The 72,089-nt window shown below is 45.8% G+C and overlaps 1 protein-coding gene across 1 annotated transcript; it reads left to right on the plus strand.

Moving 5' to 3' along the window:
* The first annotated feature begins 4,763 nt into the window (after positions 1-4,763).
* On the plus strand, positions 4,764-38,976 carry LOC311222667 (uncharacterized protein). The gene is made up of 4 exons (XM_084307263.1): positions 4,764-4,895; positions 15,125-15,184; positions 27,485-27,546; positions 27,946-38,976. The coding sequence occupies exon 4, from the start codon at positions 27,989-27,991 to the stop codon at positions 37,589-37,591; it is 9,603 nt and encodes a 3,200-aa protein (XP_084163389.1). The 5' UTR covers positions 4,764-4,895; positions 15,125-15,184; positions 27,485-27,546; positions 27,946-27,988; the 3' UTR covers positions 37,592-38,976.
* Positions 38,977-72,089: the final 33,113 nt, after the last annotated feature.

Below are 72,089 nucleotides of genomic sequence, written 5' to 3' on the forward strand. Positions count from 1 at the left end.
CCCCCCCCCCCAAGGGCAGCCGGGAGCAGACAAGGGCTGCAGCGTGCACCGCACCCGGGAACCAATCCAAGTGCTCCTGTCCGTCTTCGTCAGGGAGGCGACGGCATTAGCGATCTGTTCTGCATGTTTTTCCATTGGGTTTATCTTATCGGGAGGGGAAACCCTTGCGAGCACAGGGAGAACATGCAAACTCCACACAGAAAGGCCCGGGAGATACCCCACCTGGGTAACTGGCAACACTGCAACCTGGTCCCCAAGCGGTAATCGATCCCAGGACCTTCTAGCTGTGAGGTGACGGTGTTAACCACTACACCACCGTGCCGCATAGTGTGTGGGAGTAGATCCGGGTGATGGTGGGATGTGAGGGAGATGGGTAAGTGGCTGATAAGGAAATTAGAAATGGGGAAAGATCAGGTTTTCATCTACGAGAGAAACACCATGCTGGGCTTCCCACTGTGTAACTATGTAAATGGACTGTATTTATATAGTGCTTTTAACCAAAGCACTTTACAATTTGTTCCTCACATTCACCCATTCACTCACACATTCACACACAGATGGCGGAGGCTACCTTGCAAGGTGCCAACCTGCTCATCGGGAGTTAGGGGTTAAGTGTCTTGCTCAAGGACACGCTTTCCGGGAGGAGCGGGAATTGAACCAGGCACCTTCCAATTACCAGACGACCGCTCTACCTCCTGAGCCATCTCAGGATTTCCTGTATCACTGTATGTGATATGGCCTATAAGTCAGTTGATTTAAACAGGGCTCATCTGACTAAGTCATACATAGCACAAGTCCCCTCCGGTACTTGAGGTAACAGCAGTTGCATCTTTTCACCTGCGCAGCTCGATCTCTCAGTGGCGAGGAGTAACGCGTGGGAGGCTCACGCTGCCCCCGACACTTCCTGATTCTACTGCGCAGGCGCACCAACCGACCTGTAGGAGTCGCTGTCCACAACGCCCGATCCCCACCCATCAGTTTCCCACCCCCTAATACGGCCAATGTGTATTAGTACGGACGACCAGCTAAACTGAAAGCAAATGTGGAGCGCTGGGCTCGAACTGACGAGCCCAGCGTCTCCAGCATTTCGTCGCGAGCGCCTTGCCCACTACGCCACGTAGCCGCCCGGGGCTCATCTGACTCTTAAAGCAGCTAACCGGCACAGTGACCCACACGGCCACCGTGTGTAATGCCTGTGCCTGAGACAAAATTATCCCACCTTGGATCATAAAGGCCATTTTAGACATCCACATAGGTTCTTTAGCTGCGGTGGATGCGCAGGGTTGAGAATGTATAGTTCCATGCAGCGTTTTTGCTAATCTCCACACGAGCATGATGAATGCAGGAATTCGTGGCTCAAGGCAAGTGGGCCAATCACATCGATCATCGCAATGCTGAGTCGCCCTACGGTGTACGCGCAGTTATATTTTGGGGGAGGTGCACGTAGGCTCCTTGGCCTAGACCACGACCAGCGACAAGCCTCCGGTCGGCATTTCCACGTTCTAGTATAAAATAAACTTACATCTACGGACCATTAGAGGGCCCGGGGCAACACACCTGGTTGTCCCCCTCTGACGGTGGCCCTGGTGACCAGAATAAAATTATCCTTCACCTACACAGCGGAATGGACAGACTTCCGAGTGGTAGGTGTGAAGGGGTCAATCATCAAAATCAATGGCCGTTGGTTTTGCAATGCCCAGCACACAACAGAAATTGCATATGAAACTGCCTTAAAAAAAGAAGCAGATTCCCTCCCAAACCACTCTTGAAACTTAAAGAAGGTAGAGTATGAGTGGGATATCCAATGACTGATGGGGGGGGGGGGCCTTCTTGTGTGGAGTTTGCATGTTCTTCCCATGTTTGCGAGGGGTTTCTTCTGGGTACTCCAGTTTCCTCCCATGCCAAAGACGGGCATGCTAGGAACTCCTGCCGTTGTCCTTGCATTACAAGACGAGTTGGTCCCCGGATGCATCTGTGGCTGTCCACTGCTCTTCGAGTGGTTAGAATGGGTCAAATGCAGAGAACACTTTACCCACAGGGATTACTGAAGTATAACTTTACTTCATGGGCCTGTTTGAAGTGTTTCAGTCATATATGCAGTATATATATTTCTAATTAGTAGTCACTGGTACTGGCAGGTACTTTTTTTTATCCACTTTTTTTTCTCATTTTCTATTTTTCTCCCATCCCAATTTCATGTATCCAATTCTCCCCTCCCCTGTCTTGAATGTTGCTCAACTATGCCCCCCACTGGTCGGTTGTAGAGAGGATAGAAGCCTTGCATCACATGTTCCCTCCGGCACACGAGGAGGCAGCCTGTCACATCTTTTCGCCTGCCAGCGCGGACTCTCATTGGCGAGGTGTAACGCATGGGAGGCTCACACTACCCTCGCCACTTCCTGTCACTGTTGTGCAGGCGTCTCCCAACCGACCTGTAGGGGTCGCTGTCCACAACGTCCAATCCCCACCCATCGACTTCCACCCGCTGACTGCCAAATGAGCCAGTATGACGGCCGGCCCAAGCCGAAGGCAATGCTGAGACTGGGATTCGATACAGGAGTCTCTTGCATTGGTGACGAGCGCAATCTCCACTACGCCACCCAGCCGCCTGGCTACTGGCAGGTACTTGTCACTTGTCCTCCGACCAGCCTCAAAAAGCGAATCCACCACTCGCCAGCACTGGGTGACCACAAAAGGTCAATATCTAGTCAGTCCTATCCAGTCTGCGACCTGAAAAGGATCCAATTTAGTTAGTGAAGTGGCCGTGTGGCTTAGGAAGGATTTTACACCAAGGGACTATTGCGTGTTTTCACCCTTGTTACATTCAGCCCTCTAAACTCATTCCACTCACCACAGCGACCCCAGCTGGAGAGCCGGGCCACAACTGTATTATCTGCGCCACAGCACCAACCGATGGTCACTGATTGGCTACTTGTCCTCCGACCAGCCTTGATTTGTGAACCCTCTGCTCACCGCCATCATATAACCACAGAAGTTTTAACGTTTAATCGTATCCAATACACCACCTGAAAAGGATCAATTTCAGATAGCGAAGTGGGGGTATTTCAACTATGGAGTGAGTTTACACCAAGGAGCTATCGCTATGGGGCAACAGTGGGTCAGGAGGCAGAGCGGTCGTCTGGTAATCGGAAGGTTCAATTCCGGCTCCTCCCGGACAGTGTGTCGAATTGTCCTTGAGCAAGACACTTAATCCCTAACTGCTCCTGATGAGCAGGTTGGCCTCTGCCTTTGGTGTGTGAATGTGAGACATAAGTTGTAAAGGGCTTTGGATAAAAGCACTATATAAATGCAGTCCATTTACAATGTATTATGTGGTTTCTCCCTCATGTGGTTCCTTACACACAACAACTGCCTAAAGGAAACGTTTTATTCCCGGTAGGAGTCTCAGTGGTTAACACTGTCGCCTCACAGCAAGAAGGTCCAGGGTTCGATTCCCGCTTGGGGACCAGGTTTCCATGATGCCATGTACCCAGGTGGGGTATCTCCCAGGCCTTTCTGTGTGGAGTTTGCATGTTCTCCCCGTGCTCGCAAGGGTTTCCCCCCGATAAGATAAACCCAATGGACAAACATGCACAACAGAACGCTGACGCTGTCGTGTCCTTGACGAAGACGGGCAGGGGCACTTGGATTGGTCCCCGAGCGCGGTACCTCGCCGACGCCCTGTCTGCTCCCGGCTGCCCATGGGGGGAAGGACGACAGGATGGGTTAAGCGCAGAGCTCAATCGCTGAGAAAAAGACAATGCATGTGTGTGTGTGTGTATTCCTATGTGTGTGTGCCGCTCCCATTGCCTGTCCCATGTCGTTGCATGCCAAATAAAGACCTCCAGGTCCTGCATTATTATTATAATGGACCTCTTCCTCCCTCCTGGAGTGTAGGGAGGTGTTGACCGTGGCTCTGAGTTTTAAAGTTGTCAAAAGTTTACACATTTGACATCCTCCTTGATGTTCTTATGAGTTCAAAGACCTTAGGACATCGTCAAGTACCCGAGTCACTAGGAGGAATATGCTTGTTAAGGGAAAACAGAAAGGAGTCCTTTCACGTGTTCTGCAGGAATTTAAATGTTGCAAACCTGCATCAAGATCCTGCAGTTTCAATTCCCCCCTCCCCCCTGCTCAAATCCACCTTCAGCAACTGAACCATAGTTCCCGGGCAAGGACCCCTTAAGACACCATCTTGTAGTAAGTAGCATGCCTCTCAAATCTCTTTCAAAATGGTCGCCTCCCTACGCAATTCATTAACCCTTTAGGACCACCACTTACAGTGTACCCACCTCTTTAGTAGACATTATCTGTGGTCGTGGAATTCTGTGCAAACACATTTTACTGCAGCAGCTGCAGCTGCACATGGCAGCAGTGAACTGCGACTACACTGAGAACAACACCGTCGCAGCAGGCAGGCAGGCACGGCGTGCAGGGCAGGCACACACGGAACAAGCCTGTCCGCCATTTATACGAGGAGGAAGAAGGAGGAGGAGCAGAAACTGCAACCTCGCTGCAACCACAGTGATCCATGGCGCGGCATGGCGGGCAGCCGGAAGAAGATGTGGTAGAAGAGGAGGAAGGAGGAATCCGTCTAGAGAAACTGGTCGTGGCCAGTTCCATGGTCGTGGCAGCCATTAGAGAACGTGGAGGGGCGGGTTTCTCCCTCAGTGTTCTTCTTCTCGCACCTTGTTATTGGTTCTGATGATGCACTTTAGAATTCAGTGCATTGTCTGAAGAGAAAATGCGCAAAACGGGTTACTGCTAAATTTCTTTCTTGGGAAGCAATTGAAGATTTTTTTTTTTTTTTTTTTGAAAGCACATCTTGATAAAACAGTCCTATGGGTGCTGCTTGTTAGAGGAAGACCGTGCATTCTGCAGGGAGCACGGAACGGGTAAGAGGATGATGGTCCTGTTGTTGTGAGTGAGAGGCCATTTGTGCTACCTAGCTTAGCTTAGTTTACCGTGTTTTAGCCATAATAATAGCCAGGCAGTCTAGCTAGCTAGCATGCAAGCCTATAACGTTAGATTAATAAGATTGCGTGTGATGCAGTTATATAACGTTAAGGCATCATTGCAAGGGGACCGAGTCACACCAAAACAAAACAACAAAACACCATCGCATAGGTTTATGTTCAGATGTTCTTTGTATCATAGCGTGGCACTAGTCCAACGCAACGTTGCTGCTTCTATACCCGGCCTAGAGATGGCTAATTTAAGTTACTAATATGTAATGTTTTGGTTCAACCAGCTAACGTTATTATAGCTATAACTGGGGACAACATTGGAAGCGTAAGGCCCAGATGATTCGGGAGAAAGTGGTGGTGGTGGTTATCATGATCACCTGAAGTTTGGACTAGTGGACAATAAGCTAACGTTAGCTAATATATATATATATATATTTTTTTTTAATGTAATGTTGTCTCTTCATCGTAGTAATAGCTGTCTGGTGTCTTGCTAACGCTTTCCAAAGTCGCCTACAACGTGGTCGTGCTAACGCAGATTTGATAAAACCATGTTTGTTTGTGCGTTAAAAACAAAAGAGGTAACGTTGACATTTTGATTAACGTCGTTGGCGTTAAGTTATTAACAATTCGTTTAGGACATGGGCAACACAGAAGAGAGAAAGGTGAGTCTTTAGTGAAAAAGTTTGACTAACGTTAGCTAGTTGGCGTTTAAAGGGAGAATCCACTCTAAAAACGAAATCCACGCTGTGCTATTTTCCAATTAGCCCTGATAGTTAAAGGGGCACTACAACAACAACAAAAAAACCACATCTAAAAACGTAACTTTAGCTTAACATTAATTTAGTTGGACAGTTATGAACAGGCATTGCATCCTCTGTTGTGTTAATTACAGCACCATAATGAAATGGTATGTCTGATACCAACTTATGGTGAATTGAAAATGGGGGACTGATTGATTGATTGAAAACTTTATTAACAGATTGCAGAATGGGTACAGTACAGCTCAATACACACAATTGTTAAGGGGATGCAGACCAGAGAAAGACTTTCGTCTTGTTTACATCAGGGTCCCCCATTTTCAATTCATCAGGACATATATGACATACATGACATACAGATATTCAGTACTGCTACATCTATACATTTATGACATACCAGATTTACATGGACCCTGATGTAAACAAGACGAAAGTCTTTCTCTGGTCTGCATCCCCTTAACAATTGTGTGTATTGAGCCGTACTGTTCCCATTCTGTAATCTGTTGATACAATTTTCAATCAATCAATGTAGGTGAAAAATAGTGTCCCAGATAACATCACTGGTGGCCATATTCAAACTAATTTACTTAATAACTCATCATTGGATGTGTGTGAGATTATGTGCAAAATAAATAGATGGATATTTTTCTTTGTCCACTTTCATGGAAATTTGTCTTTGGCTTCACCATGGTTGCAATCAACAAGACGACACAATACAAACATCACACAGGCACAGAAGACATTGAGAAAAAAAATATATTTGTGCCGCTTAATTCACTTATCTGTAACCTTAGGGTGGGTTGCATCAACAAGGATGAACTCCTACACTTTAATTTGGTTGCACCAAACTTTAAACTTGGTTTAAAATTGAGCAGTAATAAATGTAAACCTCTTTAAATCCCAGTTTTTAGTTTTTACTCTAAACTCCAGTTTAAACTGATCAGGGATTATAAATGGACAGTAACATTAGCTAGCACCAGGCAGCAGAGGAATGTTTTGGCTAGTTAGTAGTTAGCTAGGTCAACTCCACTGTAACAAGTATAAAAACAAATATACACAATCCAAAATACAGGACAGCATGCCGATGGATTTTGTGGGATATTTGTGTGACAGAAATGTAAGAATGAATACCTGTGCAAGAATAATGTCCACATAATAGGGGTGGAACGGTTCACAAAATCCATGGTTCGGTTCGTATCACAGTTTTGTGGTCACGGTTTTCGGTTCGATTCGATACGTTGTTTTTTTATATTAAAAAAAAATGTAACACACAAAAAATTTAAACATGCTTCTCATTTATTTGAAGAAAAAAAAGTTTACAGCGGTTTGCCTTAAATACTGTTTGGCACACAAAGACTGAACAACATTTGTCAAAGTATTAACTTAGTGCAAACAAACAAAATACTTAAACCTTTCCATTTTTGTGGCCACATTATAGACAAAGGCCATCAACATAAAGTATGCATATGCTCAACCAGCACTAGACTTTCTTATCAAAAAGGAAAAGTCACAGAAAATATGATTAGGGTTTAAATAAGGACGTTTATGGGGTTTCTTGTATTAATAATGATTTCATTTGTAACTGTTCTCTAAAAAGAGGAGATGTTACAAGGGAATGAATGGGGAATGTTATATATATCCCCCCCCCCCACAGTGGTGTGGAGTTGGTACGTCCCACCAGGGACCAGGATGTCAATACAGACGCACAGCACAGTTGACACACGCTCTAGTCTCATGGCTCGTTATTGAACACAGTATTGATAAGCTCCGACGTTTTCGGTTCTGCTATTGATACTCGAGACATTGTGGATATATTTTTTTCCAGAGGAATTTAAATGTTGCAATAGGGCTGGGCGATAAAACGATAACTATCGCGATAAATTATTTCCTCGAAATAAACATGAAACGTGGTCGCAAAGTTTCGATATATCGATTTTCCAAGCTTGGATATGAGCACGCACTAACAACCAATCGGTGAAGGAGATGGCCGAGAGCGAAGGAGACCAGGAAGGAGACCCAGCGCTGCACCTCTGGGTAGAGAGGTAGGACTCACTCAACAACGAGGCTTGCTAGGCTAACTAGCTTGCACGGCGACGTTTTGTATATTTACGTGCAGAGTATGTGTGCGCTGTGAATTCTGAGGCCACGTTCATAGTAGTGTGGGGTATACAGTGGACGTCGTTTCAATATATTGTGGCGGAAGAGAGTATTTTAGTGTCATATTTATTACATTGCCATGAGATATTCCGCTTGTCGGCTAACTTCTAACGTGCGCGGACTGATGACGACATCAACTCGACTCGAGACATTCGCAGCAGCATAATAAGACAACAGGCTGGCTAGGCTAACTAGCTTGCACGGCAACGTTTTATATATTTACGTGCAGAGTATGTGTGCGCTGTGAATTCTGAGGCCACGTTCATAGTAGTGTGGGGTATACAGTGGACGTCGTTTCAATATATTGTGGCGGAAGAGAGTATTTTAGTGTCATATTTATTACATTGCCATGAGATATTCCGCTTGTCGGCTAACTTCTAACGTGCGCGGACTGATGACGACATCAACTCGACTCGAGACATTCGCAGCAGCATAATAAGTTAATTAAACTTGACATACATTATATCGACGATAATTATCGATATCGAATTATATGAAAATAATTTTATAATTTTATCGCGATAACGTTTTTGGTCATATCGCCCAACCCTATGTTGCAAACTTGCAAACTATCTCTCCTCTCTCTGTCTGCAGGAGAAGCGGGGCTGTTAGTTTACACACACACTCGCGAGCGACACACACAAATGCACATACGGGTACTTGGCTCCGTGCTGAAGCGTGCAGCACACAGACCGAGCTCGGCGCTCATCATGGCGGAGAGAACAAAACGAAAGTCTGGGTACATTTTACGAAAGTCGATGCCGACAACGCACGTTGCCACAAGTGCAATAAAACATTTGCAAGTAAGGGTGGCAATACAAGCAATTTGTCAAAACATTTGTTGTCAAAACATAACATTAGTCTGCAGAAATGCGCCGTTTTCGACTGCTTTGCTCGCAGTGTTCCATCTCCATCCATGTCCACTGCAGGTAAGCCAAGATACGGAGTTAGCTAGGCTAATACGAATTATTACGAATAGGCTAATAAATAAAATATAATTGCTTATCTCAGGGGTTCCCAAACTTTTTCAGCTCGAGACCCAAAAGAGAAATTTGGTGTTTCCCCGGAACCCAAACGGACAAAAATACATCATGAATTGCCATAACATGGGCGGCTGGGTAGCGCAGCGGACTAAGCGCCTGCCTACCACCACAGAGACACTGGTATCGAATCCAGCTGTCAGCGGTACCTCCGGCTTTGTCGGTCGTCCATACTAACACAATTGGCAGTGTTAGAGGGTGGGAAGCCGGTGGGGTGTGTATCCTGGTCGTTGTAACCAGCGACTCCTACAGGTCGGTCAGGGCGCCTGCTCAGCGAGGAAGGGAACTGGCGGAAGTAGTGTGAGCCTCCCACGTGTTACGCTCACCCAGTGAGAGTCCTCGCTGTCAGGTGAAAAGAAGCGGCTGGCTGACTCCACATGTATCGGAGGGGACATGTGATAGTATCTATAATAATAATAATAATGCAGGACCTCTTTAGGGGGTCTTTATTCGGCATGCAACGAACTGGACATGCAATTGGAGCGGCACACACACACGCATTGTCTTTTTCTTAGTCGCCGATGCGATTGAGTCTCTGCACTTGACCCATCCCGTCATCCTTCCCCCCATGGGCAGCCGGGAGCAGATAGGGCGTCAACGTGAGCCGCGCCCCGGGGACCAATCCAAGTGCTCCTGCCCGTTTTCGTCAAGGACGCCACAGCGTTAGCGATCTGTTGTTGTGCATGTTTTTCCTTTGGGTTTATCTTATCGGGGGGAAACCCTTGCGAGCACGGGGAGAACATGCAAACTCTACACAGAAAGGCCTGGGAGATCACCCACCTGGGTACCTGGCATCATGGAAACCTGGTCCCCAAGCGGGAATCGAACCCTGGACCTTCTTGCTGTGAGGCGACAGTGTTAACCACTACACCACCATGCCGCTATCAACCCTCCCTAGACCGGCAAGTGGGGGGCAAATGCGGGCAACGGTCAGGAAGGGCAGGAAGGGAATTGGCATAACGACTAAATTGGGATGGGAGAAAAATACAGAAAAGTAGAAAAAAAAATGAATTGCCATAACATACATTTATAAACTACTGATAAAGAACACAACAAACCATGAATTTCAAATATATAAAAGTATTTATTTAATTATAAAAGTACATCACAGCAATAATCAAGAGTGTAATGTTAAGTTGCTCACCACCTCATAACATATGTACATAAAATGTTGTAACACTTTTAAATGAACAAACATGTTCTATCCTTTCTATTTATCAGGCCTAAAAAATATAATGGTTTGGTTCCGGTTGCCGACCGACCCTGCCGATTTAGGTGCGACCCAATTTGTTTTATGAGTAAAAATAAAAAATAAAATCTTTTTACAATAAAGTTTCATAAAATCTTAGTCAAACCTTTAGTATTATGGATATTAAACATGCTGGCAGAGTACATGCATCCATGTTGTTGTGAACATTTTAATTAAATAAAGAAATTCCCTATCCATAGTCGCCGTGGGAAAAAATAAAATAAAATAAATTCCCTACCTACCCATGGCCTTAACTGAACAAAACAATATTTTCTTTAATGCCTCACCCCTTTTTCAACTTTCCATTTCTTACCCCCTCCCTCCATCCCTCAACCTTAAACCCCAACATTGAGCAACATTCTGATTAATTTGTACTGACTTATTTAAAAATTCTACTGACCTGACATCATGCTAGAAGTAGAAGGGGTATAATATTTCATCTACGAAATCTAATGAGAGGTATGTGGCTGGTTGAAGTTTTCAACCAGCAGATCTATTCTGGGCTTGGTTTTTGAAAGTGCTATTCTGAGGTCATGCTGAGCATTTAGTCTGTTTCTGTATTTGTTTTTCAGGTATGCTAGAGTACAAAACCCAGATTCACATAAGTATGTGGTGCCCAACTGAATCAACACATCTACAGCTTTTTTATAATAAAAAAAAAAAATGTAATTTATTTCTTTTATTATTATTGGCGACCCAATAGAAACGGGTCCACGACCCAGAGTTTGGGAAACACTGGCCTAGCTAATTGTTTAGCTACAAATATATGTGAAAGATGACAACTTTTTATAGATCGTCAATCGTCATCAGGCTGAGGCTGCAGCCACCATGTCCCAGCCCACCCCTCCTCCCTCTACCACCACCGGTCCCAGCCAAGCCCAAAGTCCCTTCACCCTAGCTATAATATTTATTTTTTAACATTATATAAAAGAACATTGCTGCTGCTGTTGCTGAAGGAATAACATTTATTTATTTATAAAGTTATAAATAATAAAGCAATGTCGATTTTGTTCTTAATTAATTGTATTTCTTTCTTGCAAAATAATCAAAAAGAACCGATAAGAGTATCGATAAAGTACCGAACCATTAAGCAGTATCGATAAGAGTAGTAGTATCGATAAAATCCTAACGATACCCATCCCTAGTGGTGGCTGTGACATGCGTGTCGCATCACATGTGGCTTGTGTACATTTGTGATGTCTTTCAATCTTGAAGTAAAACAGACCTGTATTTTGACTTTCAGTGGGATAAGAAAGCTCATCTAACATTTGGACAAGTCAAACTATTAGATTATAGGTATGAACACATTATCTATCGAGCCAAATCACATCCACATTGGGTTTCTGATTTGTGTCCCAGACTTTAAAAGTTTAGGCTATTAGTTCCTGCTAGGGATGCCCCGATCACGTTTTTTGCCACCGATCGTCGTGAGCCATATCGGCCGATACCGATCCGATACCGATCGTTTTTGATTAAAAAGAAATTAAAAATTATTTTATATAAATTTTTTTATTTATTTATTTTTTTAATAAAATATATATATTATATAATTAGACTTGTACTTGTATTATCTGCGAGACATCGCCACCACGCAACAAGTCAAAATGCTCGCTATCTGCAAACAGCTCCACTGTCTGTGTGTACTCTAGTAGCCTCCAGCTACCAAAAAGGATTCTCCGGCGCTGCAGCGGGACCCTATTGGTAACGTTATGCTTTGGTCATTTCACATTCAGCAAGCCCTCAGCTCGAATACGCATTCAATCAATGTTATAAGACATTGATATCAGGAGCTATCTGTAGCTACTGCTAGCCGGCTAGATGACGTTAAGACAACTATTTAGTTCAATCGGACATTTTGTTTTGAACAGTGAATTAACGTCAGCTAACGCGAGCTAACGGAGGTATCAACATGCACTACAAGACTTGCTGGAGCATTTGTTGATATCAGGAGCTATCGGTAGCTAGCCGGCTAAATACCGTTAGACAATGCCTACTAAAAGTGAATAGTTGACTGGGTAATTTTGTTTAAACAGTAACGATAGCTAGGTAGCTAACGTTAGCTCAGGTCGAATGCACTATCTAGACTCAGCAGAGGAGGTCCGCCTCCTCTGTGTTTACAAACTCTACACGGGTACGGGCGGGGCTAGGGAGGAGGAGCAGTTTGCAGGTCCTGTGCGTCTGAGACAAGCGAGTGAGATATCCACTTGATCAGTTTCCGCGATCGGCGAATATGACTAATTATTGGAATTCCCCGATCGCATATTTATACTAATTATCGGCCGATAACGATCGGTGGCCGATCGATCGGGGCATCCCTAGTTCCTGCTCTATAATGCTATTTGTTCCTGCTCTATAATGCTATTAGTTTCAGCTCTATAATGCTATTAGTTCCTGCTCTATAATGCTCAAATGTCATGCACTCTTCCTAATATACTAACATACACTCAACACTGTAGCACTCAAGTCTGAACACTTTGATGAACATTGTTACTCAGCTGATAGAGTTGTACCCTTCCTACTGACTTGTCGTACAAAACTTATAAGTCGCTTTGGATAAAAGTGTCAGCTTGTAACTGAGGGGTACAATTCCCTGACTGTATTGATAAGTATGGTATCATTAAACCTGTATTGATAAGTATGGTATCATTAAACCACTACTAGGGGTGGACGGTATAAACGGTATACGGTATAAACGGTATTAATTTGCTCTACGGTATGGATTTTGACTATACCGTTTAACCGGTAGAGCAGCTCTAAAATAACAATGACGTCATGTAACCACAGCGCGACTATTTCAATAGCATTTGCCCCTAAAAATAGATAGAATTAGTCATAGATAATAGTTATGTGCAAACTGGAAAAAGTTATTTAGGAGGCTTCGCGCAGTGGGCGTGTCAACACGCTATTGTCATTTCATAATAAACACATATCACCGCGGCGCACAGCAAGTTTCAATTTCAGTTCCTGGCATTTTTAACCAGTGGAGAAAGGTAAGATACCTATCGTTTTTCTTATATGAATTATTCTACGTTAATAAAACATACCTGGTGATCAACTACAGTTTGCTGTAAACATTACGATATGTGTGTAGTGTTATGATAACGACGGCAGCAGCGGGAGCCGGGAGGACGGCGTGCAGCAGTGGATTTGCGAATAGCATGCAGCTGCAGAGCCGCAGAGCCAGGGGCTCTTTCAGGTCTGGTCACAGGCCCGTCAAACAGCGCCCCCCCACCCAAATGAATTGCCAATGGCTGAAATGAATGACCTGAAAGAGCCCCTGGCTCTGCGGCTCTACAGCTACATATGCTTCTAGCAAAATCCAGCCCCGCTGTTTGCAATGGGAGCAGGAGTCTCGACTCGGGACTTATTTTATATGGAATATAATGACTTTATACGCAAAAGTAGCCTAGTTTTAAGTTAAAATATTATAAATCTACATGCCTTGAGGATGTCATTCTTTATATAGCCTGCCTATCAGGCAAAAAAAATTATTCTAACAGAAACACTGATACCGTGATATATACCGTTACCGTCTATGCTTCAAATGATACCGTGATATAAATTTTAGACCATACCGTCCACCCCTAACCACTACCGCTTTATGTACTTTAATTACTGGCCATACAGTACACGATATATGAATATGATGAACACTTCCCACAATGAAATCGGTTCCAGTCAAATGTATAATCAAGTATTTAATGGAGCAAAAGGTACATAGGATACTTTACATTATTCTTTGAATGCACTTGTAAGGCAAAGGAATATGCGTAGGCAAATCAATAATGAATGTCCATTCTCTGGTTACGCAGGAGGTAATTATACAACCTGAATCTTAGGGAATTATATCTATGGTACACTAGTAATATAGCGGGAGATACTGGAAGGGGTTCCCCCTGGTTGTAAGCCAGCGGGGGGGGGGTAGAAGATCTGTCGGTAGTAGGACGTCTGGTCAACGATGACTAAGGAGACTTCAGGTACAGAAGCCGGTGCAGTAGCCTCTTGATCCACAGACGAATACAGCTTGGTTCTCTTGTAGACTGTAGCTCCACAGTGAAGAAAGCTAGTCGGCCTCAGGCTCTCCAAGGCGCCGACTCGACTTGACTCCTCGCGGGGTAAATCCAACACGTGCAGGCGTCGGCGATTATCCGCTCCATAAATCACAGGACCAAAGCAAATATATTCCAGCCGCAAAGGGCTATGTAGTCGTCGGGTAGATTAATCCAGTGTACATGTCCATACGGTTCTCGTCTAGGTCTCCTCGGGTGAAAGCGCCATGTGGTCGGCCCAGCCTGGATAAGAACTCTAGCTAATACGAGAAAGCGTTGGAGATGCTGGTCACTGTAGAACTTTAACCGCACGATACACTATACACAAATAGACTATTATTTACCTAATAGAAATATGTCGCACTCGACGGTATAGCGCCAAACTCTGACAATTCAGTTACTAATTCGCACGCGGTCTCAATGCTCTATTCTGGGGCCAAACAGGCCATACTTCACCGCACGTTGTATCGTGGGTGAGGCTTCAACTTATCGGTAACATACTAAAAGGACGAAGGGTAAGGAGGTAAGGGGCTTCTATATTCACCTGCGCCGTATTTATACGCACAGTGAACAAACTAGTTCCAATCTCATTTCTGTCGCGTATCCCTGGGCAAGGCCGGGCATGTCCAGACACATCTTGACGGTGACTTTGAACCTGGCTCCGGAGGCCGGTCCCTGGCGCCGGTGGACCGCTGTCCAATAGGAGAATGAACTATTATGGTCTGGGCTAAAGGGATATTCTGTGTATATGTACAAGGAATATACAGGGGATATCAAATGATATACAAATACTATGCAATATATATCAATAAATAAATATATATATTCGGTTTAATCTGATCCTTTGTAACACAGCTAAATGACAAAATGTAAATGTTAACACAATGTTTTTTCTCTCTTGCAGGCTCCCGTGTTTGAATGAACCATTCAAGATTTGGATTCGAGTGGATGTTTATAACACCAGGTACAAACATTTAAAGCTGCTACAAGGAGAATTTTCAACAAAATATATCGTATAAATTATTGTCAGATTGGTTGTAATACCCTGGTATAATTTCAGGAAACAAATGAGACCATTGCCAAAACAATCGGTAGCCTAATTCTCACGATAAGACCACATTTCCCATAAACCCCGTCTCTTTTGCAAAAGTTATTTCTGTTGATAACGTGAATTTTGTTTGGAAAGACGTCCTTTGCACCGTAATACCTTCAGCAGAACTCAGTCTCGTTAATTGTCTTTCACTGTCCTAGGTCTCGACAAGGTATGGACGTTGAGTTTACAATGATATCGCTGTTGAAATCCTCCTAGTAGTGCAAAGAGTAGAAACTGCATTTAATGACATCGCAAAAGCATTCTATTAGTCAGTGTGTGTGGCGTATGATCAACATGTATATAAATAAACACTGGTTGCACAGACAACAGACTAGGGATGTTACTTATTCCCAAAATGTTGTAAAAATGTTAAGCATATTTCGTTGGGCGCCTACGGTTAAATAATCTGTAGACTGGGGTGTCGTTAACAAAAAAAATGGAATCAGATCATTTCTAATCGGATATAAACCAGTGTGTGTCGGTTCAAACGGGATACAAATCACATTTCTGGACACGCGACTGTTCGGTCTGTGCTGAGATTGTATTTGTAAAGTGTTTTATACTTTTTTTTGCAGAAATAACCGTTGCAACAACAAACGTGTAAGTCATAAACATCGTCCTATAATAACTCCATAGCCACGTTCACGCTGCAACTAAACGCGGTTGTCGCTTCTCATTTGAGCACTTAATTGCTTAATCCTATCAAGTTCATACACCGTTTGCTTATGAAAGGAGAGTGGCTATCACATTCTACAGTCAAAGTAGTTGTGAATTCTGTTAACCCCTTATGCTGAGGGCACCTTTAGCATAAAATGCCTGACTATTGTAATTAGCTATTTATTACATGAACCACTTATAGCACATGCATGAATCTGGTCTCTTTTTGAAAGGAAACATTCTGAACTTTCTTCAACAACAGGAGAAGAATCACCCCGAGTGCTAATGTAATATGGTTAGAGGTTTGAACTAGGGCTGGGCGATATGGCCTCTAAATTATATTGTGATATTTTTTTGGCCATATCACGATATATATCGTGATATTTCCTCTAAAGCACTTAAAAATGCTTGATTTAACCCTTTGATGCATACAGTCACGCCAATATTCATTTAAATTCATGAATTCATTTTGGGTAGTGGAAGCGTAAATCTTTCCATGACACCCAATAATTTGGCCTTAGTAACCTGCTCAATCATCACTCCTTGTGATGATTAGCTTCTGGTCTATTTTTAAAGCATGCTTGGAGCCTAGTAACAGACTCTTCGTTTTTGAGATATTAAATCTGAGCTTGTTTTCAGAAACCCAATCAACTCACTTTGGAGGACTTTGCTAAGCTCCTCAGTGTTGTCTGCTGATGCATACATGGTAGTATCATCAGCATACATAGCCAATAGCCATAGATGAATTTTGTAAGACACATGGCAGATCATTTGTGAATATGCTGTATAGGAGAGGTCCTAAACGGCTCCCCTGTGGAATTCCACATTGTAGTTATCTAAAGCTTGGTGTGTGTGTGTCTTATTCCTGTGTCTGTCTGGATGCAGGACCGCTACCCATGTTTGTTCCACAGGGTTGAGCTATATTTTATGTTTACGTTTTTGGAGGGCACATCATTGTCTAATATGTGATCGCTCAGTCCTCTGTTCCTTTGTTCATCTGTGTGTGTGTGTGTGTGTGTGGAAAGACACACACAGAGGGGAGGGGTTGTGGGACAGCGAGTGGATGGAGAACAGCGCAGGTGATGTGTGTGTGTGTGTGTGTGTGGAAAGACACACACAGAGGGGAGGGGTTGTGGGACAGCGAGTGGATGGAGAACAGCGCAGGTGATGGAGAGATGCAACAGAGAGTAGGCCTGTCACGATAACACATTTTGCTGGGCGATTAATTGTCCCAGAAAATATTGCGATAAGCGATATTATTGCGGTTTTGAGATTTTTTTTTGACAAATGTATTTCCCAAAAGTTTTCAATTAACCTTTTTATTTTTCTTTACTAATATAATTCTTACCTTATCTATCCACTTCGTGCCTAGTGGCACATAAGGCCTTTTACTAATATAATAATAGCATAATAATGCAAGGAAACCGTTTCAAAGTGCAATAAACCTTTATTTAACATTGGAAGACATTTTAAATATCCTAAAAAAAAAAATGCTCAGTTTGATTGTTTATTATAAAACAAACTGAAACTGGAAACAAGCCCTCTGTCTGGCTTTTTGTGTCATCCTTTTAACATGTACATGTATTATTAATGAACCTTGTGGTACCATGTACAAAATGTTAATAAAGTATGAGGAAAAAACTGTGGAAACGCAATGAATAAAAAGGCAGTGAAACAATAATCAAATAAACACCAAAATATATACTATCTCTATTGGAATGGAGACTTCAGCACAGGATAAACTAGGGATGGGCAAAAATAATCCAGATCGATTGATCACATGATGTACTCGAGTTCTCGTGGAGGAAAACGCTGTACAAAATAAACGTCTTTTCCGGTGTTTTAGACTTTTATTTTGAGACCCACCCACCGGTCCGGAGCAGGAGGTATTGTTGTTATTATTATCCTAGCAGAACGTATTGAGCGGACAACTTGTCTCAAGTTTCAAGTTTCTTTAATAGTTGTCATACAGAAGTACAGAATACTTTTATACAAAATGCTTCTTACTGTTACGCTCCAGAGACTGTGCAAGACAAGATAAGTATGAAATAAAATAACATAGTATAGCATGTAAATTAGAAGTAAAAAAATGAGGTCACAGTGTTGTCTCGTCCGGTTCTGTGTTTTTGAGCTAATGATAAAACAAATGTTGAGATTGTTGGTGAACAACTAACTTTAGGTTAGTTTTAACGTTAGCTACTAACGTTAGATGCAGCTACTACAGGCAATCAACGATGAGGAGGAAGCATCAAAGCCGTATATAATAGAATAGTAGCCCTGTGGTGCATAGGCACGACTCGAAACTACCTGTTATAATAAATTAATTCATGTTTAACTTGTCCCCGTGTCCAGTCCTTTGTCTAGCCCCACCCGTTCATTGTAAACAATGATGCATGTAATTGTATTAACGTTATTCTGTGTTGTAGCTATGCTATACGTTGTATTTCGTTTGTTAGCTATTTAGCTAATGTTGATAGCATCGACGCTAGATATTTAATCTTTATTTAGCAGTCCAGTTTCTCCGGGCAGTAGCGAGTAACTACTTGGGTCTAAAACCAGCTACACTACAAAGAACGCTACTTGGTTAAAAGGAGCAACACTATTGAGAAATGTAGTTAAGCTATGTGGCGTTGCTAGTGCCCCACGGAGCTCCCGTGCTGTACTCTGTAGTAAGGCCAGCGGCCCCTCACACGGGGAGTGACTGACAAGGGGTACTGGTTCCGCCTCATTAAAACAACCCGTGTTACCAAGTAAACAAATCACGTCGTTAGCTCTCAGAATGGTAGCCAGAAGCCTGCAGCATCTAGTGCTACTATCGACGTTAGCATGTAGCCTAGCCATGGCAGACTATTTGATTCCTTAAGGGCTCGAAATTGCCTGGGTTTTGGTCATATGCTCCCGAAATGCTCCCGCTGTTTGGCTACTTCTATGTGCAGTGAAAACTACTCGAATGCTTTATAACCTAGTCATTGATTTAGTTCAGGGTAATCTAATATTAGCCGCGGAGCTAATGCTAGCTAACGTGAGCTAACGCTAGTTAATCAAGCTCACAGAGAGAGATAAACAGCTGACAGCGGTTAGTACAGGTACAAATACAATAACAAAGCGGGTGGGGGCTGTTGTGTAAACCTTGTACTCTTTAGTTCACATATAATAAGAGACAGATTATTTGCTTGCTCCACCAGTGCACCACAACAACACACACCAACTCTCGTCACAACGCTTTACGGTATTTTCACAGCACTGTCTCAACATTACCGTAAAACGTGAACACCGTTGTGATACACTTGCTCCACTAGTGAGGACTGGTCTTGCCCTCTGCTGGCGCGTGTGTGCACTACACTCAAAACTCCGTTTCACTGTAATAGAAACTGAAGCGCATCTGTGATTTTGACGCCGGTATTGATTTTCAATACCGTCGGGATTTCTAAATACCCTGGTATACCGTAATACCGTCATACCGCCCAAGCCTAGTATATATATATATATAATTCCTTTAATAGCCAATAAACGCTAGCATATTTATGTCATGGGGATTTTTGTTTTGTTGACGTCGTTATGGTTATGGCTTTTTTGTAATGTGTGACCTGTGTCCCATTGCTTTATACACATACAACTTCTCCTGTACCATACTCATTCACTCTCCTTCATAACTTTGGTTGTCACTACCCAAATCTGGCAGTGTATAAGGCTTAGCCGTACGTGGCTGATAACTATGGAAACTGCACGATTCAGCATCATTGTCGCATCATCCATACCTTCTACAAGCACAAGAGTTAAATTCTTCCGCTCTGGCTCCTCGGCCTTGCAGCAGTGACATCAATAAAAAAAAAGATACAAAATGGCATTAAAAAAATACAGAAAAGCTTGCTGGTCCTGGCCCTGAGACTGGTTATTTCTATGCAGGGCTACCAACCCACCTGTCATGCACCGTCGCGCATGTGTGTCGCTGCATGACGACATTGTCAATGTGTGCAATAAATAAACACTTCTTCAAAAGTCCAGTTTAATCTTTAAACCCCCACCACGCCTCCTATTTCTCATGCTTAATAGGATCGGAGACCTTTTTTTAAATGGGAGACTGACCAAGTCCTTCTCTACCTGTAATGTGTCATGTGAGCTGCATGAGGTGTGGCATTAGCGGGGCCCACTTACCGGTAATTAGGGTTGGGCATCGTTTGGATTTGAACGATTCCGATTCTCCATATCGATTCCTGTTCTAAACGATTCTAGCTTCAGATTCTTTGAGGTGCAGGTCAAAACAGGTCACAGCTTATTTCGCAGGAGAATTTTTTATTTTTTGAAGAACCGGAAGTTAGGAACCGGTTCCTATTAGAACCGGTTTTCGGTGCCCAACCCTACACTTAATGCCCCCACCTTGGGAGACTACAGTCAACTGATGGTTGAATGTGTCCAGGGCACGAAATTAGAGCCCGCCAATGGCGGGCATATTTTAAGTTTGGCGACTAACAATGAGAGGTCTGCCCGCCACCTGGTGTGTAATTCATATCGATACTTTTATTTTGAAAATCCTGTGCGGGTCTCATTTCCGCCCCAAGCGCAGCTCCAGTCATATCGATGGCTCCGGCAGTTAGCAACGTTCGGTTCATATGATACTCTTATTTTGAAAAAACCCCGTGGCAACGAGTCATATCCTGGGGCGGATGTGACTCGTTTCTGCTCTGCTCGCTTCTGCTCGTATCAACACAGAGGCAGTCTGCTCTAGTCTATTGCGGACCTCCGTGAGCTAACGTTACTGTTTAAACAATGACCCAGTCAACTATTCACTTTTAGTTTTAATTAGGGATGCTCGATATTGGCTTTTTTACCGATATTGTCCAACTCTTAATTTCCGATACCGATATCAACCGATACCGATATATGCAGGGTTCCCCCCCCCCCCCCCCCCCCAAAACGGAATAATTTCAGGTAATTAACATTACATATCTCTTATTGTGGAATTAACACAACATTATGCATACTTTTGACAATAAATAAAATCAGAATTTGTTCTTACTTGCCTGCCTGGGTAAATAAAGGTTATGGAAATGTAATGGAAACCGATACCGATATTTTCTGATATCACATAATGCATCGGCCGATAATATCGGACATCCCTAGTTTTAATACATGAGGCATTGTCTAACGGTATCTAGCTGGCTAGCTACTGATAGCCGCTGATATCAACAAATGCTCCAGCAATTATAGTCGAGTGCATAATACCTCCGTTGAAGTCCGTTCGCTCGGTAGGCAACGTTAGCTCACGTTAGCTCTATATGTCCCAGTAAACTAAATGGTTCACTGAGGCGTTGTCTTAACGTTATATAGCCGGCTAGCAGTAGCTACAGATAGCTCCTGATATCAATGTCTTATAACATAGATTCGATGTGTATTCTAGCTGAGGGCAAGGCATGCTGAATGTCATTTGACCAATAGGGAATAGCACCGGAGAATCCTGGCTGCATCTGGAGGCTACTAAGTATACACACAGACAGTGGAGCTGTTTGCAGATAGTGAGAAGTCACTTCAGAGAGAGAGGGAGTACAAATTTAACTCTGGCCTCTTTAAGTGTCTATTCTTCAACGTAATAGCTTATCTACTTGAAATGTACTGAAAAAAATGTATATGTGACACAAAAATGTGAATTTTTTTTGGCCGGTAAGAAATATGCTTGGCGGGTAGAATTGTCCCATCTACCCGCCACTGGCCGGTGAGTCAAAAAGTAAATTTCGTGCCCTGACTGTGTCGAAGGCTGCTGACAGGTCCAGGAGAATCAGGACAGAGGAGAGGCCTGTCGCTCTTGCTAAGTGAAGAGCCTCTTGTGAGGGCCGTCTCTGTGGAGTGACCAGCCATGAAGCCTGACTGAGTTGGGTCTAGGACTAGGAGGTTATTCTGTAATAATCAGTGAGTTGGTTGGATACGGCACGTTTAAGTGATTTAGAGAGAAGAGAGATTGTTATCTATGATGGTGGGGTTCAGGGTTGTTTCTTTTATGAGCAGTGTGAGCTTGTCTTGGAGAGGTAGGAACCATCCCAGAGATGAGTGAGGAGTTGATGGTTGCCGTTAGAAATGGGAGGATGTCTGGTGCTGTAGATCTAGCTGCAGGCGTCGTTGAGTTATCCGCCGTTATCCAGGTCTCAATAAGAGCCTGACGCTGTAGGTTCCGACTGTGGGCATAGGCCGTTATGAAGTCTGCTTTTCTGATGGCTGATTGGCATTTCCATAAGCCTCCACATACGGGTAGGGATGGGTAGGACGCACAGTAATTAATAGGATAAATAATGGTGTTCTTACTCTGTTGGATGATGTCTTAGGTTGTTTCCTTCCTCCTGAGAAGGAAGGAAAACTCCATTGTCTTCGTTCAACGGAGTTACAGTGTTACAATAGCAGATATGACAGTTATTTGCTTCATTATGTTTTACAATAGCAGATATGACCGTTACATTTGCGTCATTATGTGTAACAATAGCAGATATGACTGTTATATTTGCTTTATTATGTGTTACAATAGCAGATATGACAGTTATATTTGCTTCATTATGTGGAGCATAGGGAGGGAGAGAGAGAGACTTGCACAAGCAATTTTATAATTTGTTTGCTTAGATTGGCTGTTTAGCTTGTGTGTGAGTGTCGACGAACACAGCTGACTAACTCCATTGGAAATGTGGTTCAACAAGCTCTTTGCTAATTCAGAAGGCATCAGTTATACTCCTTTTATTAGGTCTAATGCATTGGTCTTTAGTCTGCTTGTTGTCAATTCCAATTTAATTTCAATATTATCTTGATTGAGTATCAAATATGATCATAGATGATGTCTATATTATGTTTATTTTATTTTATTTTTTAAAAAGAAGAAATTAATAAATTAGACTGTCAATTGATTGTGTTTGGCTGGTAAAGAAAACCTGTCTGGCCGGAACATTTTCAGCTACCTGGGCATTAAGCCAAAAAGTACATTAAAGGGGCACTTCTCCAAAAAAAGAAAAGAATTTGTGCACACTTTTGTACACATTCATTTAGTTTGACAGTTATTGAGAGTAAATGGGTTTGAATGTGGCCGCCAGTGATGTCATCCGGGACATTGAATCCTTGTGTTGTGTTAATTACATTTCAGTGAAATGATGTTGAATGAAACATTAGCAATACCTTGTCTTATAGCGACTGCTGCCTTATATAATTTCATTGAGCTGTAATTAACACATTATCTGGTGTTCATATTCAAACTCATTTACTTTCAATAACTGTCGAACTAAATGAACGTGTACAAAACAGTTTTAAGAGTTTTGGGATGTGTGTGAGATTATGTGCAAAATTAATTGCACAATTACAAATTAATAATTATTTTCTTTTTGGTGAAGTGGCCCTTTGAATGTGCAGGGTTCAAAATACTTTTTGGCCTACCTGCCAAGGTGGCTGATGGATGAAAGCAATTACTGTAAATATATGACTTTAGCCTTTTCTATGAGTAATATACACGCACATATTGAAGTGAAGTTTGTTTATTTTTGTCGTGTGTAGGTTAACAGTTTGAGTGCCAGCCATTTAACATTGAATGCCAGCATTCCGTTGAATGCCAGCACCCACTTCAATGATAGCGTTGTGAACGCATAATCTCTCCTAAATTATGGTTATGTGTCTAATCTGCCTGATGTTTATCAATGACTTGTTTGCAGTCAACATTGTCGAAACGGATTGTTTTTTTATCGGTTCATTTTCGTTTTATAGCATTTTCAAAAGCCCTCGTTTTCAAGGAAAATAAATAGATTATGTGATAAACGGCATTTACTGGAATATTCTAGCACAGTGGTTCTCAAACTGTGGTACGCGTACCACTAGTGGTACTGCTGGTGGTACTTAAAAAAAGAAGAAAAAAAACTATTTAAATTTTGTAAAATTTGTTTGTGCAGTCAGGCCACTGAACTTAGAAGCAGGTCAGGCCGCGTGTATGCTTTTACCAACCCAGTTGTGTTTCCGGGTTTCCGTTTTGCGCTCTGATTGGCCACTGACCTATGCTATTACGCCCCCCTTTACACTCTCGCCTGAGACGTGCTGTGAAGCACCAGCGGGGCGAGGCGGTGGTTTCTCGCCGGCTCCGTGCGCCTTGCTGCCGCCGGCTTGTCTCACATGACTCAGTCCAGCTCCAGCAGCAGCAGCGGCCGTAACATTATGAAAGGATAATGGTGATAGGGTAGGGCTGGGCGATATGACCAAAAACGTTATCGCGATAAAATTATAAAATTATTTTCATATAACTCGATATCGATAATTATCGTCGATATAATGTCTGTCAAGTTTAATTAACTTATTATGCCCGGCGCCGATACGCGGGCTGACTTGTTTTGCTGCTGTGAATGTCTCGAGAGTCGAATTGATGTCGTCATCAGTCCGCGCACGTTAGCAGAGCGGAGTATCTCAAGCGGAGTATCTCATGACTCAAAAATGACCCTAAAATACTCTGTTCCGCCCAATTCATTGCAACGACGTCCACCGTATACCCCACACTACTATAACAGTTACCCTCAGAATTCAAAACACACACCAACTCGGCAGGTAACCTGTGAAATAGCGGCGTGCAAGCTAATTAGCCATAGCCAGCCTTGTTTACAGAGTCCTACCTCCTTCCGGGTCTCCTTCCTCTATCGGCCATCTCCTTCACCGATTGGTTGTTAGTGCGTGTGCTCATATCCAAGCTTGGAAAATCGATATATCGAAACTTTGCGACCACGTTTCATGTTTATTTCGAGGAAATAATTTATCGCGATAGTTATCGTTATCGTTTTATCGCCCAGCCCTATGATAGGGTCATAAAGACTAAATGAAAAACGATTCTGTCACGGCAAATGTCTTAGTTGCTTAAACAAGGCGCACGTAGCGGAGTTCTGCTCTTTGGGGTTGGTGCACACTGGCTTTTGGACCAACATTGCACGTACTTATATAGCCTATGACGGGGTCCTCAAACATCTGCCAGTCAGTCTCAAAGCAGTCCTGTAGGACCCCCTCAGCCTCATTGTTTCATTTCGTTAGCCTCGTACAATAATTATTTTTCAAGATTTTTGGATGAGAAGGAAAAATAAATATTTCCTGCAAATGTGTACGTTTTTAATTTATATTTTGAAAATAAGTTCCACAAGGTGTATCAACAAGTTTGCAAAAACACAACAACCATTGCGTAACGAAATAACGTTTAAACTAAATATGTCGTGACTTAGGCATTTTTTCCTCGTACATACATACATGTCATGCACTAAGGGAGAGGTTACACCTAGGGTGTTTTCGTTTCGTTTTCAGGATGAGTTTCGCTTTTCCAGGTCGCAACGTAGCGGCAGCCGAGTTAGACATTCGTTTTGCAACCTGAGCGCAGTGATGTAGTACACTGCCAAAGCAGTAGGTGGCGAACATGAAGGCAATTTTCAACCAATCAGAACTTGAATGTGCCAATACACTTCCTGCAAAGAAATGTCAACAAGCCGCCATCTTTAAATGCCTATTTAGACAATGCAGCACTTATTTTTCAGCAAAGTGTAATAAAAGTGCAATAAACAAAACGGATACATTCACTGTGTTCTGCCTCTCATTTGTTGATAAAACAAAACTAACATCAACACAAGTGACTACCAAGAGCGGATAGTTTAGTCTAAAAAAAAAAGATCGCCGTTGTTAGCTACATGCTAACGTGAATGGAATATGCCAGTATAACAGTATAGCATTGTGGCTAGCAGGTGGGCGGCTACGTGGCGTAGTGGGCAAGGCGCTCGCCACGAATGACGGAGACGCTGGGCTTGCCTGTTCGAGCCCAGCGCTCCACATTGCTTTCAGTTTAGCTGGTCGTTCATACTAATACACATTGGCCGTATTAGGGGGTGGGAAACTGATGGGTGGGGATCGGGCGTTGTGGACAGCGACTCCTACAGGTCGGTTGGTGCGCCTGCGCAGTAGAATCAGGAAGTGTCGGGGGCAGCGTGAGCCTCCCACGCGTTACTCCTCGCCACAGAGATCGAGCTGCGCAGGTGAAAAGATGCGACTGCTGTTACCTCAAGTACCGGAGGGGACTTGTGCTATGTATGACTTAGTCCACATTGCAGCCGGCTTGTGGGAGGCAAGAAACAGCGTTCGTGACGGGGGAGGGTTGAATTGGATGATACGAAATTGGGATGGGAGAAAATATAGAAAATGGGAGAAAAAGTGGATTTAAAAAAAAGCATTGTGGCTAGCAGCTAACATTAGCTCACGTTAGCCAGCCAGCACCAAACTGATGATATCGGGAGCTATCGGTAGCTAGATAACATTAGAGACAACGCCTCGTGTATTAAACAAAAGTGAATAGATTACTGTGCCATTTTGTTTAATGCTTGTTAAGATTGAAAGAGGAGCTTGAGCTAACAGGGTCTGATAGCTAACGTTACCTCACGTTAGCCAGCTGCTCATGCAATCGTTAATGCTAGCAGAATGAATGGATGTAAACTTTATTTAACATATTGCAGAATGGGTACAATACAATACGGCTCAATACAAACAATTGTTAAGGGAATGCAGACTGTTGTAGCTTGGACTGGGGTCCTTATAACAATAACTTGGCAACACATGGTAGCTGCAGCTATTTGGGACAGCTCTGTTGTCACCGGACGTTGGTGAGGGCACGCAGATGCCGGTATCTACTGCGCGTTGAGCAACAACGGCTCCATGCAGATTACACGACTCGTTGTGGGCGAGTTTTGGCGTTTTTCCAAAGCGGAAACACAATTTCAGCGTTGTCAGTAGGGCAACGCGTTTTCCTGCCAAAACGGCATTTCTATTTAACGGGGACAGCAAACTTATTCATTCGGCAACAAAACGAAAACAAAAACACCTAGTCTAACCATGGCCTAAGGCAGCCAGTTATACTTGCCTATGTCATGCAATCGCCATCTGTGTATGTAACATTAAAATGCACAAGTCACACGAGTGAGTTTAATAGGCAGATGGGGATTTTTTTACGTAACAAGCATTCTGATTGGCTGAGGCCATAGGCACAGTTACAGTTAGGCAGAAATCTCAATTTGGCTAAAAAATGACTGCAATTATCGTATGAGGCTAACTATTTGTAAATTATGCTGGAAACCATTTTTCCTGTTTTTTAAGTTTCTGCCTATATGCAGGCAGCATCGATCCTTGCTAAACAAAAATTGTGAGTGTCGGCTGAGATACCAGCCCCAAAAATCCACTATCGGTCGGGCTCTAGTCGGAGTATACTATGAGTTTCCCATTTTCGAAAAATCGGTTACGATAAGATATGACCATGATTTTGAAATGGTTACCCATCCCCAAATTCAAATGCTGCAAATCTAGCGTATGAAAAGTATTTGAGCATTTATTCAGAGGAGTGCCAGCAAAAAATTATAATGTTTTGAAGATGGAATAATTCTAGCTGCTAATCAATTTTGAATCTAAACTGACTTAATGTCTTTGTTACTTGGCTTGCCTCAAGTGTATAAAGGCTAGGCCTAAATCCGTCTCCATACCTATTTCTTTCCCTAGGTGACGTCTAGATGTAAAGCACTGCAGCTTGGATCTTGTCAACATATGAGACATGGAAGGTGGTGAGTATTTGTTTCCCAATGTGAAATTACAAATTGGATTGTCTTATTGAATGAATGAATCCGAACATAATAATAAAAAAGACAAAAAGACAAACAACGAAAAATATACATATCACTGTTCGAAGAGGAGTAGGAATAAGCCTAAGCTTATCATGCCCTACCCCTATTTGCTACTTCCAAGTGGGAAAATTAATTTATACATAAATTATATAATGGAGAATATCCACATTACCAATAATTCCTTCATTCTTAACATTGAAAACAACATAAAATAAATAAATAGTATCAGTATCCACAATATAGTGAAAAAAAGCTTTCATTGCAAGCATTGCATTCATTTTCTTGTTTTTCATTGTAGCTTGATGTATTTCTATAATTGTGTATGTTTTGCTTTTTCAGGATTTGAAGGAGGATAAGCCACAGGGCCCAGCGGTGGAAGAACATGGCTCACGAGTGGGATTCCTACTTCCCCAACCTCCAGCCTCCATCATCGGATTCAACGACTTTGACTTCAAATCCTGGGGAGAACTTTTCCCAGCAAGCGGAGGGCCTCACTGAACACCATGACTTCCCCCATATGGTGGATTCTCAAGAAACCCCCTCCGCAAACTTGAACGTCAATGCAAACTTTTACACAAACTCCAGTACTAGTCGTTCAGACTGTGTTTATCAAAGATACTATGGTGACACGCAATGGCAAACTGGTGGACAGCAAACCGGTAACGATGGCCCTCCACCGAGGTGGAGGGGTAGTAATCTCTCTGGATTGTCCACATCAGGCCATTGCCCCTCCTCTGTAGCTTATGGATATGACCAAGACTGTGGAATGTTGAATTCACCCTACGCCGAGGGCTACTCTGATGTCAGTAACTGCTCGGAAGCGGACGCTAATGCAGCACGATCGTCTTGCAAACTGATGAACAGAAATTCGGATGAAATGACTACATGTCACAATAGTCATGGTACTGAGAAACCTGGTACTTGGCAATGGCCTTTTACCTCTACAGGCAATGCGTCATCTCCCGCGAGAAGTCACAGTAGTACACAGGAGACTCCTTTAGTTGTTCAAAGTTCGTCTTTCTCTGAGAGTTGCACACAAGAAAATGTGGTTGATCGTACAGGGGAAAGGAGACAAAATGATCAGCTCTCTGGCGTTTCTGAAAGTGTGACGACTTCAGACGGTGAAAGCGAAGAGGATACGAATGAACATGATGATTCTCGAGTGCAGCAACAAGAGGAGCAAGATGTGGAGGGGGTGAAACTGGACACTTCTTTAGGTGACTGTGGAAACTTAACTAAGGCTGAGAAAGAAGGGAAGCTAAATGGTGAAGAGGAAGCGCAGACGTACCTTAAAGATCTTGACCAAGAGGCGACTGTAGTTGCTCCAATAAGCATGTCTACCCTTGAGAGTGAAGAGAAAGTTCTTCTCGATGGCAAAGTGCAAGGAAATGAAGAAGTGTCTGATATGCACAAAGACCCACGCCCACATTTAATCTCCACTGACGATCAAGATAATGTATCGATGGTGAGGAAGATTGATCGAGATGATGAATTGCAGTCATCTACCCCTGAACCTTCAGATTCACAGAGTAATAAGGAGACCCAAGTCCAGCAACAAGAGAGGCGACGAGGTAAGGAGGGAGAAGAACAAGAGCTCGTACAAGAGAAACGACTACACACGTCTTTAGTTGGCCATGGACACTCAACCAAGGATGACAACAAACGGAACTCAAATGGCGACGAGACGTACCCTAAAGGAGATCTAGACCAAGAGACCACTGTAGTTGCTCCAAACAGTGATGGAAAGGATGATCTTGAATGCAAAGTGCAAGGAAATGAAGAGGATGTGTCTTATATGCACAAAGACCCAGGCCCACATTTAATCTCCACTGACGATCAAGATAATGTATCGACCGTGAGGAAGGTTGATCGAGACGATGAATTGCAGTCATCTACCCCTGAACCTTCAGATTCGCAGAGTAATAAGGAGACCCAAGTCCAGCAACAAGAGAGGCGAGGTGTGGAGGGAGAAGAACGAGCGCTCGTACAAGAGAAACTACTAGACGCGTCTTTAGGTGGCCATGGACACTCAACTGAGGACGACAACAAAGAGAACTCAAATGGTGACGAGACGTACCCTAAAGAAGATTTAGACCAAGAGACCACTGTAGTTGCTCCAAACAGTGATGGAAAGGATGATCTTGAAGGCAAAGTGCAAGGAAATGAAGAGGATGTGTCTGATACGCACAAAGACCCAGGCCCACATTTAATCTCCACTGACGATCAAGATAATGTATCGATGGTGAGGAAGGTTGATCGAGATGATGAATTGCAGTCATCTACCCCTGAACCTTCAGATTCACAGAATAATGAGACCCAAGTCCAGCAACAAGAGAGGCGACGAGGTATGGAGGGAGAAGAACGAGCGCTCGTACAAGAGAAACTACTAGATGCGTCTTTAGGTGGCCATGGACACTCAACCGAGGATGACAACAAAGAGAACTCAAATGGTGACGAGACGTACCCTAAAGAAGATTTAGACCAAGAGACCACTGTAGTTGCTCCAAACAGTGATGGAAAGGATGATCTTGAAGGCAAAGTGCAAGGAAATGAAGAGGATGTGTCTGATACGCACAAAGACCCAGGCCCACATTTAATCTCCACTGACGATCAAGATAATGTATCGATGGTGAGGAAGGTTGATCGAGATGATGAATTGCAGTCATCTACCCCTGAACCTTCAGATTCACAGAATAATGAGACCCAAGTCCAGCAACAAGAGAGGCGACGAGGTATGGAGGAAAAAGAACGAGCGCTCGTACAAGAGAAACGACTAGATGCGTCTTTAGGTGGCCATGGACACTCAACTGAGGACGACAACAAAGAGAACTCAAATGGCGATGAGACGTACCCTAAAGAAGATTTAGACCAAGAGACCACTGTAGTTGCTCCAAACAGTGATGGAAGGGATGATCTTGAAGGCAAAGTGCAAGGAAATGAAGAGGATGTGTCTGATATGCATAAAGACCCACGCCCACATTTAATCTCCACAGACTATCAAGATAATGAATCGACCGTGAGGAAGGTTGATCGAGACGATGAATTGCAGGCATCTACCCCAGAACCTTCAGATTCACAGAGTAATAAGGAGACCAGAGTCCAGCAACAACAGAGGCGAAGTGTGGAGGGAGAAGAACGAGCGCTTGTACAAGAGAAACAACTAGACGCCTCTTTAGGTGGCCATGGACACTCGACCAAGGACGACAACAAAGATAACTCGAATGGTGAGGAGATGTACCGTAAAGGAGATCTGGACCAAGAGACTACTGTAGTTGCTCCAAACGGTGATGGAAAAGATGATCTTAATGGCAAAGTGCAAGGAAATTATCAAGAGGAGGTAATTGATGGGCATGTAGACCCAGGCCCCAGTCCAATCTCCACAGACGGTCGAGTTGAGAAATCGACCGTGAAGAAGGTCGACCAGGATGAAAGATTGCCGTCATCTACTTCTGAACCTTCACATTTGCAGAGCAATAAGGAGTCCATTATTCAAAACGACACTGTTATGCCGAGGGAGTGTGCACATGCTTTGGATGCAGCTGGTGAAGATGACTCTGGCGTTGACCGATCGGAAAACAGTCAAAATGTTGGATCCTGTTTGCAAGTCCCTTCGTCTTGTCCAAGTAGATCACAGGATACCATTCACAGTGGTCCTGTAAAGGACGGTGAGAGTGATCCTGTTGGTGAAAATGATGAACAAAGCAGCTTTGATCTTTCGGAGTCATGTTTGAAGAAGGAGCAGTCACTACAACAAATGGACACAGAGCCACCAGGTTTTAATGGGGAATTTCTGGAAAATGCGAGGGAATCACCTCGAGAGGAAAACGTAGCACCTGAACAAGAACCAACATTATTCGGCAAGCCGCTTTCAAGTGAGGAGTCTGACTGCGAGGCTGATGAAACGAGGTCTGAATCTAATTCGACCAAAGGAGATCATACTGGCATAAATGACGAGGAGACCACAGAGCATTTAGAGGCACAAACGGTTCAGTTCAAATCTTCCGTGCAAATGCAGAAATGCCTGCAACCGATCATTATCCTGAAGACGTCGGAACCAGCAAATGAGGCATATCAGTGTGCAGAGTGCCAACAGACTGCCCAGAATGTAGACCATCTAATTGAACACCACCATCATTGCCACTCGCAACACAAATTCAAATGTTGTCAAACCTGTAATATCTATTTGACGAGTGACAGACGAGCTGAAAAACACAGAAGAAGGTGTGGCGTAACCGAAGAGGTGCCTGAGCTTCCTGTGGGTAATACCCTGAAGAGAAAATATAAATGTACTCCGTACAAGTGCAAAATCTGCTCTCTATCATATCACAGGTTTATTCACTACGTCAAGCATATGCGAACTCACACAGGCACAACACCGTACAGGTGCATCAAATGCGATACATACTTTGCACAGGGTAGCAGCCTCAGAAAACACGAGCGTATGCCTCGGAGATGCCGCGCAGCTTTGATTAAGAACTCCAAATCCAACGCCATCGCCAGAGTGAAAACGATAAAGAGGGCGCCCGACGGCTCGACTGGCGATATACGCGAATGTTTTGTGAAGCTTGTGGATGTCTCCAAGAGTATTGTGTGCCACACTTGTAGCAAGTGCTTCAGAACAGTAGACAAGCTATACAAACACAAGTATAACGTGCACAGGCAGAGAAAGGGCGGCGCGAGTGCATTCCCTCAAAGTGCGGAACGTCCCAAAGATACACATGTTCACAAAGCAACCAAGGCTGCAGGAAAATATAAATGTCCTCTCTGTCCAAGTGTTTTCAAGTTCTTCTACAACAGGAATCGACATTTGCGTGACTGTGTTAAAGAAATTACATATGGTAACAGGGGGATGGTCACCAACAAATTCCCATGTCCCTTATGCCATACCGCCTACACGTTAGCGTCCAACAGAAGTAGACACATAAATAACTCATGCCTGAGGGAATATATCCGCCAGCTTTCAAAGACGGAGGGGATTTCAAAGAAAAACAATGAAGAGACTAAACTCATGCCTGCAGCTGCAGCCGCAGCGGTTAAACTGGACCGGATTGTGCCACACTATAAATGCAATCTTTGTCCTGCTATTTTCTTGCATCCTTCTGGGAAATACAGACATGAGAAGAAACACAGGTTGTTTAAAACCACTGGCAAATTGTTCAAGTACAGGCATTCAAATGTTGGTTCCATCTCTATGTCCAAGAGGGAGAGAGACTCCAAGAGGGAGAGAGAGTCCAAGAGGGGGAGAGAGTCCAAGATGGAGACTGAGTCCAAAGATGCCTTGCCTTCTAATGCAGACCGTAGCAGCTCTTCCTTCACCTGTAGATTTTGTGGAAAAACTAATTTCGTCACATCACACTCGCTGAAGAAACACGAAAACAACCACAAAGGCGAAAGACCTTACCGCTGTTTAGAATGCCGAAAGGGTTTCAAGAAAGAGTGTTATCTGATCGCTCACCGATTAGTTCACCAGCGTAGGATACAATGCACCGTTTGCAGGAAGATTCTTTCAACCGTCGGGGAATTAATTCAACACAGACAATCTCATATTAAAAAGGGGATGCTTCAGTGCCCAGACTGTCCAATGAAGTTCCAGTTCCCTGTGTATTTAATTAGACATTTGTCTGCCCACCACAAGCGCGACGATGGGAAGGCACCCGAGTTGCAGGAGCCCACACCGCAAAATCTGCAGCAGCCTCTTCCCTGCCAAAGCTGTGGGAAACAATTTCGCAGTAGGAAATACACTATAATTCACCAAGAGAAGTGTCGTACTAAACCTAAGCCTGTTGGAGCTAAGAAAGAGTTTATATGTTCCTACTGTCCGCGGGTATTTTCAAGACCACATCGTTTGAGAAAACACCATGTTGCCCACAAATCAAAGACGGTACTTCCCTGCTCAAAATGTCATCGGTTCTATGGACGCACAAAAATCACGAGTCATAAGAAAAACTGCAATGATACTTCGGAGCCCAACGTTGGTTCATCAAATCATAACCGTGGTCTGTCAAAAAATCACAACCTAAAGGCTTCCAACACCATCGGAGCAGGAGCCAATATCTTTCTGCACAACTGCCCCCACTGTCCACAAAAGTTCAAGTACAGATCATTTCTCTTGAGACATCTCCAGAGACATCACAATCTCTCACATACGAGAGAACAACCCTACACATGTATGCACTGTGGTCAGAAATACGATCACAAGTCCCAGTATTTGCAACACGAAGCCTTCTGCAACGGCAACTACAGAGAAAGGCAGTCGAAGACCAAGGGTGAAGTCGCAACTAAATTGTTGTTCATGTCCAGTTTGTCGGATGAGAAACCGAAACGGCAAGCAGATGACGAAGGTGATTACAAGTGCAAGTTCTGTACAAAGACCTTTACAAAGTCTAGAAATCTGAGACGGCACATTCTAACGCACACCGAAGTCAAGCCTTATCGCTGTAAAGCGTGTGACAGTTGCTTCTCCAGATATGATCATCTCAAAGTGCATGAGACTCGCTGCAAAGGGAAGAGACAGCATATCGAAATCCGCATTCCAAAGATCAGTCTAGACGACATCGGAACGAATTGGAAAGAAAAACTTGACAAACTGAATATAGGGAAGCGGCAAACATTAGATTGCAAGACCTGTTCGAGAAGTTTCTCCAGTCCCACCAATTTGGCCCGGCACTCTGCCATGCTCCATACTGCTCCAAAAAAATCATATAGTTGCACCCGCTGTGACGGGTCATTCAGTCATGAAAAGTCTCTGAAAGCTCACAAGAAGCTGAATAAATGCAAAAGACCATCCATTAAAACAAACGAGCCGTTGCAGGTGGGATCCCGTCCACAGAGAGGAAATAGGACAACACTACCCCGAGTGGCAAATCGAATCCTACAGAGGATCCAGCCTTATTCTAAAGAAAAGCGGTCCCAATATTCCTGTGAATATTGCCCTCGATTTTTCAAAAGCGGCGAGCAATTGAAAGTTCACACCCGCCTGCACACAGGTGAGAAGCCATTCCAGTGTGACGATTGTGGCGAGGGCTTCATCAGAAAAGATTATTTGCTTCGCCACTCAAGCAGATGTGACCAGAGAAAAGGTACAGATTCAGTGCTTTGTGACAGATGCGGAGGGGCTTTTTCCAAAAAGATGCTTAAAAGCCATCAACTGAGTTGCACCCAAACACATTTGCCTACTCGCAGCCAACAGCCCGCCCCGCCGAGCCCGCCTAAGGGCTTCTCTTGCGCTTGCTGCAGTTCCCGCTTCCTGTTGTTCTCGCAGCTCCAGCAACATTTTCTGTACGCACACAAGACCCTTCTGAAGCCGCTGACGTCTGCTCCTCCTCTACAGCAACAACTCACGAGCATCAAGGAAGAGCCTTCAGATGAGGGATACGGCGACAGACAGCTGAGCGGTGACGGGAACCTACTGTTCGATCGAGACAGCGGCTCCGAGGATGAGATCGTCAAGCCCCTCCCGTGTCCGCACTGCGACATGCGTTTTGTGAGTAAAGGAGGTCTAATCGCCCACATACGTGTACATTCGGGACGATACCCGTTCATCTGCAAGATGTGCAAAAAGGGCTTCTGGAATAAGAATCTACACAAAAACCACTCTAGGAAATGTAGATTTAGAGTTGCCAAGAAAGACCAAGGTACTGACCTTGAATCGGTAGTGCCCATCACCTCTGAGATGGATCCGGCACTGAACGACTCTGTTCTGGTGTTCGACCAAAGCTCCAAAACGACCGGCACGGGGGTTCTGCAGACCAACTTCTCCTGCAAGGACGAGTTAAAAGACACACAGCCACAGACTTCCACAGAAAAACAGGAGCAGAGTGGCTCATCGAAGCGAAAGAGAGCTGTGCAGTACCAGTGCTCAGAGTGTGATAAAAGCTTCACAGATGGCTTGATGCTCATTAGTCACTTGGAAGACCACGGACGAGTGGAACAAGAGAAGAAAAAGAGGCATATGTGTCCCAAGTGTGGTAAGATATGTGCCACTCTGTCATATCTTGAGAAACATTTGAAGGCACATGCTGATGAGACAACTGAGCTTGATGTTGATAGTCATGACCCAAACAAATATTTTCTTTGCAAGGTGTGCAAACAAAGATTTAACAGTAGTAATGCTTTATGTAATCATTACAATGAAGAGCATCCCAAAGACGTATACACTTGTCATATCTGTGACCAGAGCTACTCACTTAAAACCTCACTCGCTAGACACTACAGGATGAAACATCGCAACGCAAAGAGGCCCAAGTATGTTCATGGCCCTGTGGAGGAACAGAATAACGCAGACGGCGAAAGTGACACAGACAATGAAGATGAAAACGACGGCAGTGAGGATAACGACTCGGACTCTGCGCCCTACTTCCCCTGCCACGTCTGTGGCAAGACGTTCCACGCATCGGAGAGCCTTGTGGATCACCAACGGTGTCACCTCGGAGAGAAGCCCCACGAGTGTGCGGAATGCGGCAAATGTTTCTTCCACGCGTCCCAGTTGCAGCAGCACCAGCGATCACACAAATCGGAGTTTCAGTGTCAGACATGTAGCAGAGGCTTTGTCTCTTTGTTTGCATTGCGCAAACACAAGCATACTCACGGAAAGAGCCGGCCGTACCGCTGCCCCAAATGCTCCCTCAGCTTTAAAGGACCTTCACACCTGGCGGATCATATGGCCTCCCACCGTGATGACAACTTTCCATGTGACATATGCAATCGTACCTTTTCCTGCAAGAGCAGTCGAGTTGAGCATCGGAAAAGCCACTCAAAAAGCCAGCCTGGTAGAAGTCTCTCAACTTCGATCGCACCACAAACAAAGAAAACAACATCTCCGGCAACCTCTCCTTCTGAATCATCTTCTACAACCCCAAAACAACTGAAGTATCGCTGTGGAGTGTGCCATGATCGTTTCAAAGACCCGGAGGAGCTTTCCGAGCATGGATGCCTGGCTGCTAAAGAGCGACCATTTTCATGTTCAGACTGTAATAAACATTTCCTGCATGGATCTCACCTGAAAAGGCACAGGGACAGCCACCACGCGTCTCAAACCTATATCTATAAGTGTACTCAATGTAAAATGAGTTTTGCCTATCGTCAGCATTACATCAGCCATTTGAAGAGACACGGGGATAGTGATAATTCGGCAAAAGACGAGCAAGGACCGCCGAAGATTTACAAATGCTCCTTTTGCCCTGCGATCTTTGCGAAGGCCTTGAAATTGGTAGATCACTTCTCGGTGCATTCTCACGATACCTACGAATGCAAAATTTGCAAGTTATCGTATACCTCCAAGAGAAAGCTTGAGGAACACGAGCGCTGCCACCAGACCGCAGGCACTCAGTACGAGTGCACGGAGTGCAGCGAGAGCTTCCTGGGCAGCGACGCTTTCCGCCAGCACCGCTGCTCCCGTAGACGACATGGGACGAGCGAAGATTCACATCCGTCGACCGCCAAGGCCCAGGCCTCTTCTAAACTGGCTACGGGGGGGGAGGAGGAGGAGGTTGACGTGACCGGAGAGGACTTCTATAACTGTCCCATTTGCTCAAAGCGATTCTCCTCCAAAAGCGGCCTCCTGGAGCATCAGAATAAACACCATCGCAGCGAACGACCGTTCCAATGCGAGCTTTGCGGAAAAACCTTTGACCTGCAGAAGTATCTCCGGAGACACGTGCTGAGGCACGGCGCGAAAATCGATAGCGATCGGAAAAACCGCAAAAACCCACTAGTCGAAAAGCCTTTCAAGTGTTCCCGGTGCCCCGTTGCGTTGGACACGGCGCAGGAGCTGTCCGTGCACATGAGGGAGCACGCTGAGGAGGAGGTCGGATATCACCGCTGCGACATGTGCTACAAGTCGTTCAGCCACCATTCGTCTCTTCGGCAGCACCAGGAGAGCCACGTCGGCCAAATCGTGTACGAGTGCAATGAGTGTGACAAAGCGTTTGCCTTCCCCCACCTCCTGGAGGAGCATCAGAAGACTCATTCAACTCCCTCCGTGTAGTCGCTCACTTCTACCGTACACTCCATCCCCACCCTCTTAAGTTATTTTTACTAAATGGACTATTAAGAAAAAAATTAATACCTCTCCTGTCTTGATATGTGGTTCATTCAAATTTGTATTACGACCTGAATTACATTGTGGAATAACATTTCAACCTCCGTGTTCTCTCCTAGGAACCCTCGATGATATTGTGTATATTTTTCCCAGTTCTTGTATAAAGTTTTGTATGCAGATTCTAGGTGGAAGCTCCAGTTCTTTTGATGTTGGTTATAAAAACCTTATTAGCTCCGACGCAATAGTATATTATGTTAGAAAATATTCAGTGTTTAATACAAAACAAAGATCAACTCATAAAAAGGGCGAGAGGGGAGATTTTAAATGTCTGTCAGGGAATAAAATTTCTTGATCAAATAGATTGGACAGTGATATGCGTTTATTTTGAAATATTTTTTCGTTTACATTCTAGGGCCCGTCGGTAGTACTTTCAGTGCCAGAAAGTTTTTTTTCAACTCTTTGAACCCATCCAATATGACACAATTTGCAATAGTTTGCTAAATATTTTCTAAAATTTTTTTTTTTTTTAAATGGCACTTTTGCTGAGGTTTACGACGTGGCCAATGAACTATAAGAATCAACCAGGTTAATGCCCAGGTCAGACAAAAGTGCGCTATACTGGATATGATGTCGTCTGGTGTCTCAGCTGCTCCCTCATTGGTTGAGCATAGATATGGCCAGTCGAATTTGCAGGTCAAAGTTGGAACTACGTTTGAACTTTGACCTAGTGACCCGAGGCAGCATTTTGTGTGATTTGACTGGTGGAGAGTCGCAAAAAAGCATTTGTATAGATGTGACCGCGGCAAAAGGCAGTTATGTACACAGTTTATCCTTGACATTTTCTACATTTTCAGTTACACAATATTTAACCATTTGTATCTCTGTGGAGTATTCTGCACTGATTGAATGTGGAATGAATTGTAAACCCTCGTTCATCACATTGCTGTACTGTTGACAATGGACTAAATTCTTCTGGCAACCAGGGCCAACATACGGAGTACATGTGACCTATGTGCCCTATCTGCGCTTAAGTTGTAAATTCTTAAACATTGTATAGGTTTGTAAATAGGCTATTTTAATCGATTTGTATTTTCCATGGCTATTGTATCGCTCTTCATTACTCGATATGGTCAGGAACATTCGACAATGTTCATTTGTGTTGTTTGTCTCAGTTAACATTGTCTGTATTAAACTTTTGAGGATGCATTTTGGTGTAGCTGTTGTTCATAAATAACCTCTGTACAGATATAGAAAAAAAAATATGTTTGGGACTTTTTTTCTATTTATCAAAATGCATACATTTGAGTAAGAAATAAACCAGTCAACTGGAATTCCTTTGGTAGCTTTTAGTGCCTGATTTGTTCAATGAAACATTTCTTAGTAAGTTATGCTGTCAGTGTGGGTTTGCTAACAAACAATGTGCCACTCAACCTGGTCCTCTGGATGACCATATATTGTGTCTGGATTTGTGAAATGCTTTATATCCTTGTAGGTGTAATCTTGATGTAGTATCTATTATATATCGATGGCCGAAGAACGAAACCTATCTGCATAAAAAAGAAAAGGGGAAAACCTCATATCTGCACTTTGCAAGGCACTAATACCTGGTCCAAACACTTTCTCAAATATTATAATTTTTCATATCGGAGGTTTTGTTCTTCGGCCATCAATATACAAAACTGGTATAAATGGGTTGAGGGGGATCCATAATTAAGAATTCTTAACCGGGTAATGTTAAACTTTAAATGAATGCCTCTTAAATAACATGTCTCCTATAGTAGCCTGGGGTTAATGTTTTATTAAAAACATGGTCAAAGAAATCTTGAATATGTCTTAACAAATGGGGACAGCTATTTTCACTTTTAACTTTATAAAAGTTTAGGAATTCTTAATACAGAATTAACATGTTCTTAGATTATTGCTACACATTCGATATTTACTCATACTAATATCATACGTAGTATTATTTAGTGGTAGAACAGTAATCATATTTTGTGTTCCTGATGTGCTTAGTATGTGCAACTAATGGAGGTGGGGCATACATTGTAGCCTTAAAGGTGCACTTAACCAAATAACACTGCTGGTTTATTTTGCACATAATCTCATCCAAAAACAACCGTTTTGTCAAACATTAATTTAGTCAGACGGTTATCGGGAGTAAATGAGTTTGAATATGGCCACCAGTGATGTCATCAGGGACACTGAATCCTTGTGTTGTTAATTACAGCTCAATGAAATGATAAGGTAGCAGTCGCTATAAGACATGGTGTTGCTAATGTTTCATCTACATCGTTTTGTGGAGCTGTAATTAACACAATACAAGGATTCATCCCCGATGACATCACTAGTGGCCACATTAATTACAGCTCAGTGAAATGATAAGTCCCTATAAGATGAGGTATTGCTACTGTAAATCAAATTTATTTATAAGGCCCGACAACACACGTTAATGTCCCCATGGGCCGTACATGTCTTCTTTAAACAAGTCAAGAAGAAAACATAACAATAAGTCAAGAACAGAACAAGAACACCATAAGGTCCAACTAATTTAAAATAAATGAAAGAATGCAAGCACTCCCAGACATACCCCACGCGAAGGTAAGGAAAAACTCACTAAAACCTAACAATAGGGGAAAATGCTCCACAGCCAGTGTGGAGGAGAGAAACCTTAGAAGGGCCATTCAAGGGGGGATCTCCCTTCTTAGGTGTCGGTGATAGTAGTGTTTCAGACTAGCAGTTGGTAAGCATGCACTCAAGTGTGTAGTGAAACAGATGAGTGCATGCAATAGCAACTGAACATTTTGAAAGATTGAAGATAGAGCTGATAGCGAATCTATTTGAGGCACGGGCGGCGCAAAGAGGGTCGCGTCCTCCCCGTCTTAATCACGGGACATTCAACACTCCGGTCATTGCTCAGAGACAGCCGGAGATAGGGGGCGGTGCAGAGAGGGTCGCGACCTCCCCGACATCATTGCGGGACGTCCAGCACTCCGGTCACCACTACGAGACCTCCGGAGACAGGAGGGCACGCAGAGAGGGTCGCATCCTCCCGGCCTTCATCAGGGGACGTCCGACACTCCGGTCAGCACTCCAGGACAGCAACTCACAGGGAGACGGGACAGGCGTTAGACAGCTTGTGTGATTGTAGTGGGCGGACATAGCAATAGATACAAGTGGTAAGCATATATGTGAATAGAATAGAAGTACTTAACCCAGCAATATAACCGCGTTACACCAGTTGACAGGACCACGGACAGACGACGGTAAGTAGCTGTTAGTAGTAAACTACTAACGAGTCGGTTGCAGTCAATCAGCATCTGCTAACGGGTCTGACCCTTTAGCTCAGCTGGTTAGTGTGGCCGCCTGTGGATTCTATGGTTCAAATCCACTCGGTTACACTACTCTCAATAACTGTTGAACTAGATGAATGTGCGGGTGAGATGATGTGCAAAATATCTTATTTTTTTTTTGTGAAGTTCCCCGTAAGTATTTCCTCACGTCCATTAGTTGTGAAAATAAAATGGGATATAAATTAAATAGAAGCACAAAGACAAAAGAAGTCCAGTGAAGCGGTAGTAGTTCAAGATATTTATTTGTCATTTACAGTTAAACAAGTTGCAGTGGGTGACAATATTGTCACAAGGAAAGATGAAATAACCTACCAGGCTAGAGGCTAATCTTTCCTGTGACAAAATGCCATCCAATGTAATAAGAAAAAGTCAACCAACGAACTCGATTCTTGTACCGGATCTCCTCTCTGGTAAACAAGAATACCCTGAAGACTCTGGCAGGAGCACTCATTCAAGGGTACTACGACTATGCTTGCACCTCATGGTACCAAAGCACCTCAAAGGCACTAAAAACCAAATTACAAACATCTCAAAACAAACTAGTCGGACTACTGCTTGACCTGACTCCTAGAACCCACCTCAACCTGCCCACTTTGACAACTTAGGATGGCTTAGAGTAGACGACAGAGTACAGCAACTTGCAATGGGCCTGGTCTACAAGATGCACTACACGACCAAGGTACCCATGTACATGTCAAAATACTTCCCAAAGGTCAGTGAATACCACGATCACAACACCAGAGGGAGCTCCACAAATCATGTTAAACCCAGATTCGGCTCAAACAAGGGACTAAACACGTTTAGCAATTATGCCACATCAATGTGGAACGCCCTACCCAAAGCTGTAAAGGAATGTGAATCACTACCCACTTTCAAAAACACTCTCAAAGAACACCTACGGGAGACTGCAATTCGAAACTGGCCCCTACAAATGTCATAACCCAGTTGTACAGTAAATGACCAAGTATGGCTTTGTCAGTATTCCAATGTACAGTGTATGTATTGAGCTGTACTGTACCCATTCTGCAATCTGTTAATAAAGTTTTCAATCAATCAAACACCGTATAATGGTGCATTTATATAGTGCTTTTATCCAAAGAACTTTATAAAGAAAAATCTAACATTTTACACATTCACACACCGAAGGCGGAGGCGACCATGCAAGGTGCCGACCCGCTCATCGGGAGAAGTTCGGGGTTAAGTGTCTTGCTCAAGGACACTTCAACACGCTGCCTGGGAGGAGCCGGAATCGAACCAGGAACCTTCCGATTACCAGATGACCGCTCTACCTCCTGAGCCACTGTCAACTAAATCTTACTTTGCTAGTCCCCCCTTCACACAGGATCACAAAATATAGATAGACTGTGTAACAGTTTGGACTTTAAGGCAGAGAAGCAGGCAGTTTCAGTAGGAAGAACATGTTTATTTGCGTGTTCAGTGGCTGGGGGGCGTGTAGGCTTTTACCAACCCATTTTCAGTTTTCTGCGATCTGATTGGCCACTGACGTTTCTCTCGGCGCCAATCGCGTTACGCCTAGTTCTATCACTGGTTAAGCTTGGCGACTCTTTCGAAGTTGGTTAAGGTTAGCGTTTGGTTTAGAGCAGGGCGATAGACCACCAGCCCTGATTCCAAACTCTAACCTTAACCAACTTCGAAAGAGTCGCCAAGCTTAACCAGTGATGGAACTAGGCGTTAGCTAGCTAGCAGGCTGTTCGAGGCATAACTAGGCGTAACACGATTGGCGCTGAGAGAAACGTCAGTGGCCAATCAGATCGCGGAACTGAAAGTGCGTTGGTAAAATACTACATGCGGCTGGGGGTGGCAGGTAGACTGGAGATGGTGGAGTTAAGCAGGCTTGGTCTGTGGCAGGTAGACTGGAGATGGTGTAGTTAAGCAGGCTTGGTCTGTGGCAGGTAGACTGGAGATGGTGTAGTTAAGCAGGCTTGGTCTGTGGCAGGTAGACTGGAGATGGTGTAGTTAAGGTGTAGCCGGTCTCGTATTGCTCTGTGTTGTGTTTCAGATTCGACCCCTGTTAAGGGATTGCCCCGAGTGGGAGTTGAGCCCCGGTCTCCTGCGTCGCGGGTGGCATCACAGACCACTATACCAAGAGGTGAATTCACCCCTAAGTAATGGGTCTGGATGCCTCTGGGGAGTGAGTTTACTTGCAGTACCGCTAACATCCACAGTCACTTCACAACACTTGAAGTCCATCGTGACTGTGGATATACTTGCGGTACCTCCGTTACACAGGCTTGGTCTGTGGCAGGTAGACTGGAGATGGTGTAGTTAAGCAGGCTTGGTCTGTGGCAGGTAGACGAGATGGTGTAGTTAAGCAGGCTTGGTCTGTGGCAGGTAGACTGGAGATGGTGTAGTTAAGCAGGCTTGGTCTGTGGCAGGTAGACTGGAGATGGTGTAGTTAAGCAGGCTTGGTCTGTGGCAGGTAGACTGGAGATGGTGTAGTTAAGCAGGCTTGGTCTGTGGCAGGTAGACTGGAGATGGTGTAGTTAAGCAGGCGTAGGCTGATTGGCATGATTGGTCAACACACCAGGGTCCAATCCTGCAACCAGCCACACTCGCAGAACAGAGAGAGTAGGGGGCAGATGATGTAGAGGGCATGATGCCTAATCGAGAATACAAAATATTAAGAGAAACGTGCTGAAATAAAGAATCTTAAAAATATATAGATAAAGTAGAAAAATAAGGCACGAGTGACAGAGTAACAGTATTGCATGTTAATTTCAGAGTGTAGTGGTAGAAGGATATAAAAGTGCTCTATGCATTGTTGCAAATAATGCTAGTGGAGATGACAGTGAAGTCACAGCAGCAGTCAGAGTCTCTGTGATTGATTGATTGATTGATTTAAAACTTTAATTAACAGATTGCAGAATGGGTACGGCTCAATACACACAATTGTTAAGGGGATGCAGACCAGAGAAAGACTTTCGTCTTGTTTACATCAGAGTCCCCCATTTTCAATTCATAATGACATTTATGACATACACAACATACAGATATAATAATATAATCTAAGATATGCAAATATACAGTACTGTTGGGCACAGTTATTCGTATTCCACAGATTGCCAAGCTATATATTTAGCTAAATGTAGACTTTGCCAAACTAAATATTTAGCTAAATGTTAAACGTGTAGTTTTGTAAACTAAATATTCAGCTAAATGCGTAACCCGCCAAACTAAATATTTAACTAAATGTAAATGTAGAGGTTTCTAAGCTAAATATTTTAGCTTAAAATGTTAAACATGTAGTTTGCAAACAATGTTCAGCTAAATGTTAAATGTTTCCAAACTAAACACTTAGCAGACGGCATCCGCTCCCAGACTGGGTGCCTCTCCCCAGGGGGACCTCCAACCTCTGGGGGACCCTGCCTGGGATCCTCCTGCTGGCCGAGGGCTGGCGGTCAACACTCTGCCGTAGTAGAGGCCCCCAGGTACCCCCTCCTCCTGCACAGCATCATGTCCGCATCTGTTGGCCGTAGGAGAGCCCCCCCCGGGTACCCCCTCCTCCTGCACAGCATCGTCTGGTGGCCGTAGGAGAGGCCCCCAGGTACCCCCTCCTCCTACACAGCATCGCATCTGTTGGCCGTAGGAGAGGCCCCCAGGTACCCCCTCCTCCCGCACAGCATCGCATCTGTTGGCCGTAGGAGAGCCCCCCCCAGGTACCCCCTCCTCCTACACAGCATCGTCTGTTGGCCGTATATGAGAGGCCCCCGGGTACCCCCTCCTCCCGCACAGCATCGTCTGTGGTCTGCATCTGTTGGCCGTAGGAGAGGCCCCCTGGTACCCCCTCCTCCTACACGGCATCATCTGTAGGCCCCCGGGTGCCCCCTCCTCTGGACGCTGCAGTAGATTCCTGTTGTTGCTAATGGCCCCAGCTGGCTCTCCAGTTAAGCCTCGGGGCCGGGGGTTGAGGTCTGGTGGGCTGCCGTGACGGACAGACTCCTCTCCATCCCAGGTGGCTGGTCGTTCTGGGCACGGAAAAATAAAAAGCAAGTGCAACACCATCTCTGGCCCCCCGTCCGCTAGTACCACTTAGTACAAGGCCTCTGTGACCCTCGAGTCTCTACTATTCTGTAAGGATCATTATACTGCCTCAGACCCCTCTTCCTGGCTTTTATTATGGACCCAGACTAGCTCCCCCTCCGAATAATATTGGAAGTTAGCTCAAAGGTCAAACGCAGCCTTCTGCTGACCTGAAGCTTTAGCTTGGTGCTTTTTAACTGACCTGAAGCTCTAGCTTGGTGCTTTTTAACTGACCTGAAGCTTTAGCTTGGTGCTTTTTAAGGGAGCGTATCTATGTCCCCCGGGTCCTATGTTCCCCGCTCCCGATAAAAAGGGTCCTATGTTCTTGTCTTCCTCTACATCAAATATGTTGGTCACGTGGCAGTTTTCTCTCCCACACCGCCACCAAATATTCTGTTGGTTGGTGCAGTGTTTATGGTATCTTTTTTTTATCCACTTTTTCTCCTTATTTTCTATTTTTCTCCCATCCCAATTTCGTATTTCCAATTCTCCCCTCCCCTCCCCTGTCTTGAACGTTGCTCGACTATGCCCCCCACTGGTCGGTTGTAGGGAGGATAGAAGCCTTGCATCGCGTGTCCCCTCCGGTACACGAGGAGGCAGCCTGTCACATCTTTTCACCAGACAGCGCGGACTCTCATTGGCGAGGTGTAACGCATGGGAGGCTCACACTACCCCCGCTACTTCCTGTCTCTGCTGTGCAGGTGACGTGAACACTTTAGGCAACCAACTTGCGCTTCCGCGTTGCTCTGAATTGCTCTGATTGGCCGAGCGCGCGCATGAGCCGCGACGCGCTCCTCAGAGGCAGGAATACTAAGCTCCCCCTTAAGCTCCAGGAGAGAGGAGAGAGGCTGAAAACCCGCAGTTCTTGCCCGACTGATGGGAGCCGAATCCCGGATCCGATTTTTCTGATGAATACCTCCAAAACATGGAGGTCCCGAACGCATGGAAGTATTGATCATTAATAAAAAGATACCGTTAACTGGAATATGTTGTGCCTTTACACATATGTTGGATTATGTAATTGGTTTGTCATGACAAACTAATAAAAAATCGCGATTTACCCGGTGGAAGTTCTCTGATGACTCCTCCATCGTAAGCTACATCACAGACAACGATGAGGAGGAGTATAGAGTCCTGGTGGAGAGCTTTGTGGGGTGGAGCGACAGCAACCACCTCCAACTCAACACCAGTAAGACCAAGGAGCTGGTGGTGGACTTCCGGAGGGGCAAGAAGAGGCCCCCCCCCGATTCCCATCACCATCCAAGAGGATGAGGTGGAGGTGGTGGAGTCATATAAATTCCTTGGGGTACACCTGAACAATAAACTGGACTGGTCGGACAACACAGAAGGCTAGATCCGTGGTGGGAGTCGAGCTGGTCAGACTAGAGGTGGTGGCAGAGAGGGGGATGAGAAGGAAGCTGGCTGCAATCCTGGATAATTCCTCCCACCCCTGGCTATATTTTTTTAATGATTCCTTACGGCGCAATCAATACTTCCATGCGTTCGGGACCTCCATGTTTTGGGGGTATTCATCAGAAAAATCGGATCCGGGATTCGGCTCCCATCAGTTGGGCAAGAACTGCGGGTTTTCAGCCTCTCTCCTCTCTCCTGGAGCCTAAGGGGGAGCCGCGCTCGGCCAATCAGAGAAACGCGGAAGGCGCTCGGCCAATCAGAGAAACGCGGAAGCGCAAGTTGGTTGCCTAAAGTGTTCACGCGTGCAGGCGTCCCCCAACCGACCTGTAGGAGTCGCTGTCCACAACGTCCAAATCCTCACCCATCGACTTCCACCCTCTAACTCTGCCAATTGAGTTAGTATGACGGCCGGCCCAAGCCGGAGGCAATGCTGACACCCGGATTCGAGACCGGAGTCTTTTGCATTGGTGACGAGCGCAATCTCCGCTGCGCCACCCAGCCGCCAGCTTGGTGCTTTTTAACTGACCTGAAGCTTTAGTTTGGTGCTTTTTAACTGACCTTAAGCTTTAGCTTGGTGCTTTTTAACTGCCTTCTGCTGACCTGAAGCTTTAGCTTGGTGCTTTTTAACTGACCTGAAGCTTTAGCTTGGTGCTTTTTAACTGACCTGAAGCTTTAGCTTGGTGCTTTTTAACTGCCTTCTGCTGACCTGAAGCTTTAGCTTGGTGCTTTTTAACTGACCTGAAGCTTTAGCTTGGTGCTTTTTAACTGACCTGAAGCTTTAGCTTGGTGCTTTTTAACTGCCTTCTGCTGACCTGAAGCTTTAGCTTGGTGCTTTAAAAAAATAAAAATTAAGATTTGTTTTTAGGCATTTTACTGCTTTATTTCGGACAGGCCCGACAGAGAGGAAGGTTGGGGGAAGACATGCGGCAAGGGTCTCCGGGTCTGGGAGTCGAGGGTCATCAGAGATAACCGGGAGTCAAACCTGGGACGTCCACGTTGCACTGCAACCCTGCCACCCTGGCGCCCCTAGCTTGGTGCTTTTTAACTGACCTGAAGCTTTAGCTTGGTGCTTTTTAACCGCCTTGCACCACTGTGGAGAGAATCTCAGCTACTTTTCTTACATATAAGTGAACATATATTAGTGAAAGGGGGGAACCTTTCACTGTCTTCTAAGTTGAGCGTTATGTCAACAGGGAGTGCCATGTCTCGTCCAAACTCCTCGTAGGGGGTAAACCCAGTGCTCGCGATGAGCCATTGTGACATATGTAGTGTATCCCAATTTAACTGGTTATCCTGTACAAACAAGGAAAACAAGGGGGCCACACGATCAGTACACACGCTCGGTACACACACTCAGTACACACGCTCGGTCCACACGTTCAGTACACGCTCAGTACAATTAAAACATGTACAACTTGATTGACAAAGGTTAGAGATCAAGGTTTTAAACTCTGCAGCAGAGGGGAGAATCTCAAGCTTTAAGGACTGTTGGAGTTCATTCCATGAGCTAGAGGGGCATCGTAGCAAAATGCAGATTTACCCTGTTCAGAGCAAACTGGACCTTAAGGACCAGCCAGTCGTCAGAACGGGTTCCATACGTTCCAATATTTCATTCCAAAAATGATGCAGTATAAGGACATAGCTTACCAGTAAGGGCCTTAAAAATAACAAATACCAGGTAGCTTACCAGTAAGGGCCAGTGTTTGTTGCGTTTCCAAGCAACCTTCTCATAAAGCACACAGATGATGATTACACCATCATAGTCCAAGATTGATAAAGAAAAGCTGCTTTGACAACTCTCTTCCTACTAATCAAAGGAAAGCTTGTTCTGTTTCTGGTTTCTGTAAATTTTCTGTCAAAAGCCTTTATTTTTTCTGCCATTTTTGCACTACTAGACGACCCCCAGTCACTGTGTTGTGTACATTTACATTTACATTTTGTCATTTAGCTGAACGCTTTTATCCAAAGTGACTTACAGGTTCTGTACGACAAGTCAGCAGGAAGGGTACAACTCTTACAGCTGAGTAACAATGTTCATCAAACAGTGCTGAAACTTGTGTTGCAGTGTTGAGTGCATAGTAGTAAAGACATATTAGTATAGTAGGAAGAGTGCATGATAGTATAAGATCATTCTTTATTTTTTATAAAAAAAAATATTTTCATTTCAGATATTGATTGAAGAAGTGTATTTTTAGTCGACGGCGGAAGATTAGTCGGGTTTCGGCTGTCCTAACTGAGATGGGAAGTTTGTTCCACCATTGTGGAGCGAGGACTGAGAATAGGTGGCTTCTCTTTGATGACCCTCCCGGAGCGAGGATAGTAGTGGGTCTGAGGCGGCCAGAGGATGTAGAGCAGAGGGGTCTTGAGTGTGTGTAGGTTGAGACCTAGGAGGGATATGAGGACTGTGTATGTGTAACTAGGAGGGATTTGGTGGCCTGGATCAAGGACTACCTAAATCAAATCATCATCAAATCAAATTTATTTGTAAGGCCCGACAACACACGTTAATGTCCCCATGGGCCGGACACATCTTCTTTAAACAAGTCAAGAAGAAACATCACAATAAATCAAGAACACAAAAACACCATAAAGTCCAAAAAAAATTATAAATAAAATAAAATACCTCACTGACAGACCGCAGTATGTCAGACTACAGGACAGTCAGTCTGGCGTACTGGTGAGCAACACCGGCGCCCCCCAAGGAACTGTGCTGTCACCCTTCCTCTTCACCCTCTATACCTCAGACTTCTGCCACAACTCAAGCAGGTGCCACCTGCAGAAGTTCTCTGATGACTCCTCCATCATAAGCTACATCACCGACAACGATGAGGAGGAGTATAGAGCCCTGGTGGAGAGCTTTGTGGGGTGGAGCGACAGCAACCACCTCCATCAACACCAGTAAGACCAAGGAGCTGGTGGTGGACTTCCGGAGGGGCAAGAAGAGGCCCCCCCCCGATTCCCATCACCATCCGAGGGGATGAGGTGGAGGTGGTGGAGTCATATAAATTCCTTGGGGTACACCTGAACAATAAACTGGACTGGTCGGACAACACAGAAGGCTAGATCCGTGGTGGGAGTCGAGCTGGTCAGACTAGAGGTGGTGGCAGAGAGGGGGATGAGAAGGAAGCTGGCTGCAATCCTGGATAACATAAGTCAAGATGAGAAGCACGTTCAGTCACAGACTCATACCCCCCCACCCCCTGACACTCGACTAACCGCCTCGGCCAGTCCTTCATACCAGCGGCCATCAGGCTCCACAACAGTGGGCAGAGACTGCTGCCAGACATCCAACTACTAGGAACCTAAAAGGACAATATACTACCTTATGCATACCCCCCCCCCCCCCCACGATAAGAGAAACCCAATGGAAAAACATGCACAACAACAGATCGTTGTCGCGTCCGTGACTGCTCCTGGCTGCCCTTGGGGGGAAGGACGACGGGATGGGTTAATCGCAGAGGAGTATCTCATCTGCGATCCTAAAGACAATGCATGCGTGTGTGTTCCGGTGTGTGTGTGTTAAAAACGAACCACTGTGTGTGCCGCTAAACATTGGAGTGTCGTTGCATGCCGAATAAAGACCTCTGCGACAGGTCCTGCATTATTATATATTATTTTTTTTGATCCACTTTTTCTCCCATTTTTTCTATTTTTTTCTCCCATCCCAATTTTCGTATCGTCCAATTCAACCCTCCCCTGTCTTTGAACGCTGTTTCATGCCTCCCACAAGCCGGCTGCAATGTGGACTAAGTCATACATAGCACGAGTCCCCTCCGATACTCGAGGTAACAGCGGTCGCATCTTTCCACCTGCGCGGCTCGATCTTTCAGCGTCGGGGGTCTGGGCTTTGGAGGGGCCCCGCCCCCGTCGCTTCCTGATTCTACTGCGCAGGCGCACCAACCGACCTGTAGGAGTCGCTGTCCACAACGCCCGATCCCCACCCATCAGTTTCCCTCCCCCTAATACTGCCAATGTGTATTAGTGCGGACGACCAGCTAAACTGAAAGCAATGTGGAGCGCTGGGCTCGAACAGGGAGATGATCTGTTTGAGCCCAGCCTCCAGTATTCGTGGTGAGCGCCTTGCCCACTGCACCACATAGCCGCCCTATTATTATATATTATTATACCTTATGTGAATACTGTATACTTCATCAGATCATATATTTAGCATTTAGAATTTTTTTACTATATATTAGATTAGATTTAGATTATTGGATTAGATTATATATTGTAACTATTATTGTAGGGCAAATATAACTGAGAGGGCATACATACCCTCTTCTCGCACCTTGTTGACCATTATGCACATGTCCAGAGTTAATTATGTTATGTTAATCATATTGATTTGTTATATTGTTTACACTGCTTTTTACTACCTGTACCTTCCCTCCCCCATGCTGCTATGATGCCTGAATTTCCCCAAGGGGATCAATAAAGGAATATCTTACCACAGTGCCAGGTTCTCTACCTCTCCCAGGTAGGCCCTCTCGTCATTTGCGGAGATCAGGCTCACCACAACTGTGTCATCAGCAAACTTGATGATTGTGTTGCTGTCATGTGTGTACAGCGAGTAGAGGAGGGGGCTCAGAACACAGCCCTGGGGGGCACCTGTGTTGAGAGTGATGGATAAGGAGGTGCAGTTGCCTGCTCTCACCACCTGGGGTCTTCCTGTCAGAAAGTCCAAGACCCACTGGCAGAGGTCGTAAATTCAAGCCCAGGTCTCTGAGCTTGACTACGAGCTTGGAGCAGACTATGGTATTGTAGTCAATAAATAGCATTCTCACATAGTTCCCCTGCCTCTTGTCCAGGTGTGATGCTGCTGTGTGCAGCACATGGGCTATGGTGTCCTCCGTGGACCTGTTGGGGCGATATGCAAATGGCAGCGGGTCCAAGGTGTTGGGGAGGGAGGAACAGGTGTAGCCCTTCACTAGCTTCTCAAAGCACTTCATGGCTATGGAGGTGAGAGCTACAGGGCGATAGTCGTTGAGGCAAGCGGGCGTGGACTTTATGGGTACAGGGACAATAGTGGACTTTTTGAGACAGGTGGGGATGACCGATGATAGGTATTTTCAGTTCATTAATATCTAATATCTTCTAAGCTCTTCTATTTAAGCTCCTCTGGTCGTCTCCCCCACTTTGGAATGTGCCAGTGGGTCGACTGACCAAGCCGTCTTGCCCGCGCACCCAGAAATACTTTGACCTGATGACCTGTGTGACCTGATGACCGGTGCATGCATGACTGCATCGGGCCTCAGGCCACCATCCACTGAGGAGGAGCAAAGATGAACATAATATCAGATTCAGCAACAGCTCACATATACCCCCACATATGACCATATACGACCAAGCCTGTCGGATCATCCATTATTAACCAGTGGCTCGCTAAATTTGGAACTCCCATATAGGATAAAAGCCATGGTTGTGTCATCATTCTGGAGCCTTGCAGCCCCATGGAGGTCTGTGGTCTCCAGGACTGTTCCTCGTTCTCCGTGTGTTCTTGTCAATAAATACCATCGATTGAATCCACCCTTGTCTCCTGAATCTCTGTCCAGCTGGCTCATACATATCAATCCAAAGAACTCAGTTTTTAATATATATCACAGACTGTTCTAAGGACAGATTGAATATGTCAGTGAATACCGGGGCCAGTTGGTCGACTCGGCACAGACTTTTAGGACGTGACCGGGGATGCCGTCCGGTCCTGCTACCTTCCTGGTATTCACTTTCTTAGGTCCTCCTCACCTCATGTTTTGTTATCCTGAACACTGAGTCTCCATCGGCAGTGGGTCTACTCTCCATTGCAGTGGCCTGTAGGCTGTTGTTGTAATTTACAGCCTCAAACCGTGCATAGAAAGTATTGAGCTTGTTTGCCAGCTCGTCAGCATGGGGGGGGGGGGGGGGGTGCCTTTGTAGTCTTATTACATTGACTACATTGACAGAATCTTTCACTGGTTGCTGGGCAGTGTGGAGACCAGATGTACTCAGGCCTAAGGCATAAACGGCGGCAACCTAGACAGGGCATTAGCATGGGATTTTCCTGGTCTGGGCACAATGGTGTGTTGAAAATTGGCCAGTTGTTCTACCCACCAAAGCTATCTGACCCCCCCCAACCCTGGAAAATACGGAGCCACCGCAGGGAATCCGTCCTCGGATTGAATTCCTTTCCTAACAGGTAATGCTTGAAATGCCATACTCAAAAGCTATTTCTTTTTGGTGCTAGCCTACTTCTACTCCTGCTTTGTCAACACCCTGCTTGCATTATGCTCTAACTATAGCTCCAAGCCCCTGTAGCAGAACTCAAGAACTATTAGGAATGTCTGACTCGCGCCTAAACGGACTACCTAAATGGACAACGTATGACGTATATCACGCCATACGTACCTTATGCATACTGCATCTGTTTATACTGTATACTCACTTACTCATAGTATATATTTAGATTATAGTGTCTATTGTAACTATATTTATTGTAATGCAAATATAACTGATATACAGACCCTCATCTCTGCACCTTGATTTACACTGCCTGCTTGCTCATATGCGTATACTAATTTAATTATATTGTTATATTGTTTACACTGCCTATTTTAACTTTTTTACTGTATTATAATTTTATTACCTGTATCATGTCTTCTACTATCGCCATGTACCTGTACCTCCCCTCCCCCCTCCCCCATGCTGCTATGATGCCTGAATTTCCCCAAGGGGATCAATAAAGGAATATCTTATCTAATCTTATCTTATCTAATCTTATTTTATCTGTCTTCCTGTGATGACCCAGCACCACAGTGTTGTAGTACTCGAGTCAGACTCCTGGACTGATTTTCAGGTCTGGTGAGCACTGATGACTCGGACTTGGACTTGGGACTCTAGCATTGACTGCATTCAGACCCGGAAGGTGTAGACGAGGATTATTGATGGCTATATTAATACCATAACATTATTTAATTTCTTTGGTGACCGCTGTGTCATTTATGTTTAATGTAGACCTTTTTTTATTTGTATGTCAGCTCTTTGTCTTTGTCATCAACCTTGATGACTTGGACTCGGACTAGGGTAATGGGGACTCGATTCGGACTCCACTCGAGATCTTCTTTGGTGACTCGGACATGGACTCGAACACCGGGGACTCGAGACTCGACTCGGACTCTAGATTTAGTGACTCGACTACAACACTGCAGCACCACACTCCATCTGAAGCATCTGCTCTTCTCCGTCAGCTGATTAAACGGGTGTTAAACAGTGGTGCAGTGCTGGGCAACCGCGGTCAAACGGCGTTTGAGTGCGCGCATCCTATTATTATGCAAAGTCTAGGTGATAAGTGCCTAGACTTTGCATAATAATAGGATACTGTTTGGCCTCCGCCCATATTACGACTGCACCCCTGGTGTTAAAACGCCGCAAACCCTTTTCACAAAATGTCTGTAATATGATGCCAACCCCTGATTCTTATGGACTTCCGTTTCTCCCACTGACTTGCATCATTTTGACCGCATCTGCTCTGACTCCCCCTGCTGAAATAACATGGCCGAGGTCACGCTTGCACGGTTTAACCTTGAGACCACAGCCTTATCCCCAGGGGTGCAGTCGTAATATGGGCGAAGGCCAAACGCATACATGTTCCCTCGGTTGCGCACAGAACAGATGTTATCCTTCCAGTCGGGAGATCAAGCAACCCCCCACCACACCTACAGGGCTTGTATTTGGTTGTCGGTATCCTATTATTATGCAAAGTCTAGGTGATAAGTGCCGGCGGCCGGGGTATACGGGCCGACGAGTCATTTTTGTGTCGTCTCGCCGGCACTTATCACCTAGACTTTGCATAATAATAGGATGCGCGCACTTCGGCCTCAGTGACGAAGCCCAAACGTCGTTTGACCGCATATGCCCATTGCCCAGCACTGCACCCCTGCTTATCCCGGGGGCGTTTCCAGGTGCTCTTGAGAAAGCGCGGCCAAATACAATTACATTATCCAAACGGACAAAACAAGTAGCCCGCTGTACGTCGGCCAACACCACGTCCAGCTGCCTTTGAAATGTACCAAGGGCAGAACCTCAACCCATTAAATTCCAACAAACATCGGCGAGTGACAAAAATAGTCTAATGCCTATCTTGGGTATTTACTTCGACTCGTCGACTCAAGCGTAGAAAACCAGCATGCTCTATTCAGACTATCAAGGGCTTCATCAGTTCTAGGGAGGGGGGTTACGCATCCTTCCCAGTGAGATCGTTAAGCTTGCAGTAATCTGTGCACAAGCGACAGCTGCCCTCACGTTTTCTCACAAGGACGACAGGGGCTGCATGCCCAGGGGCTACATGAGGGCCGAACAGTATTTTTCTTGTTAAAATAAATGGTCTACATGTTAAAATAATAGCTCTACATTCCGACATCCATCACTGATATAGTGTGTCTGGTCAGTAACATGGGTCACCCACTAGTCCCTCCGCTCTGCAGTAAACAGAAGATACATTTCCTGGTACCCCATTCTCACTTTATCCAATCAGGAGAGAGAACTCCACATTGCAAAAATAAGAAATAAAAATGTGTGCTTGAAACAAGTAAGATTATCTGCCTTGGTATGGCAATATTTCTTGAAATAAGTCAAAGAAATAAAAAATCTATGGTTCTCTCGACCATGAAGAGTCTTTGTATTTCAATTTGCGGAGTAAAATTATGGAACGGTCTGATTGTGGAGTTAAGGCAATGTCAAAACATAAAACTGTTTAAAATAAAATACAGTCAAATGGTTTTCCAGAGGTATAGAGATGAAGAAGGGGTTTGATAACTGGCAGTATGTATTTGTATGTATGTATATATAAATGTATATATGTGTATGTAGGTATATAGTTGTATATATGTATAAGAAATGGCTAGAGGAACTATACAGGGTAACATACAGTTTTGGCAAATATTAATAAGAAAGAAAAAAAAGGATTATTGTTAACTAAGTAAATTTTTTTCAATGTAAGTCTAGTAATGTATGAATTAGTCAATAAAATATAGTATGTTCTGATGAGTAAATAGGGGTGGGATTAAATAAGTGTATGCTTCCTCCCACACCTTTTCAAATATGTAAATGACAAAATAATTAGTTTGACTTTTTTGTTTGTTCTTTGTTCTTTTAAATGTTTTATATACATTTATTATTTGAACGGCTTAAGGCTATACATGTACTTGATGTTTGTTTGTTTGTTATGTTGCATATTTGAAATAAACTTCAATCAATCAATCAATCAATCCTGATTGGATAAAGTGGGAAGGGGTACCAGAAAATGTATTTAGTGTTTACTGCAGAGTGGAGGGACTGGGAGACCCATGTTACTGACCAGACACTCTATAGCAGTTATGGCTGTCAGAATGTAAACACTTATTTTAACAAATAAATACCACTTACAGCACCTTTAACTGGTTGGGCATCCCCAGCATTGAATTGAAAGGGCTGAGCTGCTGACATACATACACAGCTGTGAGGGGCACCACGGCCACTGCTGCTCTGTCCCTCTGTTTTGATTGATTGATTCCACCAGTGTAATGAACCTTTTGGATCAGATCAGATTCCGTTTATTGTCATTGCACAAGAAGTACAGAGTATAACAAAATTGAACTATGTGCAGTATTATTATATACAGTGGTACAATTATGAATACACTATGGTAGTAAACCATAATAGAGAAAGGTTATTTCATAACTCGCTCTGCCAATGAGATATCCTCTTATCTCCACGCACATAGCGTGCACGCGAAACAAACAAATGCACCCACTTGCACGTGACCAAGCCACTCCCATGCGTCTCCTTATATGACGGCGGAAATGGTCACGCTCCACCTTCCTCAGAACAATTTCCATATGCGGAAACCCATCCAAGGGACCTCAGGGCGCTAAGAGCGAGACGCTCAGCCAGTATTCATATAACTAGGTTATGAAATAACCTTTCGTTATATATCATACTTGGCTATCGCGTCTCGCTCTGCCAATGAGATATGGGGCAGAGCGGACGCGTGGCCCGACAAGTGTACCCCCTGAGGGCCCGTAAGCCCCAGCCAGGGAGGAGGGGAGTCCCGTCCACCCGCCCGTCCTAACGAAGGGGTGGAGGCAGTCAACTCCACCAAAGTGCGAGTGGAGTGCGAGTGGAGTGCGCCCTGACGCCCCCGGGGGGGACCAGTCCAGCCAACGTGTAGCAAAGGGCAATGCCCTCGCACAACCTTACTTACTTACTTACTTACTTACAACCAATGTGACAGGCGCTGCTTGGACAGCGCCTTACCCGCGCGAGGGCCACCGTAACAAACAAACAGTTGATCGGAAGCCCTGAGATCCTGTGTCCGACTGAGGTAAACCCCCAGTGCACGGACAGGACACGAGAGGTGAAGGCTCGCCTCCAACTCACTAGCGTGAGGAGGCGGATGAAACGCCTGAACCACAATATCTCTGGGGCGAAAAGAGCTCCGGATATTCTTTGGCACGAAGACCGGATTATGCCTCAGAGTCGCACCGCTATCGGCCCAAATACACAGGCACTCAGGCCGCACCGAGAGAGCACGCAGTTCACCCACGTGCTTAGCGGAGGTGATGGCCAAAAGGAACGCGGTCTTAAAGGACAGCCGCTCCAATGGCGCCTGCTCAAGAGGCTCAAACGGGGCCTCCGACAACCGGCCCAGGACCAGTTGGAGGTCCCAACTCGGAGACAGAGAACGTTCCACAGGCTTGACACGCCGAGCGCCAAGCAGGAAACGTTTCACGAGAGGGTGACTGAACATCGTACCGCCCTCAAAACCCACGTGACAAGAGGATATAGCCGCGGCGTATACCCTCACTGTCGAGGCCGACAGCCTATCCAAGATAGACTGGAGGAAGGAAAGAACAGAGTCCAGGGGGCAGGACACCGGGTCCAGGCCCCCAAGCTCACACCACTCTTGAAAAGCATGCCACTTACCTGCGTAAACCGCGATAGTGGACGGAGCGCGCGCGTTCCGGATGGTGTCAACCACAGTAGGGTTAAGACCCATCCCCTCCAGACTCACCCTTTCAGCAGCCAAACCTTCAATGGCTGCCCCAGAGAGCTGGATCAGGACCGGGAATCACACAGCCGTGCCCCGGTCCGGCGCGATCAGGATCAAAGTCCTGCGCTCCAGACGTACCCGCTCCAACAGCTGAGCTATCAGGTGTATGGGGGGGAACGCGTACAGAATCCCGGGCAGCCACGGATACATCAAGAAGGCATCCGCCCCCAGAGGGGGGATTGTCCTTCCGACTGACCGAGAACCACAAGGGGCACTGGTGGGACTGTCTGCTCGCAAACAGGTCCACAGTCGTCTCCCCGAATCGGTCCCATACCTGCCTGACTATGTCTGGACGTAGTCCCCACTCGTCGGGATGAGGACTGCCCCGCGACATCACATCTGCACCCACATTCTCCCTGCCAGGGATGTGGAGCGCCCTCTGGCTGCGCAGATCCGGGAATAAACGCCACGCATCGCGTCCTCCTTTGGGACCACGACGATGGCTTGCTTCGCCAACACAGATTGGATCTTGTTGGCCAGAGCTGTCACTGCTGCTGATCCTGACAATAGGGTCTATACCAAACCTAAAAACGGAGGGTGGGGTTGTGCAGACTGCAAGACAAGTCCCCACCTCAGCGTTCTCTCCATCCACCTCGACATATGGCACTGCTGTAGCCATACGTGATGATAATCCCAAAGCGCACCCGCCGCCAACTGGCGCTGGTCCGCCAGGAACCGTAGATAGGAGGCCCGGTCCCACCCGCTATGCGTTGCCAACCCTGGACTCGCCAACCGCGTGAGCAGGGCGCCTCGCGGAGCCGGGATATCGCACCCTGACTCTACCAACGAGGCAATCGCACCCAAGGGGGGACCCCGACAGAAAAGGCTGGTCTGATACGGGGAGAGCGGCCATCACACTTGGTGACATAAGCTCCCCCACTGAGCATCTTCCCGGCATGGACTGCTGAGGATAGCCTGCTCTGCAGCTGGACATGCAAGGCGTGTGGCCCCCACACTGCCCGATAGGGTGGGTTCCTACACACCGTAGGCCTGTAGTGATATTACTACCACCCAAACCACGCGTGCCTGACTGACCACCGCCGGTCTTCCGGTCGGGGGAGGCACTAACGTGATACCCGGCCTGGCGAGGGCAGGGCTGGGGGAACTCCTCCTGGGCCTCGAGTTCCCCCGCTGACAACCTTTTCCATCGACAGACACAACACCAGGATCACCAAACACAGACGCAGAACGTGTGGCGTGGGAGCCGCTTGACAGCACAGCATTCTCACAGGCAGACCCAGGCCTAGCTAGCAACTGGGTGTCAGCCCCTGTCCCCATGAGAAGCGAAACGTGGGGCCGCTTGCGCTTCACTGAAAGCATGCGGCCCGCAAAGTGTTGAGAGCATCCTAGCCCTCCCTGCGGTTATAACTTGCGGCTGGGTCAAAAGCTGTATAACCTCAAAAACATGCGCAATGTTTTCGACGTCGGCTGGCGCTAAGGCCCCACCACCCGACACCATTGTGGACAGAAAAGCAGCCAAATTAGCAATGTTATTGGTTGCTGCTAAATTCCGTCCTGCGGCGGTATAAGCTTCATCAGCCACCTGCCGGGCCGACTCGCCCTCTGGCGTCGGCTTCCGGGTGGGATACCGTTCAACCATGCCAGGGCAAAGGACCGATGCTACCTGGCCCTCTAACCACGGCACACCTGCCTTGCGCCCTGTCGTCAGCCCATCCACCCGTATAAAGGGTAAATAAGCCTCAGCAAAACCCCCCACATTAGACACTGATTGACCTTCAGCAATGAAACGGTTAAGAGGAGGGAAGAGTGGCGACAGCCCACGGCGGGGAACATGGGAACGGCATCCCAACATTGTAGCATTAGCATTAGCCACGCGCTCTAGGATACTTGGAAAAACACCCAAAAAAGAGTCATGACGACCATGTTTTCCCAAATATCCCGCCCCCCCCCCCCCCCCCCCCGCGCCAATACATCACTCGGTTGTCTCACGGGACAACGAGCAGTATTACTCATGCTAGTATCAATGCCTGATAGGCTTTAGCGCAGGCCCTACCTGTGCACGACTTAGCTCGACCGCTAACCGTCACGCGATGTCCCGCGGTCCGCTGTCACGAGACGAGGAAAACCCAGGACAAGCCTGTTGCACTGTTAGGATGTGCCGAGAAGGTTCCGGGGGCTGGTGAACTTCTGGCGAATACCCAACATTGTGTAATTTCTCCCTGCGTTTCATAACAACTAGTTCACGGAGTGCACTGCTACTTCCGTGTTGGAAACGAAATGAGGAAGGTGGAGCGTGACCATTTCCGGCGTCATATAGGGAGACGCAAGTGGGTGCATTTGTTTGTTTCGCGTGCATGGAGATAAGAGGATATCTCATTGGCAGAGCGAGACACGATAGCCAAGTATGATATATAACCAGTGGTTTAACTAATAAGAGTAGGTATGTATATAAATGTATTCAGTGGGTACAGTGTTATTGTACATTGCTATCATACATACATGGATAGACTATAGGTTGAGGTAGGTAGTTATGAGTGTAAGACAGTTGTAGGCAGTATATAAGTATGTCAGGAACAGGACTGAGGGACCCAAAATGCAGGCGGACACTGTAATGAGATAATAAAGAACAGGGGAAGCATGGGTATGGGGAAATCCAGGCCTGGCGTAAGGAGGTTGTTACAATGAAGGCAGGAAGGCAGGCAGAAAGGCAGGCAGGCAGACAGGCAGGCAGTGGTGATCCTGAGGCAAAAGGAAACGCAGAATGAGCGAAGCACCAAAAACACAGAGAACTGACCAAAAGAAAACGTTAGAGGGATAATCTTTCAAAGAGAGGCCTGAACGTCACTACCAAGTATCTGAGTCAACGATCTGACGAAGAGTGACTGAAGAACCGGGGTTGATATACTGCAGGGCTGATGAGAAGATGGCTGACAGGTGTGGTTGCAATGCTGAGCAGGTGAGCAGAATGAGTTGATTGCCGTATATGGTTTGCAGGAAGCTGCTCGCCTCAGCTGACACACAAACAAGGACAGACAGGAGAAACACAGGGGTAGGGAAGATACAGGAGCTGCTGGACCGTGACACAGAGTTTTAAGAGAGTGTGTGTGTGTGAGGGGGGGAGTTAAAGAGAAAGAGATTTGCTGCTCCCAGCAGTTGGAACAAGATGCAAAAGACCTTTGGACAAATTGATCCCCCTCACTACTTTTAAGGACACTGCCGCCACCTTTTGTGAACCGGTATGGTCCGGTATGTGAACCGGTATGGTCCGGTATGTGAACCGGTATGGTCCGGTGTCAGAGGCCTTAGACTTAGAACATCCACCACACAACAACAGACAGTATAATATTAATGTATTAATAATACAATCATTATTAAATATTCTCATTTAAATACAAATAATAATAATAATAATAATAATAATAATAATAATAATAATAATAATAATAATAATAATAATAATAATAATAATAATAATAATAATAATAATAATAATAATAATAATAATAATAATCATTAATTACATTTATATAGCGCTTTTCTAGACATTCAAAGCTCTCCCTACAATGTAGGGTGGAAATGTCCTCCTTCACCACCACTGGTAGCACCCAACCTTGGGCTACGCAGGCTCAATGGCTGCCATACACTGGCACCAGGCACACATCACACTACAAAATGGCTGATCTGGGCTTGGTTCGAAGGTTCCATCCACACTAGAGACTAAGGGCTTCTGCAATGCCTATCCTCTCCACCAGGTGCACACCACTATAAACATAGTTCCCCACAGCACACGTCACCTAGACTAGAGGACCACGTATGCTAAGGGTTCGTCTAGCAGTGCCAAACTTGAGTGCTGCACTCTGAGTGCATAAAATATAGACATATTAGCATAGTAGGTAGTAGTAAGCATAGTAACATAGTACATTGTAGATAGTAGTATAGACATAGCATAGTACATGATGGTACAAGACAGAAGTTATTTTTTCTTTTTTATATTAATTGAAAAAAGTGTGTTTTTAATTGATGGCAGAAAATTGGGCGGATTTCAGCTGTCCTGCCTGTGGTGGGAAGCGAGGCCAGAGAATAGCCTGCTTCGTTTCGATGACCCCTCGCAGGAGCCCGAATAGGAGTGGGTCTCACGTGGCCAGAAGATGCAGAACAAAGGGGTCTCGAGGGCGTGTAGTTAGAGACCATTAGACCGGAGGTAGGAGGGAGCCGTTCCCCTCGCTGCACGGCATGCCGGGTCAAGGACCTTGAAGCGGATTCGTGCGGCAATGAGGAGCCAGTGCAACTCTCTCTCTGAAGAAGTGGTTTGACGTTGGGGTTCGACTTTGGTATAGGTTGGAGATCAGGCGGGCCGCTGCGTTCTGTATGAGTTGAAGTGTTTCGGTTAAACCCGGCTAGCGGCGCGTTGCTTGCAATCCTGTTCAAGTGATCTAAAGACAAAAGAGAGACCAACGCCGGTGGGGTTCAGGGTTGGTAAGCAGTGTTTTTAGAGAGGTGGTAACCACTCACGCCGGAGTTGAGAGAGGAGTTGATGGTTGCAGTCAGGAATGGGAGGATGTCTGGTGTGATAGTCTGGAGGAGTGGGGAGGGTATCGTGGTCCAGCTGGCATGCGGTGGGGACGGTTCAACGTCACCAGTGTCAGAGTATTGGCATCTGTACGGCCCGGGGAGAGAACGATGAGGTTCTGTTTCAGCACTTGGAGTGGGTGGGGGTTGGGAGACGCAGCTGCAGATGTCCTCTGCCTGCGGAGAGAGTGGGGGGAGGAGTGATGGGGGGAGTGAGGAGGGAGGACACGGTAGCCTCAATCCTATGGTGAAAAAAAGAGGCTTTGGCAGTAGTCATGTTTTTGGAGAAGAGATTATGACGAGCGGTGATGTCACCAGGGAGGCGGGTCTTTCTGCGCTTCCTCTCTGCAGCTCTCAGGCTCTGTCCTTCTTCTCTAACCGCGTCCGTCAGCGACGGTCGAGGGTGGGGAGCGGCTAGCAGGCTTCTTTGGCGCGGGGACAGAACTTTGTCGATGGAGATTGAAAGGGCTGAAAGGAGGGTGGAGGTTGCCATGTCTGAAGGGAGAGCAGAGAAAGTCTCACTCAAGGGTATAGGGCTGACAGGATATCAGAGGAGAGGGTGGATGGAGACAGGATGCATAGGTTGTGTCTGAGTGAGACAGTTTGGGTTGGAGTGGGTGCTTTGGGGTTTAGCATAAGAGTTAGTGAAAAGGATACATAGAAGTCACAGGATAATTACTCCTTGGTAATTACTTACCCTGTGATGCCTTGAAGATTTATTTTTACTTGACCACAGTGTACAGCCCTGGCCTATTTGTATTTCTTACTTATAATTATACTATATTCTATTGTGCTCCTATTTAATCTAGTTTATATCCCATTTTATTTTATTCCACCTTTTTATTTTATTATCTGTCTGTTATTGTCTGTCCGTTAATGTCGCGCCGAAAAACGACCAAAGCAAATTACTTGTATGTGAAAACTATACGTGGCAATAAAGTCCTTTCTGATTCTGATTCAGATTTTTCGTCTCACATGTTTCCACTGTGAATGTAGAATCCAAAAACTGGTAGAAATACTTGATGGAGATTTGGTTTAACAACAGCAAAACAACATAAAAAATATCCATTTACAAACTCTCTTATAACTTGTGCAGTATAATCCAAGATCCAGTCGTATGTTCAGTAATTCACAAACCAGTGCATTCTTGCTAAAACCTTGCCAAAGAAAGCATTTCCAGTTCAATGCTGCCTTCAAGTGGAACTCATGCGTCTGTGGTCTCGACTGCAAGTGGGTTGCAGTCATGAGGAAAACTGTTGCTAGGCAACTGGGCAATGTGTCTTGAAGCCACTGGGGTTATTGATTTTCAACTTACAACATTGTGAATACCACAACGGTGGGTCGTCATAACTCTCCTTGTGAACATGGAAAACACAAGTTCCATTGAAGGCAGCACTTAACCGGAAATGTGAGAGTTTGTAAACGGGTCTAAATCTTCATTCAATTAAATTCATCAATTATTTCTACATTTTTTTGGACTCTACATTCACCGCAGAGACATGTGTTAGGGAATTGAACCCTGATCATTGAGTGTAGACAATCAGGTGAACTCAGGTTTATTAGCTTACATAACCCAGGAGAATTGGCGTGGAGAGACCCGGCGGCTTATTGCTTATTGCCAGCGGAAGAGTGCGCCCGAATGCTTCCGCGTTTTCCCTGATTGGCTGCGACACGCCCCGCGGCAGGCGCGGCAGCCGCAGAGCGGAGCGGCAGAGCTTGCAGCAGAGCTTGCGGCATTATGTAGCCGTAATCCCTGATGATTTTCATTCGAAGCTTAGCTCACCTGGCAGCGCTGCGGTCCTGCGGTCCGTTGGTGACAAGTTCGAATCCCTTCAATTTTTTTTTTTAACGTGTATTCTTTCGCCGGTTAAGGTTAGGCATGGTTAAGGTTAAGGTTAAGGTTAGGCATTGTTTCGGAGTTGGTTAAGGTTAGAAGGGTTACGTTTAGGCGCTGTTAAGGAGCTGGTTAAGGTTAGAGTTTGTCTTAGAGAATGGCAATAGACAGCCTATTTCCGCACTGCCGCTCTCTCGCGCTGCCGCGGTCACATGGTGACGAATGCGGAAGCATTCTTGCACTCTTCCGCTGGCAATAAGCTACACGCGACCCGGCGAATAAACGGGCTCCCCTCACAAGGGAAAACGATGGTCTGTAGGGCTGGGAGTGGGTGTGTCCAGGTGGGAGACAATTGGATTGGATGGGGGTGTCGTATTCGATTTAAGAGAGAATAATCTTCAGGACGAGGAGATTGCATTAAGAGGTTTAATCAAAGGTAAGCATGAGGTAAGCATGAGTGTAACTCCATCCACGGCTGGCAGCCAACTGACTGTCAGGACCCCTTGTCAGGTATACATAATAGGAAGGTGCGCCTCGTAAAATGATATATTCAAAGCATGAATATTACATCCTCCTTCTTTTAAAGAAAGCTTTATAAGCTATGAACAAAATTGAAATAAAGAGAGGTTGTGCAATACTCTGTAAGAGTTTCTTTGTAAACAATAACATGTGCGTTACCTGTGTCAGGACCAGGCAATGTAAACAGGTAAGATTAATATGTTAAACATAAAAAGATTCTTGTATCAAAGGTATTACAGTTCGTATTGTGTGCCCTCTTATTCTGGAAAGTCTGCTTTAAGATTTGAATACTTCAGCTGTGAATAAGGTATGTATTCAAGGCTTATTTGGTTGTGTGTCTCACCACTCTTACCATATGCAGCTCTTATTTGTAGAATTAACTTGCTAACAAAATGGGACTATATCGACAAGTAAGCAAGGTAAGTAAGTCATAGATTCAACACATATAGTAAGTCATCATTTCAGTATACATTAATATTTTGTTACATTTCACCACCCCTTTTTTTCCAATGGGGTAAACAGTGTTATAATAGGGCAGCGATCCGCCTGCACCCTGTACATTTATAGGTCTAAAATGTCCCGAGGCTTCACTGCTCGGCCGGATCTGGTGTAGTATGAAGCTGAGTTTGCTTCTGAGTCCTCTGACAGTTCAGGGTCGTTGGTCTCCGGCGGTTGATCGACGCTCTCTGGACTTGGCATACCGTCGCTGTCCTGAGTGATCTGGATGCGTAGCTAATGGGCCTTCCTTCCTGCATCAGCCAGACCATACTTTGATGCGTCCACTTGCAAGCTGAGCTCCTTATCTGGGTCAAAGTAAATGAGGACTGGCCCCGGTTCACTGGTAAGTATGTCTTTCATCTTTTGGAATGCAGCGTCGTGCTGCGCGTCCCACAGGAACTCATTCGATTGTTTAAGCAGCTGTCTCATGGGTGCGTTGATCTCGGAGAGGCTCGGGGCGAATTTCGCCAGATAGTTGACCATACCTAGCACAGTCTCCAGTTCTGCACGGCTCTTTGGCGCCTCCATCTCCTTGATGGCAGCTATCTTGCCTGGGTCAGGCTTCATGCCGTCAGCTGAAAGGACGTGCCCGAAGTAGCTCACTTCGGTGGCTCCGATGGTGCACTTGTCTGCGTTGAGCCGAACGCCTCTCTCCCGTGATCTCTCCAACATTGCATGTAGATTCTTATCGTGTTCCTCTCTGGTCGTGCCATAGACAAGGATGTCGTCTACTATAGCTGCTACTCCGTTCAGTCCCTCGTATGTCTCGTCGATTTTCCGTTGGAACTCGTCCTGGGCAGAAGCGAGCCCAAATGATAATCGTAGGAATCTGTATCGTCCAAACGGTGTGTTGAACGTCGTCAGCTTCGATGATTCTGTGGAGAGCTTGATGGACCAGTATCCCGACCTTGCATCCAGTACGCTGAAATAGCGTGCGCCTGTTAGTCTGGGTGTGATGTCCTCTAGTGTCGGCAGAGGGTAGTGCGGGCGCTTGATAGCCTTGTTTAGCTCCTTAGGGTCCAAACATAGTCTGAGCTTGCCTGTGCGTGGTTTCTCAACAATGACCAGTGCACTGACCCACTCCGTTGGTTCGATGACTTTAGCGATGATCTGTGTGTCTTCCATACTCTGTAGCTCCTTTTTCAGTCGGCCACGCAGGGCGATCGGTGTCCTTCTCAGTGGGCAGACTACTGGCGTGGCGTCTGGGTCTATATCAAGTCAAGTCAAGTCAAGAGTTTTATTTGTCACGGCATACAAGTATACAATGAAATGCGGGTGGTCTTGCCCGCAACGATGTGCAATACAGTGGTACAACATATAATAGAATCCAATAAAAACAACATTGTGCAATAAACAGGTAACAGGTAACATGGTGTGACATCTCGGTATCTGTACATAGTTATTTACAGAGCATATAGGACATGCTAGGTAGCTTTGGTAGTGCAATACACTGTTACTGTTGTTATACTAATTTAAAGTGGCCTTTCCTTTTGGCCATAAGTGGGTGTGTGCGGCATGAGTGTGTGCCCGCTCATGTTAAAGTGTTAAAGTGGCTGCTAGTGTGTGAGCGTGCACAGCGTGCGTGTCATGTGTGTGCTCATGTGTGCTTGTGTGTGGATAGTTCAGTGTTCTGTGGCACTCAATGTTCATTGTTCAAGGCTCTGATGGCCTGGGGGAAGAAGCTGAGCCTAAGCCTCTCTGTCCTAGTAGCTGGGGTTCGCAGGCGTCTGCCTGACCTCAGCAGCTGGAACAGGCTGTTATTGGGGTGGTGGGGGTCTTTCATTATTCTGCAGGCTCTGGATTTGCACCTCTTGTTGTATAGAACCTGCAGGGGAGGTAGTGCAATACCCGTGGTACGCTCGGCTGAGCGCACCACTCTCTGTAGGGCCTTCTTGTCCTGTGCCGTGCTGTTTCCATACCAGGCAGTGATGTTTCCGGTCAAGATGCTCTCTACAGCTCCTGAGTAGAAGGACTGGAGTATCTTCCCCGATACTCTGAACTTCCTTAACTGTCTCAGGTGGTAGAGGCGCTGCTTCGCCTTCTTTACTACTGTGTCTATGTGTGTTGTCCATGTCAGATCCTCTGAGATGTGGACCCCCAGGTACTTAAAGCTGCTCACCCTGTCCATGGTAGCCCCGTTAATCATCAGTGGTGTGTGTGTCTCCTGCTGTCCTCTCCTATAATCCACGATCAGCTCCTTGGTTTTACCAATGTTCAGGAGCAGGCTGTTGTCCTGGCACCAGCGTTCCAGTACCTCAACCTCCTCCCGGTAGGCCTTCTCGTCGTTGTCCGAGATCAGCCCCACCACCACCGTGTCGTCTGCGAACTTCACTATGGAGTTGGAGCTGAACTTGGCCACACAGTCGTGTGTGTATAGTGAGTACAGCAGGGGGCTCAGAACACAGCCTTGGGGGGACCCGATGCTCAGGGTGATGGTGTTGGAGGTCTGACCCCCCACCCTGACCGCCTGGGGTCTTTCACTCAGAAAGTCCAGTACCCAGGCGCTCAGGGCGGAGCTCAGACCCAGCTCGATCAGCTTGTCCACCAGTCTGGTGGGGACTATGGTGTTGAACGCTGAGCTGTAGTCAATGAACAACAGTCTCACATAGCCCCCCTTCTGACGGTCCAGGTGAGAGAGGGTGCTGTGCAGTACTTGGGAGACCGCATCGTCAGTGGACCTGTTTGGCCTGTATGCAAATTGCATAGGGTCCATATCGCTGGGGAGGGAGGCACAAATGTGATCCTTGACCAGCCTCTCGAAACATTTCATGGCCACAGAGGTGAGTGCCACCGGTCTGTAGTCATTGAGACCTGCTGGGAAGGGTTTCTTTGGTACCGGGATAATGGTAGACATCTTGAAGCAGGCAGGGACCACTGACTCCTTCAGGGATCGATTAAATATGGTGGTGAACACAGGGGCTAGCTGGTTAGCACAGGACTTGAGTATGCGTCCTGTTATTCCATCTGGGCCAGCCGCCTTCCTGGTGTTCACCTGCATAAATGCTCTTCTCACACTGTGTACCGTCAATGAGAGAGCGTCCCCGCCCCCTCGCGGATGCCCCCCCCCCCCTCCACAACAGCCGGCGCACCAGTGACGTCACTAGCCGTTGGGCTAGCAGTGCCACTGTTTGCACCAAACCGCGCGTAGAAGGTGTTGAGCTGGTCCGCAAGGGAGGCGTCGTCGCTCCCCATTGAGGGGGCGCTGACTTTGTAGTCAGTTATAGCCCTCAGTCCTTGCCATAAGCCTCTTGTGTCATTCTGTGCCATTTGTGCCTCCATCTTGTCGGCATACGTCCTCTTAGCAAGTTTAACAGCCTTGCGCAGAGTGTAGACTGTTGTCTTGTACTCTTCCATGTTTCCTGACTCTCTGCCCAGGTTATAAGCAGTGGTGCGAGAGTTCAGGGCTGCTCTGATAGTACTGTCCACCCATGGTTTCTGGTTTGGGAACACCCTCGCCTTCTTTGTGGGGACAATACTATCAGCCAGCGTTGTTATGAATGACACCACAGCGTCTGTGAACTCGCTGACGTCACTGGTGCTCCTCTCGAACATTCCCCAGTCGGCGACGTCTAGTGCGTCCTGAAGCGTGGCCTCTGATTGGTCGTCCCATTTTTTTACCTCACGTGACACGACGGCATCACATGATCTCTGTTTGTAAGCGGGGACCAGCAAGATGGCGGCATGATCCGACGTGTTCGTTGCTAATGGTGGGGCCGGTACAGCCTTGTATCCGGCTCTGAACGGGGTGTAGCAGTGGTCGAGTGTATTTCCTCCCCTTGTGGAGCAGACGATGTGCTGAAAGAAAGACGGCATGACTTTTTTCAGATTCGCCTGATTGAAATCCCCGGCTACAATCATGGCTGCGTCTGGGTGCTTGATTTGGTGAGTGTTCAGGTGGTCGTGTAGTTCCGCTAGCGCCCTGCCAACGTTCGCCTGGGGGGGAATGTACACTGCAGTCATGATCACTGCAGTGAACTCGCGTGGAAGATGGAACGGGGGACATTGGATCGTGAGGTGTTCCATGTCGGCTCTGTTAAGGAAGGACAGGACACTCTCACTGAGAAACATTGCTTTATACTGAAAACTAGGGTAAGCCATTTTAAGTTTATTAGTGAATCTTAAAAGTGAGGAACCAGCTGACTTGATTAAAGGGGCGTGTTTAAAACGGCCATTTTGTTTAGTTAAGTGCCCCCATTAAGGGACTGTTTCCTGTTTACTAGTAGCATCTGATTTGCTGAGTGAGCCATTAAGAGCCTGCCCTGTTTAAAAGCAGAGGTCCACACTGTGTTGAAGTCACTCTGTACTGGGCTCTGTTAAGGAAGGACAGGACACTCTCACTGAGAAACATTGCTTTATACTGAAAACTAGGGTAAGCCATTTTAAGTTTATTAGTGAATCTTAAAAGTGAGGAACCAGCTGACTTGATTAAAGGGGCGTGTTTAAAATGGCCATTTTGTTTTGTTAAGTGCCCCCATTAAGGGCCAGGTGTTAAGACAGCACTAATTAGTGATAGTGATTTAAAGGCTTGCTGGTGTAGCGTCAGCGAAGCGTCGAGAAACGAAGAGGGACAAAGAGGAGGAGTTATCCTGGAGTTCACCGCCGAGGGATCCACCGATCCACCCAGTGCTAAGTACACCATAATCCTATATTTCCCTCCCACACTGCTATTTCTCTACTTCCTCCCTGCCACTCTCGACAATACAATGTGTCTCATACCTATATCCACAATCTGCTCCTCCAGAACTGACTCTACCCATCCACGACAGTTTGCTAGTAACCCGGCTAATCTCTCCTACCCTCCTACAGCCACTAATACACCTGTCACAGTACGGGGAGGCTTATGGAACTGTCAATCAGCAGTCAAGAAAGCTGACTTCATTACTGCCTACGCCCATAGTCTAAATCTGCAGCTCCTGGCTCTAACTGAGACCTGGATAACCCCCAATAACTCATCAACACCTGCAGCATTATCTACAAACTATAACTTCACTCACACACCTCGACCTTCCAGACGGGGTGGAGGCACTGCCCTCATGACATCTCCTTCATGGGCTACAAACGTAACACCACTCCCAGAACTGTCACTCTCCTCTCTCGAATATCATGCAGTATCTGTCTCTAATCCTTTCAATCTCACCATTGTTACACTCTACCGCCCTCCAGGTCCGCTCGATCACTTCACAGATGAGCTGGACATGCTTCTTAGCTCCTTACCGGAAGATGGTACCCCTCTCCTTCTACTGGGCGACTTCAACCTGCCTGACTCATCTCAGTCAGTCATAGTAGTCTCCCTCCTACAATCGTTTGACCTGACTCCCACTGCCATGCCTCCCACCCACAAAGCAGGCAACTCCTTGGATCTCATATTTTCCCGTAACTCCAGCATCATTAACACCACGGTAACTCCCCTACATGTATCTGACCATTCCTTCATATCCTTCTCACTAACTCTCATGCTTAACCGAAAGGTCTTCACCCCAACTCAAACAGTCTCACTCAGACGCAACCTGCCCTCCCTATCCCCCTCCACCCTCTCCTCTGACATACTATCCGCTCTACCTTTGAGTGACACCTTCTCTGCTCTCTCCACAGAGATGGCAACCTCCACCCTCCTTTCAGCCCTGGCAACCTCCTTCGACAAGCTCTGTCCCCTCGTTGAGAAACCTGCCCGCCGTTCCCCACCCAGTCCATGGCTGACAGATCCAGTGAGAGAACAAAGACAGGTCCTGAGAGCAGCTGAAAGGAAGTATAGAAAGTCACGCCTCACTGCTGACATCGACACATATCACAACCTCTTGTTAACATTCTCCAAAACCATCACTAATGCCAAAGCTTCTTTCTTCCACCATAGGATCGAGGCCTCTGCCAAGAATCTTCGCAAACTGCATGCTACCATGTCCTCCCTCCTCACTCCCCCCCCACCCCCCCCTCCCTCATCTTTCTCTGCCGAAGACTTTGCGATCTTCTTTGAGGAAAAAGTGGAGAACATCCGCAGCTCCTTCTCCCAACCCCCACCCATTCCAAATGCTGAATCAAGAACCTCATCCTTCACTCTGTCATCTTTCTCTCCCATTACAGAAGCAGAGACCCTGACACTGGTAACGTCAAACCGTCCGACTACTTGCCAGCTGGACCAGCTACCCTCCCCACTCCTCCAGACCATAGCACCAGACATCCTCCCATTCCTAACTGCAACCATCAACTCCTCACTCAACTCGGGGGTGGTCCCCACCTCCCTAAAACAAGCCAGAGTCACGCCGCTCATAAAAAAACCAACCCTGAACCCTACTGTCATAGGCAACTACCGTCCTGTCTCTCTTCTCTCCTTCCTTTCTAAAACACTTGAACGTGCTGTATCCAACCAACTTACTACTTATCTCTTACAGAATGACCTCCTAGACCCTAATCAGTCAGGCTTCAGGACTGGTCACTCCACAGAGACAGCCCTCATTGCGGTCACAGAGGCACTTCACTTAGCAAAAGCGAAAGGCCTCTCCTCTGTCCTGATTCTCCTAGATCTATCTGCAGCCTTCGACACAGTCAACCACCAGATCCTCCTTGCGGCCCTCGCAGGAATGGGAGTGGCTGGCTCTGCGCTGACATGGCTGTCATCATACCTCAATGACCGCTCCTACCAAGTGTCATGGAGAGGGACCCTGTCGGCCACCCGCCCCCTGCGGACGGGTGTCCCCCAGGGCTCGGTTTTAGGACCCCTTCTCTTCTCCCTCTACACTAAATCACTGGGTAACATTATCACGTCTCATGGCTTCTCCTACCATTGTTATGCCGACGATACTCAACTCTTCCTCTCCTTCCCTCCCTCAGATATCCACGTCTCTGTGCGGATCTCGGCCTGTCTGTCCGACATCTCAGCCTGGATGACGTCCAACCACCTCAAACTGAACCTAAGCAAAACAGAATTGCTCCACCTGCCGGCCAAATCCTCCCCCCTAACCGACCTTTCAATCACAGTCGAGAATGCAGCTGTGACTGCGTCCCCGACCGCCAAGAACCTTGGTGTTGTCCTCGACGACCAGTTGAACTTCTCTGCTCACATCGCAGCGACGACCAGAACCTGCCGATTCCTCCTGAGCAACGTCAGAAGGATACGCCCCTTCCTGACAAAAGAAGCCACCCAACTCCTCGTCCAATCAACAGTCATCTCCCGCCTCGACTACTGCAATGCACTGCTCGCTG

This window comes from Notolepis coatsorum (genome assembly GCF_963971535.1).
Source record: "Notolepis coatsorum genome assembly, chromosome: 2".
NCBI classification, from domain to species: domain Eukaryota; kingdom Metazoa; phylum Chordata; class Actinopteri; order Aulopiformes; family Paralepididae; genus Notolepis; species Notolepis coatsorum.

Bases quoted from the DNA above. Each gene is read 5' to 3' on its own strand.
- LOC311222667 (XM_084307263.1), top strand. From the start codon at position 27,989: ATGGCTCACGAGTGGGATTCCTACTTCCCCAACCTCCAGCCTCCATCA.